The sequence below is a fragment of the Erigeron canadensis genome, chromosome 2 (genome assembly GCF_010389155.1).
Source record: "Erigeron canadensis isolate Cc75 chromosome 2, C_canadensis_v1, whole genome shotgun sequence".
Classification (NCBI taxonomy): domain Eukaryota; kingdom Viridiplantae; phylum Streptophyta; class Magnoliopsida; order Asterales; family Asteraceae; genus Erigeron; species Erigeron canadensis.
Window position 1 is genome coordinate 40,698,312 of NC_057762.1, and position 72,089 is coordinate 40,770,400.

At 34.0% G+C, this 72,089-nt stretch overlaps 6 protein-coding genes across 6 annotated transcripts; 2 read left to right on the top strand and 4 right to left on the bottom strand.

The window, feature by feature from the left end:
* Positions 1 to 1,462: 1,462 nt before the first annotated feature.
* On the bottom strand, positions 1,463 to 3,051 carry LOC122587172. Its single transcript, XM_043759262.1, has one exon. The coding sequence runs from the start codon at positions 2,979 to 2,981 to the stop codon at positions 1,626 to 1,628; it is 1,356 nt and encodes a 451-aa protein (XP_043615197.1). The 5' UTR covers positions 2,982 to 3,051; the 3' UTR covers positions 1,463 to 1,625.
* Positions 3,052 to 10,616: 7,565 nt separating this feature from the next.
* On the bottom strand, positions 10,617 to 15,787 carry LOC122588272 (AMSH-like ubiquitin thioesterase 2). The gene is made up of 12 exons (XM_043760388.1): positions 15,701 to 15,787; positions 15,136 to 15,200; positions 14,964 to 15,039; positions 14,672 to 14,872; positions 14,400 to 14,494; positions 14,126 to 14,324; positions 13,930 to 14,019; positions 13,781 to 13,843; positions 13,179 to 13,253; positions 13,023 to 13,085; positions 12,829 to 12,881; positions 10,617 to 10,791 (listed from the first exon to the last, which is right to left on the bottom strand). Exons 1-12 carry the CDS (start codon positions 15,785 to 15,787, stop codon positions 10,617 to 10,619), a joined length of 1,242 nt encoding a protein of 413 aa, XP_043616323.1.
* An 8,718-nt stretch (positions 15,788 to 24,505) lies between these two features.
* Positions 24,506 to 30,410, bottom strand: LOC122589765 (WD repeat and HMG-box DNA-binding protein 1). The gene is made up of 11 exons (XM_043762088.1): positions 30,098 to 30,410; positions 27,587 to 28,698; positions 27,326 to 27,502; positions 27,106 to 27,219; positions 26,776 to 27,015; positions 26,633 to 26,688; positions 25,943 to 26,045; positions 25,749 to 25,865; positions 25,531 to 25,657; positions 25,271 to 25,401; positions 24,506 to 25,197 (listed from the first exon to the last, which is right to left on the bottom strand). The coding sequence occupies exons 1-11, from the start codon at positions 30,369 to 30,371 to the stop codon at positions 24,700 to 24,702; spliced, it is 2,949 nt and encodes a 982-aa protein (XP_043618023.1). The 5' UTR covers positions 30,372 to 30,410; the 3' UTR covers positions 24,506 to 24,699.
* A 19,042-nt stretch (positions 30,411 to 49,452) lies between these two features.
* On the top strand, positions 49,453 to 53,576 carry LOC122588274. The gene is made up of 6 exons (XM_043760389.1): positions 49,453 to 49,524; positions 49,589 to 50,437; positions 50,504 to 51,017; positions 51,059 to 51,328; positions 51,458 to 51,967; positions 52,147 to 53,576. The coding sequence occupies exons 1-6, from the start codon at positions 49,453 to 49,455 to the stop codon at positions 53,574 to 53,576; spliced, it is 3,645 nt and encodes a 1,214-aa protein (XP_043616324.1).
* A 7,791-nt stretch (positions 53,577 to 61,367) lies between these two features.
* LOC122588230 lies at positions 61,368 to 64,143 on the top strand. The gene is made up of 3 exons (XM_043760352.1): positions 61,368 to 61,946; positions 62,148 to 63,372; positions 63,821 to 64,143. Exons 1-3 carry the CDS (start codon positions 61,488 to 61,490, stop codon positions 64,054 to 64,056), a joined length of 1,920 nt encoding a protein of 639 aa, XP_043616287.1. The 5' UTR covers positions 61,368 to 61,487; the 3' UTR covers positions 64,057 to 64,143.
* A 3,004-nt stretch (positions 64,144 to 67,147) lies between these two features.
* Positions 67,148 to 70,448, bottom strand: LOC122589036 (rhamnogalacturonan I rhamnosyltransferase 1-like). The gene is made up of 8 exons (XM_043761273.1): positions 69,794 to 70,448; positions 69,189 to 69,256; positions 68,995 to 69,083; positions 68,741 to 68,906; positions 68,346 to 68,635; positions 68,061 to 68,265; positions 67,827 to 67,984; positions 67,148 to 67,736 (listed from the first exon to the last, which is right to left on the bottom strand). The coding sequence occupies exons 1-8, from the start codon at positions 70,143 to 70,145 to the stop codon at positions 67,487 to 67,489; spliced, it is 1,578 nt and encodes a 525-aa protein (XP_043617208.1). The 5' UTR covers positions 70,146 to 70,448; the 3' UTR covers positions 67,148 to 67,486.
* Between the last annotated feature and the right edge of the window lie 1,641 nt (positions 70,449 to 72,089).

Genomic DNA, 72,089 nt, shown 5'->3' on the forward strand with positions numbered 1-72,089 from the left:
TTAAGTCAGGCATACACATGATTTGCAAATGTAATTGTATTCTGGACATTTAGTAGATCATCAAAAACATTAGGCTTAAATAGGATCTTGTTTGTGGTACATACTAGAAGGGGAAGGAAAGATTGCATCTCGATGAGAGATGAATTTCTTCAGGTCGCAATAGCTGTGCAGAAAGCTGCCTCAAATGTAACTGGGTGAAAGTACAGATCATTATCTATTTGAAAAACAAGTAGTTCGTGAACATTTTTCAGCCGTTCTCATGGACATTTATATATGTAGTTAACAGTGAGGTTAAGTCATTCTTGTCCTGCCCGGACTGTGTTAGTAATATGTTTCTACTTTGATGTTAAACGGTTTTTCTTTAGGAGTCAGATCAATTCAAGGTATTCAATTTCTAGTATTTATTAATATAGCCTATATTCAAACTAACTATAACAATTTTGGCGTGGTCACATCTCTCCATTTTAGTCGCTAAATCGAACCTTATTATCAAGTTGTTTAAATAGGAGAAATTTCAATAATATTAAAGTGTATTGGATTGAAGAGGCCATGAACGGTGAACATATAGCAAGTTCTAATGAAGAGAACGATGTAGAATTTATAATGTACAAAGTAATTCAACAAGAGAATCGTGATCACAAAGATTCTAATCTTGTTGGCAAAAAGAAGCTACAGATGAGAAACCAAGCAGTCGGTGTCTTGGTGAGGTATCTTTAGTTTGTGATTAATTTCAGAATCCAAGATGCCATCTTTTTGAGACTGGTTCTATAGCAAATTCGCAATGGCTATTATTGCAAGATACCATCTTTCAGTAAAATGTGTTGTTTACTATGATCCAAAGACATCAAGATTACATAGCACGAGAACAATAACCATTTTCTGCTAACAAACATTCTATAATAGCATTATTTAGTTCACTGTAAAAATGCACTTCATCAATGATTGATATGTCTTCTGGTCCTGTGTTATATGTTATCAACTTAGTGTGGTTGGGGGTTTACTTTTTAAGGGTGTCTACTATTACATGTTATCAACTTATTCTTTTTTTTTAACCATTTACAAGGTAGGACTAGTGGGTTTTGCTTCCAATCCGTACCACATTAGTTTAATACTCCGTATCAGTAAATCATCACGACTCATCCCATAAGGGAAAAAAAACTATGCAGCAAACTGAGTAGGAAGCTTAACTAAATAAATCCAGAATCATAAACCTTAATCAAACCAGGGAACTGAACTGTTTCTGGTTCTATGTAATTATATGACTTACAGTTCATTCTCAGATTATTCTTAACGACTCCAGTGGACAAAAGGGTGAACCAAACGGAATTCAAAAATGCACTGTCATTTTTACTATTGATCAATGTATTGGTTTACAGAGCATACTGGATTTGGGATCAATTCTGCGTTGAATGTCACACAAACTAGTCAATAGTATATGCCTTTCAAAAACTAACTCAAGTTCTTATATCGAACAAGCTTAGCAATCAGCAATCATATTATTTCCAACAACAGAAAAAAATTACAAAACCATCAAGATTGTTATCCTACATGACTCAAACTGTATCTATATCTCACATACTTGTACTAAAGCTTCAAAAATCATATCTGACCTTTTTACCTTTTCATTATGCACGGGCAACCCTTCCAGTCTTTCTGCGTTCATACTCAAGATCATCGGTTGGCAGCTCATGACGACACACAGGGCAAGTGTTCCTGATACCCAACCATGGCACTATGCAATCTCCATGGTAACGATGACTACACGGAAGCTGTGTTGCCTTTTCCCCAGCATTCATTTCATCCTTACAAACAGCACAAACATTGTTATTCTTTTCAACATCTTCTTGATTCATAACTACAATCGAAAGATTCTCAACTGCACTTTTGGAAGCAGGTGGTCGACCCAAAGACGACAAATCATTCTCTCCAAACTGCCCAAAAAACATCTCATACTCTGCATAGTTATCTTCATCATACTGATCTTCTTCTTCTTCAAAATCCGGGCTTGGTCCAAAATTCTGAATGCTTGACAAAACTTGCCATTGTGAACCACCTTCATGGTCATGATCTTCACCTGATCCTACAACCCCAGAACCCTCTAAAGGCTCAACTTGTATAACAGAGGCGTCATCATAATGTTCTGGATCGAAAAACCCACTCAAACCTTCCCTTTCATCAACTCGATCGTCCACTTCCTCCCACTCAAAATCCGCATTCCTGTTCCCGTTGCCATTTCCATTCCCAACTACATTATCATCATCATCATCATCATCATCATCTTCTAAATGCAAAGAATCCCAACAAAGGTGAAGACTTGCTACATCATCAACAGCCGAATCATCCTCGACTCGTAGATGCACCCCCAATCCCCCAAACACGATTTCCGGAGACCCCGGAGCAACACGAGCACCCCAATTATCGTCATCATCATCATCATCCTCAGCAAACCCATAAACACTACCACCATTAACACCATCACCATCATCATGATCACAAACACGGTTTTCACAATTAGGGTTTTCACAATCAAAATCAAGAAACCCTAACCCTAACCCAGAATCAAAACCCACATCAAATTCATTCCAATTTACATCATTATCATCATCACCAACCCCAAAGTCAACATTAGATGACCTAATCAATCTATTATTATGATTATGATTATGATTACGATTATCATTATCTTGAATAAGAACAGAATTAAATTGGGATTGCTCAACACGCTGATGAAACATATCGATTACAAAATTAACCTGATTTTGGCGATCAATTGGAAGAGGGTTTCGATGGATTGATGAAATGGGATGTGGGTTTCGATCAAGATTGCGTCTTGAAAAGAAATCATGGGCGGAAATGAATCCAAGATCGTGATCTGGGTCGAATTCGTCGTCTTCAAGATTGTAGAGGGTGGGAATTGTTAATAGGATGTCGTGATGATCGTCGGTATAGTCGTCGTCTTCAAGGAGGGAAAGATCCGCCATTGATATGTGTGTGCGTGTGTGTGTGGTGGTTGATTTTAAGAGGTGGAAGGTAAAGGGGGAAATGTCTGTTTAAGCGTGTAAAATACGGATTGGATTTTGTTGCTTACCGGAAAAAAAAAAAAAAAAAAAAAAAAAATTTGGCCTCATTATGAAATCATTTCGATTATAGACGCATGAAGTGAAGACAAAGGGATATTTGTGGATTTGGGATATTTGTGTTCCATATACGTATACAATACACTAATCTATTTTATATAAAAAGAAAAAGAAAAAGAATTTTTTTCCGCAAACTTCCCACATCTATTCCGTTTTCACGATTTACCAAATTGATATAAAAAACATCAGGTTTTGTTTGCGATCTGATTCCGGTCATATTCATATTTTAAGTTTTCAAATTCATCGAGATTTATTGATAGTTACTTTTTGACGAATTTTCCAGCAAAGTTTTTTGAAAGAATACTAGGCTAGGGTTTATGCGGAATGCAAACCTGAGCATTTTGGTACCGGTTTCGTGTTTTAATTTGAAAAATCAAAAGAGAAATCGCAAATTTAAGTTTTACAACGAATTGCCATATTTTCCAGCAATAGTTTATGAAGTTCATTTTGGTCAGGGATTGTGCGTGGTGGAATTTTGAGACAATTGATATCAGTTTCGAGTGTTTACTCGACAAAAGAAGCGAGAAATCGTGAATTTCATTTTCCCGGTGCGTTTTGAATTTTTCGGCGAACTGTTGAACATTTCGGCCACCATTGTTTCTTACATTTCACGAGCTAAATTACAAAACTTTCATTTATAGATTTCTCGTAAATTTTTATAAATTTCTACAAAACAATTATGTGGTATATCTCAGTGACAACATAATAAACTTTTTGACCAACACTATTAACACAAACACCCCTTACGCTTTTAAAAATTTACAAATAAACACTATTTTTTATTCTAACAACACTTAACGGTTTTATTTAACATTCACCGTTAAAATGTACTAAACTTGCAAAAGATTTCGAAATATGAACCAAAAATGCAATGAAAGCTGAAATGGTCTTGAACTTGCAAAAACATACAAACCACATAGACCAAAAATGCAATTAAAAATATAGATAATATGTTGAAAATTTAAAACAACTCAAGTTGATAACTAAAAAATGTAATAATGATGAATTAAGTATTTAGTGAATATAAAAGGTATTAATTATTGATAGAAATTATAAAAAAAAAGTGTAAATCAGTGAGATTTTTTTTCTACAAATATCAATATAAATATTAATATCTTGATATATTTGGATAATGATTATTAGAATTTTTAATTTATAATGATATCATTAATGTTCAATTTTGATGATTGAAGAGTATTGATTGGTCAATAAGTAATTAGGTCAATTGTATTTTAGTATATATAAAAATAAAAATAAAAGATAAAAATTTGAACTATTCAATTTCAGAATATTGTAATGTGAATGACATATAAGTTTAAAAGAAAAGGACTAGGATGTTGCTATAAATGGATGTGTAATTTGTATTTGTGTTTAGGTAGATAACATTGTTATTATTTGTTTTTATAAAAGATATGATTTAAAGAACCACGAAACAAAATTTCATTCTTTTCAAACATCTTAATTACTTAAATTAACACTCGTATAGTCGCATTACCGACTTTAAATTAAAAAAATAACATATTAAAATACTTAATTTGATATATTAAATCAGGCATCCATCTAACCTTTCACACACCACTCACCTAGTGGCAATACTACATGGTAGGCAAAGGGGGCAATGACCCCTCAAAATTTAGATTTTGTCATGTATTTTTAATATTTTTAATCAATTTTATAAATTTCTTATAGGTTTTTAACATTTTAACCCTTTTATATTTACTTTTCACAAATTTTTTAACTGTGGCCCTTTAGATTTTTTTTCCTAATAGCGCATCTGCACTCACCTACAACAAATCCCTTTATGTCACCTCAACTCAACCATTCACTCATCACTCAGCCAAATCTTGTTCACGACACACTATCCCTTACAAGAAAAGACAAAAAAAAAAATAATGAAAGAAAAAGGAAAGGAGGAGAAGAAGCAACCACTCGTGGTAAAAAAGAGAGAACCACTCAATCTCACCACTCGTTACGTGAAATGAGATTAATGACAGTGTTCCACGCGTGATCACCCACCCACTCAATCTCACCACTCATTTCGTTCCTAAAACAAATTCTGTCAATCGAAGCAAACAGTTTCTTTTAAAGCTCAATGTTTAAAATACATAATTAAAATTTTTTTAAAAAAATAAAAAATTAGGCGTACTGTTAAAAAATAGAAGGAACACAATCAAAACCAACTTAATTCTATATACAAATCTAGGGGTGATCAAGTACTATTTTCAAAACTTTGTTGCTCCATAGTTTATTTAGTACCCTGTACTCTCATTCTTCTTTTTTTTATCGCTTACATCCAATATGGTGTCCTAATTTAATCGATAGTACCGTTGCCCAATTAGATATAACAATGATATCTCAAATGTTAACCGTTAACTATTAAAGGTATTGGCATTCCACCCCCAAAACCTTTCACTCACCACTCACCGAATGGCGATACCACATGGGAGGCAAAGGGGATAATGATTCCTTAAAATTTAGATTTTTGTCATGTATTTGTGAAGTTGAGTCAGTTTTTATAAATATGGACAGTGTTTTATGTAAATTATGTGTTTTATGAAATACTTAAAGTTTTTACTAGTAGATTTTTTGTCTGATAGTGTGAAGCTGACTCAGTTTGGGTTTTTACTGTTAGCTTGGCGTTTTTTTAGTCACACTACATTTTGTGCAGATTATGTGTAGATACTTTGTAATTGAGTCTTATTCCTTGTAAGTCTAATGCAAGCTAAACATCCTGTTCTCATAGATGGTCTTGATCTTCTTGTTACCTTCTTCTTAGTAATATCATTTTCCATCAGATTACTATCTTCAGATTAATTAACTAAAGAAGTAGATTCAATTTGATCAAAAACAGTTTTCTTTTTTAATTTCTTACCCTGTTTCACACAATTAAAATACTTTGTTGTCACAATCCTGACACCATCTTTACCTTTTGAAACAAAAGAACTTCCTAATTTTGCAGAGAATCCTCCTTTCCTAGCATAATTCTTATAGAAACGAAAACCCTCACCAATTGTCTGAAATGATTTCCCTTTAAATGGTTTGAAAGCATTATCAACATCTGGGTTGAATGCATCTCCCCCATTAGGTGTTCTTGTACGAATTCCAACTGGTGGTAAGATCTCCATTGCATGAGGTGTTCCATTTTGAGAAAACATAGAAGAAGATAACCCGGCATCATAAATAACTGTGATTTGGTGTAAAAAATATGACCAATAAAAAAACACACAATTTACATGTAACTAATAACTGAAACTGGATAAGCTTCACATATAACCTACACTAATGTAATGTCAATAAAAAAAACACATAATTTACATGTAACTAATAACTGAAACTGAATAAGCTTCACATTATCCACATATAACCTACACTAATGTAATGTCAACCAAAAAAAAAACCACAATTATGTTAATCAAAATAATATTCACAGATGTAGATTAAACAAATTATTTACATAAACATAGTCCAACATTTAAAATTGACACAACTTCATAGTATATTCACATAATCTACACAAATGTAGATTATTTTATTTTTAATACTTAAATATGAGTAATCTAGATAAATGTAGTCATATAGTTAAAACTGAATCAGATTCACAGTATCTTTCAGATACTCTACACAAATGTATATTATTTACTTTTTTTAATACACCTAAATATGAATAATCTATATAAATGTAGTCGGGATTGGTAAAAATGAATCAGATTCATAATATCTGCCTATAATCTAGACAAATGTAGATTCTATTTTTACTTTTAATACCCCTAAATATGATTAATCTGGTTAAAACATAGTCGAATAGTTAAAACTGATTCAGATCCACAGTATCTTCAGATACTCTACACAAATGTAGATTATTTACTTTTTTAATACGCCTAAATATGAATAATCTACATAAATGTAGTACGATAGGTAAAACTGAATCAGATTCATAGTATATTCAGATAACCTACACAAATGTAGATTTTATTTTACTTTTTAATATCTGTAAATATGATTAATCTATATAAACATAGTCGAATAGTTAAAACTGAATCAGCTTCACAGTATCTTCAGATAATCTACACAAATGTAGATTCTTTTTACTTAATAAAAAAAAAAGAGAAAAACAAACCTAAATCCAACAGGCTAATGAAACTATCAGCTTGGTCTGTCAGTTTGACATATAGAACTGAAAATAATTCAGCTTCACAAAAATAGTAATTAAAATCTGATTCAGGTTAAAATTTAAAAAAAAAAAAAAAACTAAATCAAAAACTAAAAAGAATAAAATCTGATTGAGAATAATATAAATTTAAAAACATTAAAAAAAACAAAAAGTAAAAAGAATTAATAATTACCAGGATTTTCATGTAATTCTTGAAGACCCACCATATGCGCAGGCGAAATATGTGTAGAAAGAGAAAACTTTGATTTTTGATAACAGATCTGATAAATTCTTGTAAATCTAAAATTTTATGTATCAATATAAATTTAAGTTGCTTTTAACGAAGATAACGGAAGTTAACGGAATGTTAATTAGTAACGGAGCTCATTATTTACAAAATTGCCACCGCGTCGCCTCTAACAAAAGTTCCCTTTATTTACAAAAATGTCACCGCGTGTTTTTTTTTAATTTGACACATGTCTCGTTCTTATTGGACAATAACACCTTCTCTCTCTTCTTTCCTTAAGCCACTTTCTTCCAGGATCCTCACCCTCTATATATATATATATATATATATATATATATATTAAATCTAAAGATTAGTATTTGATTACAATTAGGTAATTATGAATTAGAAATCTATTTTGAGTTATACTAAAGTGACACATGTCGTGCAAGGAATGTGCCAAGTGTCGATCAAAAATCTTTTTATATTAAATCTATATAAAAAAAAAAAAGATTAGTATTTGACTACAATTAGGTAATTATGAATTTTTTTAATTACACCAAAAGTGACACATGTCGTCCAAGGAATGCACTAAGTGTCGATTAAAAAAATACACAATCCTGTTTTAGTATATTGGTAGATTAGTTATTATTCTTAATTTATAATATTGAAATTATTGGTTAGAAATTAAGTATAAATTGATGATTAAAAAAAAATGTAAACTAAAATAAAAAATGAAGGCAAAAATCAATTTGAATAATTTGATAGGTTAGTTGTAATTTACCACTTTTAATTAAAATACATACAATTGTTTAATGCAAAATAATGATAATGATACTACCCATTAAATTAGGACACCGTAAGTAATTATAGGTGTAAATAATGCATAGCTAGTTTGGGACGGAGGGATGTCGTAATTGTTATCCTAATAGGACTCTAGTAGGAGTTTTTGTAATTGTAATTGTAGACGGATACGCATGGCGGTGGGGTTTATATATAAGGAGGTTGGAAGGGGTAATAAGTGGATCAACCAAATCAAAACAAAAACCATGGAATCCTCCGATTCAGGAAAAGTTGGCCATGTTTCGATTTCTATTACCAAAGACGAAGAAAATCAAGCAACGCCTGCTCCTGCTAACCCACAGTAAGTTCCCATTAATTAGTTACCTTTTTTTTTTTATCACCCTTTTCAATTTAGTATGTTTTTAAAATCACTGTTAATTCGCAAAACAACGGATTTTAAGTAGTACTCGATCGTATATCTTTTCCCTTATAAATTCGCTCTTTGTTTTGGTATTCTTTTTATTTTTTATTTTGCTTCTTTTATGATTACGATATATATAACGAGTAATATATTATACCGGCCACTTACTTTGTTAGGTTTTGTTACTTATGAGTTGGATATATATTAGATGTTTTAAATAATAAACATAATTAATTGATTCTTAATTTGATCGTATTTCTTTCTTTCTTACAGGTTAAAACACTACTTTGTAGTTATGTATGTTTGGGCTCTCCTCTTTATGGTTCTACTGCTCGCGTTTCCAAGCATGTTTCAAAACAATTGGCAATCTACTTTTAAAAGTCGTGGTGGATTTTTTATCATCATGGCCATGGTCTCGGTATCTGTGGCAATACTTGCATCTGCGATCTTGATTTTGACAAGCCACTGCTTGCAAAGTTTGATGAGGGATATCCATTACACCATCTTTAAAAGTATTGGTTACTTGTCGGCTAGCACCGCATCTTTCTGCGTCATCATTGCCGTATGTGTCCCCCTTGACCTCAACCCATGGATTGTGTATCCCGTAATATGTGTTCTCTTCACTGCCTACAATTGTGCCTGCTACTTCTTTCTTTGGAAACACTTATGTGTTCGTCAACTAAATGATGACAAGCTCCACTGGCATCCCCCTGCAGTTCTGTTTCTTATCCCACCTCTCTGCTTAGCAATGTTAACTAAACACATTGTTTCCCTCCATGGCCTTCACTGGATCAGGTACATGATCTTGGGTCTTAACTTAACGATCCTAGTGGCAATATGCTTCGTTATTGCATATATGAGCGTTTTTTATGGAAGAAATAAACAACTAGTTGGAACAACCTCATCGTCCAGTACAGGACAACCAGAGACCATCAATCATCCTCCGCGATTAGCTTACCTAATTGAGATTCTTTAATTAGCCTAAAATAAAAGGTGTATCAGACTGGATTCTGTTCTTACGATCCATGTAATTTCTGTTCAATTTTTAGTTCATGTAATGTACTCGTAATTCAAAGCAATGACTTTTTTGTTTCTTCCTTTTTATCGTTTTTGTATATACCTCCTGGCTCCTGCATATGAGGGCAACCCGTGTACATCGTTTCGTTTTCTTCTACTCGTTACTTCATGTCTTATATGATACCGTTGGTATGTCTGGAATCATAATGCATGTTTCAGTAGATTAGGTATGGCCATCATTGGCTCAAGTCCTTCCGGTATTGCATTATTTTTACCTTGTTTTTATCGTTTTTCATATATTTTTTATTTTTTAGATAAAAATAAATAAAGGGTGGAGTCTTTAAATGTAAAAAGGTTTTTATTAAGAGAGATTTAATATATTAAATAATATATAAAAGTGAAAGAAAAAGGTTAAACAAATACTACAAAAAGGAAAGAAGAAGAGGGAGAAAATGTATGATCGAGAAAATGTATGATTTAATTTGATTACAACCCTTTAAATGTAACTATATTGACAATTAACTGATCAGAAGCTAATTAAACACAAGAAACATGTATGGCTAGTCTAATGGTGAAGTCTTCCCAAAACATTTGTCTCCATGCATTCCCCTCATTAGATCATATTCACAAAATTGACAATTAACTGATCAGAAGCTAATTAAACACAAGAAACATGTATGGCTAGTCTAATTAATGGTGAAGTCTTCCCAAAATATTTGTCTCCATGCATTCCCCTCACTAGATCATATTCACAAAAACAGATACATAGTACTATAGCAGTATGTAAAGTTTCCACAACAGTAGTATGTAATAAGTTTCTCTTTGATAAAGAATTCAGAGCTTAGAGTGTCTACCTCGTGGAATCAAGTGTTAAATTGAAGTTCACCGAAGATCCACAACATCGAAGTTCATCATCTCGTTCATATAAACATGAGAACATTCTTCATAAATTGGCCTACTGTCTTCTTGTTTCTCATGAGGATGAAAACCACTTTGATTACAGTTCCGAATCAGACTCAGTCCAGCAGGGTCAGAGAGGTGAAAAATTCCATGTTGTCTATACACACACATATATATGTAAGAAACATAGTAAACATTAATAGAGGTGACAAGTTTTGATTAATATACTTATAAATGGGTAGACTTGGGTATATTTAATGTGGAACGTGTGGAATAAACTTATTTAGCGATAATTTAAACATGCCAAATTGGTCAACAACAGCACCAATTGCAAGTTTTTTACATGCAAACACCAAATTATGTTTTATAATGTTGTATATGTAGTGGCGTAAAGCAATTATTGGTGGTGTACATATAAATGTATAATATAGATAGTCACCCGTCAGTTATAGTAAGACCAAGTGAATAGTAAGTTCAGGTGAATAATTCTAATAAAAGATGCATCTATCAATGCTTTAAAAGCCAAACTTGTTTAATACAAAAAACAAATGTGATTTCCTTAAATTAGCAACGGTAATTGATAACGGCATCTGGGCCCATATTGCCAGTGTGTTGTAAAATCTGAATTCCTTGGGCGAGTAAGCGGCAGGAATCAAGAACCAGAAAGGGACTAACATAATCAGAGTATCAAACTCAATACTCGAACAATGGGTCAACCTCGGTCAAAATCGATCAAAGTCATCGGTCAAAATCTGATTAAGCTTTTTTATAAAAAAAAACTTGCTTTTCAATAACTAATATTAACGTTTATATTTTTGAAGTACTAAAAGCGCTAATATAAATATGTTTGAAGTATTTGAAGAATTATGTATATGCTTATTATCTACAAGAATTTAGTAATAATCAGTTTTTGCCAATTTGTAAAATACAATAAATATATTATAATAACCCATTTTAACCCTGACCCGTTTTGACCCGAATCCATTTGATACGTATTTCTAAATGACCCTTGACTAGAACCCGTTTTGGCTCGATCACCCAATCCGACCCGCCTGCTCAAATTGCAACCTATAAGTATACTATATGTATTCGGCCATTTGTTCCAAATTCGATGACATAAAGGTAATTGGGCTGACTTGAGAATGACCCGTCAAACAAACACGACTTGTAAATGAACATACATTATGTTATTTGTTTCATAGGAAGATTAAAACAACTTGGTTAGATTTATAGAGAACAAAAAATTGGATACATGCCCCTTTTAACTTTAAAGGCATAAAAAGGGGGTTGATGATTTTTAGCTACTTATATGGATCAGAAAATGTGCAATTTTTACACTTTTGTTCTTGTGTTAAGGAAAAGACTAAAATACCCATCACGTGTCAGGCACGCGATGGCTTATTTAACAGAATGTTAAGGGCCAGGACCAAAAGTGTAGATGGGGCAAAGTTTTTTGGACTAAAGCTGTAATTTATTAAACTTAGGGACGAAAGCTGCAAGTAGATGTCCACGACAAAAACGATTTCTGTAATTAACTCAAGTAAAAGTTACGTAGTCTAAATAAGAAAGAAATAACTTTTGATGGGAAAAGCTTCGAAACGAAAAGTTATGTGGCAAAAAGTAACTAAAGCAAAACTTTGGTGGCAAAAGTTAAAAAACTAAAACTTGAAAACAAACTCCGTTAAATACCCTTTTGTAACTACCGTTAGTTAGCGAAACAACACTTAACGATCGTTAAAGCCGTTAATTATTTTTGTTGTGCAATAGGAACTTGTATTTCATGCATGAGGGGTGTACTTTTAACTACAGTAACACCCCCTCACATACCAAAGTTAGTTTTTAGTATTTATATATAATATAATTTCTGTACAAATATTTCAAAATATATTATTTTTATATTAAAAAATTCTGATCTGATTAGTCCACGTACGCTTTCTAAGGTCCCTAAGAGGCTAAGACAATCCAATTCCAAGTAATGATTTCTGCAATTTTGTGCCTAAACAGGGTTGAGGATCTCCCAACTTGACTAGTCAAGTTGGGAGAATTTGAGAGAATCCTCACCCGACTAAACATGGGCTAGTAAGGTTCCTTGAACTGATTAGCCAAAATTAAACCCAATGAAACTACCAGAAGCTTCAACTTTAACATCATGTATAGACTCTACGCATGATAGCAGGAGTTGATAGAAATGCACCTGGATTCATCTGTAGGGGCCATTACAATTGCAATTGCCTCCGGAAGCATACTCTAAAAAATAAGCTACAGTTAGGTACTAGATTGATGAAGGACAAACCACAGTTTCTGAGAAGAAAATAGAGATTTATGACAGATTAAGTAAATGGTTGATCCACTGAATCAGAAAAAAATGTAGTATGCTTCAATGTGTACCTGGTATGAGTAATGTGTGTGCAGATCAACTGAGGATAAGAAGCAGGTTTGGGATGGATGCGTCTGCAAGATATTGACATGTGAAACACACACGGAAATCTCTATGATTATTATTCTATGAAAAAGCATAGTGATTGTATAAATCTAGCCACTTACATGAATCCATCCAAGAGTATAAAGAGAACGCTTGTCATGAACCTCAAATATATCTTCTTCATTTAACGTCTGACACTGAAGAGTTGACCAAAGCGCATCAGGAATTAGCTTATCATAATCAAATGGCAAATAGCACCGAGTAACTAGGAAAACAGGACATTTTTTATCTGGGTGAAAATGAATCGAGACACGTTGCACCAAAACTTATAAATAACTTCAACGCACTAAAACCAACTACAATAACATATCACAATCAAATGGCAAAATGCACCGAGTAACTAGGAAAACAGGACATTTTTTGTCTGGGTGAAAATGAATCGAGACACGTTGCACCAAAACTTATAAATAACTTCTAGTGTGTTAAATATCATGACAAAAAACTATATGCTTACATCTGAACTATAATAATTGAAGTTTTTAATTTTCTTTTGGATCCCATATCCATAGATGATCAAAGACAATTTAGCTAGACAAACATGCCTATATGGTAAAAAGCCTTTGTTGACTTTATGAAGAGAAAGTTCACACAAACATATACATATAGCAACTCGATAGAAATTACAATTGAACGGTTCAATACTACATAGTTTAAGAACTTTTACCGTATGGGAAGTTGACTCCTGCTTAGGAATAATAAGCGTGGTGATCTGGAAAGTCCTGTTTTTCTACAGTCGAAATACCGAAACATGTAAGATAACAAGATTATAGCCAAAACAGAAAAGAAAAACAACAAATCTACAATGCAATTTACCAAAGAACCAGCAAGAATTCCACATGTTTCCAAGTTTTGTTTAGTATTTTGTTGTGCCAATCGTAAAAAATCTTCCATTATCTTTACAGGCTGCAAAAAGTTAGGCAGACCTAATGTAACGTCTACCGAGAAAAGTTATCACAAATATTCCTCAACAAAAATCAAACTTGGAATATCCTTCGGAAATAAAACTTACAATATGTAAATGCCGATATGTGCGTGAATCGGCCTGGGATGAGTTTGCTGGACCAGGTCTTGGGTCAGCAACTCGTGATGGAAAAATACAACTAAGTTTTGGTTGCAATTGAGCAAGCACGGGACGGGGTGAAGGTTGCCTGATATTTCCAGAAAGAAAATAATTTTCATCACACTCTTCCTCAGCTGGACATGGCCATCTATTTGGGTACAATATGCAACTCATAACAAGCCTAAGTCATAAAAATGTATTTATCTATCAAATAGACACTCACTGCTTTTGTAACTGTATGTTAACGGAGCCAGATTGTTTATATGGAGTACTCCCTTGGTTCGGGTTCCAGGAAAGCGCACTTTCACTTTGGTGAAGCTGCATTAACATAAACAGGCGCATAAGAGGTCAAAGAGAAAACTAATATCCTGGAAAATAATTGTAAATAATATTGATGGATATCAGAAGCTCATTGTTCATCAAGATTATACTGAACAGTAATAATGATGACAAAAATAATTGTATTTAACTGTACATGAGATCAACCATCCTTACCGGCTTATCATCGGGGACAAAAGAAAGTGAATTATTCACAGGAGGCAGTTGAAAAGAAGAATCCACTGACTTATGTGTGGTTCCTCCGTGGCCATTCGTTTGACATTCGTCAGTTCTAGCATGACACTTGTTTGAGTCATCAGCACTACGGTCAACTTCTGGTTTCAAGGATTCGAGCTCCTCTATCACCACACGTAATTGCTGAGAAGTGTAAATATGTAAAACCTTGCCGTCAAGGTCTAACCAGGCAACTACATACATCAGTCACAGCATATTAATGAACCATATTCACCTTCTTGAAAGCTGTTCGTTCCTTTGAAGATAAAGCTGGGTAGTCACGATGAAATCTTATAGTCTCCAATACCAGGCTGAAAATTTAAAAAAAAAAAAAAATCAATAGTAAAACATAACAGCAATCAGTAGACAGCACTGGCATAAAGTGGCAAAGTGACTTTTTTAATTACCTTGAATATCTTAGAAGCATAACATACAAATCTATAACATTCTTTTCCTCTCGATATACCTGTGCCTGCATGCAAGGAATAATATTGGATACACATTGAAAAAACAGCAAACTGCGTAAGACTTTACTGGATTATAAAACCCGCAGTTTGTAAGCAAGCATATATACATTTAATAAAAAAAATTCACCAAAAAATGCATTTAAAACATACAAGAAACTTACCAGAACCTCAAACTTTTAGTTTGCAAAAATATGCAAACATGTAAACATAAGGAATTCTATAAAAAGATAATGATGCAACGATACAGATAGTGTTATCGTTACTTAGAATTTTGTAAAATAATTTTTTTCTCTATGTACCTGCTTATCTCATGACTAGTTGTGCCAGCATGGGGCTGTCCATTGCCCCCACTAGTAAGTTAAAATTTACCCTCTCATTCTTGCTTAACATTCTCCCGTTTGTTTAGTGATTTTAACTATTATTGGTAGCAAACGTAAACCACAGTTCTCTTAGGTTACTATAAAGATTTCTCAAAATTTTCATTCAATGCTTATACGACTATAACTTTATATCCAGCGACCCAAGTAGCCTGTCTCACTATAATGTCAAGAAAAAGTTGTACATCATGACTAAATCCCTCCACACTAGTCATTACACTCACCCAAGATCAATTAACCCTTAAGCTCAAAATTGGTTAAGATCTCAAAAATCTCAATCGGGTCGATATATCCTTATGAATCGTGCAATCACTTTCTCAAAGTACTTATTCGACACATATTATTTAGGTCCGGTCTGGTCCGGGATTCTAGTGACTTATACATTCGAGTATACGTTCCACACCTCTCCGTGGTCAACTTTAATGTATTATATATCTATATCTATATCTATACCATATTATAATCTATATCTATATCTATATTTATACTATATTATAAAGCTAGTTTTCAACTTTCAACAATTCTGCAAAATACGGATTGGATTTTGTTGCTTACCGGAAAAAAAAAAAAAAAAAAAAAACTGACCTCTTTATGAAATCATGAAGTGAAATTTAAAACCGTTGTTTTGACACTAGACAAAGGGATATTTGTGCATTTGGGATATTTGTGTTCCATATACTACACTAATCTCTTTTATTTAAAAAGAAAAAAAAATTCTGCAAACTTTCCTCTTTGATTCGGTTTTCACGATTTGCCAAATTGATATGAAAAATATCAGGTTTTATTCGCGATCCGATTCCGGTCATATTCATATTTTAAGTTTTCCGATTCATTGAGATTCGTTGACAGTTACTTTTTAAGGAATTTTCCAACAAAGTTTATTGAAAGAATAATAGGCTAGGGTTTATACGGAATGTAAATCTGAGCGTTTTGGTACCGGTTTCGTGTTTTCATTTGTAAAAACAAGAAATCGTAAATTTAAGCTCACGGAGCTTAGGTTTCCATGAAAGTAAGCTTACAGAGACCTTAATTTAATATTTTAAATCAGGTTGCATCTATGATAATCTTCACAAATTTTGCTTCAAGGTATTAAAATATATATTCATATAACGCACCATTTTTATACATAGTGATATATATGATAGTGATATATATATGATTTGGTTTAAATTGACATATTAAGGTTAAGTTTCTACAAGATTTTCGTAACAAGTTGTGGACTATTAGATGATTGTTGGATCACTTTCCACAACTTATTTACCAAACCTAAAAATATATCAATTTCTAAACAAACTTCTGTCAATATAAATAAACAGTTTGTTTTAAAGCTCAATGTTTGAAATACATAATTAAAAATTTTTTTAAAGAAAAATAGGCGTAATGTTAATGTAGAAGGAACACAATCAAAAACCAACTGAATTCTATATACAAATTTGGGGGTGATCAAGTACTATTTTCAAAACCTTGTTGCTCCATGGTTTATTTAGTACTTAGGACTCTCATTCTTCATATCTTGCAAAAAAAAAAAAAAAAAAAAAAAAGAAAAAGGTAAATTTGTTTATGTTATCTATGTTCCGTAAGAACAATAAAAGTAGCAATTGGTTCATTAATTTTCAGTTATGTCGTGTGTTGTAATTTTATTTGTAGGGTTCGGTTTATGTAAGAATCTGTATCCTCAATATATATATATATATATGTTGATTCCAATTACTAATAACATCAATGACTATCCTAATTATATATCCGATTACAATTACTAATAACAATAATATTACAATTAGCCGTTATACTTTGTTATTAGATAGACATTATGCAATATAATATAGATTATTTATATTTGGGTTAAAGTGTAAATCTATAATAGAAAACCAAAAAATGTAAGTTATTTATTATTAAATTGGGTTAAAGTGTAAATTGGTGATCATAAAAAAACTAAATTGATTATTTTTAAATTGAGTTAAAGTGTAAATTGGTGATGACAAACCAAAAAGTATAACTTATTTATTTTTACATGGGATTAAAGTGTAAATTGGTGATAAAAAATCTAAAAATGTAAATTAATTTAGACATATGCTAATTTAACTAAATTTGAGAAATTAACAACTTTTCAATTGAGATAAGGTCATTTGTTATATATAAAGATACCAACTTTTTTATTACATGCGAGATTAATAATATTCCTACTACAGTTTTTTTAATAAATGATTAAATGTACCACACTATATTATACTCGTACCAGTGTTTAATGCAAAGTAATGGTACCACCCATTAAATTAGGACACCGTAAGTAATTATAGGTGTAAATAATGCATAGCTAGTTTGGGACGGAGGGATGTCGTAATTGTTATCCTAATAGGACTCTAGTAGGAGTTTTTGTAATTGTAATTGTAGACGGATACGCATGGCGGTGGGGTTTATATATAAGGAGGTTGGAAGGGGTAATAAGTGGATCAACCAAATCAAAACAAAAACCATGGAATCCTCCGATTCAGGAAAAGTTGGCCATGTTTCGATTTCTATTACCAAAGACGAAGAAAATCAAGCAACGCCTGCTAAACCACGGTAAGTCCCCATTAGTTACCTCTTTTTTACCACCCTTTTCAATTTAGCATATTATTTTTGAAATCACTGTTAATTCGCAAAACAACGGATTTTAACTAGTACTCGTATATCTTTTCCCTTAAAAGTTCGCACTTTATTGTTTTGGTATTTTTTTAAATTTTTTCTTCTTCATCTTCTATGATTACGATATATATATATAACAAGTAATATATCATACTTAGTTTGTTAGGTTTTGGTACTTATGAGTTGGATATATATTAAACATTAATTGATTATTTCATCGTATTTATTTGTTACAGGTTAAGATCCTACTTTTGGATTTTGTATCTTTGGGCTCTCCTCTTTATGCTTCTACTGCTCGCCTTTCCACTCATGTTTCAAAACAATTGGCAATCTACTTTTAAAAGTCGTGGTGGATTTTTTATCATCATGGCCATGGTCTCGGTATCTGTGGCAATACTTGCATCTGCGATTTTGATTTTTACAAGCCACTGCTTGCAACGTTGGATGAGGGATATCCATTACAACATCTTTAAATGTATTGGTTACTTCTCGGCTAGCACCGCATCTTTCTGCGTCAGCATTGCCGTATTTGTCCCCCTTGACCTCAGCCCATGGATTGCGTATCCCGTTATATGTGTTCTCTTCACTGCCTACGTTTGTGGCTGCTACTTCTTTCTTTGGAAACACATATATGTTCATCAACGAAATGACGACAAGCCTCACTTGCATCCTCTGTTTCTTATTGTGCCTCTCTGCTTAGCGTGGTTTGGGTTCGACAGCCATGGCCTTCACTGGATCAGGTACATGGTCTTGGGTTTTAACTTAACGATCCTAGTCGCAATGTGCTTCGTAACTGCATATATGAGCCTTTGTTATGGAAGAAATAAACAACTTGTCGGAACAACCTCATCGTCCGGTACTGATCCAACCAGAGACCATCAATCATCCTCCGCGATCAGCTTAGCTACTTGAAAAGAAATCATGGGTGTAAGTGAATCCAAGATCCTGATCTGGGTCGAATTCGTCCTTCAAGATTGTTGTTGTTAAGGGTAGGAATTGTTAATAGGATATCATGTCATGATATTATAATTCATTTGTTTTTTACAAATAAAGTATTATGGATGTTGTTAATTTTTAAAACGACAAATTATCTTATTTGTGCCTTTAATTTTGGTCTTCAAATTTAAATGGCTCTACATCAGTACATCACTAGTATATTTTTATATCCATACATATTGCCAATAGTTTTAAATTTGAGCTTTAGGTACAACAAAATCCTCATTATACTTTTCACTTAAAAAACTCAAACATGTAAAATGTCAATGTGTATCATTCAGGGCCTAAAGTAAATGTGTATTATCAAAGAAAAAATATTTTAATCATATTAATTAGGATGGAAGTTATATGTGTAAAGATTTCAACTTTAAATTGATGTCAAATTGACAACGTTTCTATAAGAAAAATTATGTAAAATGACAAGCATGGAAAAAGAATAGCACAAGAATGCCACTTATGATAAGAGAACTTGTTTATACTAGACTACATGGAAATGTAATTTGTATATGTGTTGAGGTAGATAATATAGTTATTATTTGTTTTAATGAAAAAGTATGAATTAAAACAATCATGAAACAAAATTATTCTTTTCAAAAATATTAATTACTTAAATTAATACTCGTATAGTCACGTTACTGACTTTAAATTAGTAAAGTAACAAATTGATATACTCAATTTAATATTTTAAATTAGGTTAGGTTGAATTAATGATAATCTTTACTAATTTTGCTTCAAGGTATTAAAATATTTATGTCACACACCATTTCTATACATAGTAATATATGATTTGTTTTATAATTTGGTTTAAAATTGACATTTTATAAAATAAATAACACACTTTATGTAACATCCATGAATTTTGACCCGTTGACTTTAAGTGTCATGTTATGAATTATAGTAGTTAAATGACTAATTGTATACTCAATGAGCCGGTTGACGGTGTGCTAGATGTAATGTCGTGGGTTTTGAACTAATTAGTTATGTTGACGGGTCAACCAATGGATCAAAGTCTTGACCCATGACCCACCTTAGTCAACCCAACCCCCACCCACCTTATCCTTTCCTTCCCTTATTCTTCTTATCTCTCTCTCTTCTTTACTCCCAAGAACACACTCTCCTTTCACTCTCTCTCTCTAATTTAATTCATAGTTCATGGAAATTCAAGCTTAGTTAATGCAAGAATAATAAATCTTATCACCATTTTAACTTCATATCAAAAACTTGGGTTCCAAAGTGTAAGAAATGACCTCATTTGAATCAAAATTCGGGTTTGAGGATTTGTGAAGCTTTTGGTAAGTAAATTCTACTCTATGACCTTCACTTCATGTTAGTAAATGTACCTATAGTTGTGCCAAAACATTTTCGGGTCACAAATCGGGTCAAAAGTCGAATTAGGGTTGTCTAGGGTTAGTAATGGGTTAAACCGAATTTGAACTTGAGTTTGGTGTTTTGAAGAAAGATTTTGAAGTGGGTTTGGGTTATTCATGTGTAAACATGCTTAATTATGCTTCATATTGAGTTTTGATGCTTCACAAATCGATTTTGGGTGTCAAAAATGAGTTATGGGTTAGTTTTGGTGTGTTTAGGTCGAAATGGGTTGCTGATGCTGAACTGGGTGAGCTGCTGCGCAGCTAGTTAAGCTGCTGCGCAGCTTCACAATTCTGTTTTTCAGCTGCTGCGCAGCTAGTTAAGCTGCTGCGCAGCTTCACGAGTCTGTTTTTCAGCTGCGGCGCAGCGATAAGTTGCGGCGCAGTTGGGGGCTTCAATCACTTAACTTTTTCCTAGCTTTAGTTCTAACATCCTAGGATCGTCCCGACCTTTCCGGAATGTACTCTTATGACCTTATTGGTGCCCTACACATGACAAACGAGTCGTTTAAAGTTGGGTGTCCTCTTTGGAACCTAATTCAAGACATTAACATAAACTAAATAAACATATAACTTATGTTTGAGAATGAGGCGACCTTGGGGCGACTTCATTTTGGTTACAAACTATTACATGACCTCCCTAACGACCATGTTAGGTCCCGAAAGTCTTTCAAAGCCATAAACTAAAGCTAAAACCTAGTTAGAGAATCGTCTTTGGTGAATAATGCATGTCTTGTAAACATTACTAGGTTGTGGACGCGTGGAGCACTATAATCACCTATAATCTCATCTTAATTCGATATTAGCCTCTTTTGCCAATCAAGGTGAGTTCGTATCTCCCTATTCTATTGAGATTCGGGCTGAAAAGTGTACATTGTGTGTTTATTTGTTTGAATTAATTGTTTGTTGATTGAATGATGATTGATGGATGAATCATTGAAATGTTTTGTGTATGTTGGTATTGAGAAAGGTTATATTTAGATTAGATGTACATACATGGAAGTCGACTTCGCGTTCAAAAGGTTTGAGATGTGGAGGGTTAGCCGCTGGTACACCCTGTATACAAACATCGAGGACTCTTTGAAAGCAAGCCCTCTCAAGTGTATGTATGTATAGTTTCATCATATTGTTGGTTATTGGATGTTGGATTGATGGATTGTTGGGCTTGTATTGTGTTGGTTGCTTGAGATGATTTGGTTGTCTGTTGAGACAAATGTGTTCATCCAGGTATAGACGTATACACTGGTGTTGGTCATCCGGGTCTATAGACGTATATTCGCCGACGTTTTTGAGATGCCACAATGGTCATGGTGATGACCTGTGAGTATCGTTGCATAGATGGCATAATGGCCCTACATATTATATGTATTTTGGTTTGGCATGCATATCATTCACATCATGGCATTGACATTGCATTGATTGTTCTTATACGTTTGTTATATAGTGATGCATTGGTTGGATGACGTGTAAGACTACTTGTATGTGATAATTGTTCTTGTTTTTATGATATGTGGTTATGGTCGGTGGTTCATCATGGGGCCACCACTACGAACTCACCAACCTCGTGTTGACTTGTAGAACACTTTTCAGGTAATCAGGTGGTTCAAGGATGTGATGCATGATCTGGTGTAGCTTTTGGTTTCGGGCATGGACTTTATGGATCAAGGATTCATTCGCCCACTTTTGGATTAATGCTTAGGATCGATAGCCATCTCTAGAATTCTCTTTTGTAAACATTGATGGTCAATTGCTCCTTGTGCATTGTTTGAATATTTGACTTGTTGTGGATTCACCGAATTCATTAATGTCATTTAGTTGCCTACGATAATCCCTCCTTGTGCTATATGATTTCCGTAATATTTCGAGCCCTAGCTCGGGGTGTTACACTTTATGACTCCGTAATATTATATATATATATATTGCCAGTAGAGCAGAGAGAAAAAAATAAAGTTAAATTTTTTATCTGGACCATTGAAATTAGTTTTACAAATCAATCTGGGCTCTTGAAATTAAAAATCTAGATATGGTAACTAATTAATTATACTAAATGTATAGTTTATATATATATGGTAACATGTTTAAGATTTATTTCGTCTTTTTCCTATCTCTCATTTGGCAACGTTTTAATGATTTTTTTTTCTCATTTTCAACCCATTTTCAAACATGTCGCTTTTTATAATAATAAAAACTAGCTTAATATTCGATGAGTGACCGGGTTAAACGAATAATTATGTAACTTACAATATACGAAAGTTGTATTGGGGTTAGTTTATCATTATGAGTTAGAAAATAAAATTTAAAATATTAAATTCAACAAAAAAATAAAAACATTTTTAAATTGGTTGGAATAAAAATGTCGTTATTTCCAACCATTTTTAAAACGGGTTGTCAATATCATTACACAACCATTTATTTCTATTCAGTTTTCACGTACTCTTTATTTTCATTCATTCACTCTCAACCATATGATGGTTGTTCTCGACGGGAAGGTCTTGTCGAAGATGGTGGCTGACGGGATGGGAAGGTTGATATAGATCTTGATAATTAGACAAAGATGAGAATACCACATCTTAGCTATAAAATACCATCACGAGCATAATGATATCAAAAGTGTATTTGTCTGTTTGTTTGTTTAGGTGAAAAAAAAAGAGGAGGGTGAATCTAGCTATGATTAGTGGTAATATTTTGTTATTCAAATGGAAGAGTTAAAATATATAAATGTAAACTAAAAAAATGATTTTCTGATTAATTAAAAAATCATAAAGTGATTTATTTAGGGGGGGGGGGGGGAAGGAAAAATATATTATTACTTCAATTTTTAATTAATGTATATAATACGTAAAAGTGTTTTTCTTAAGAAAAGTGAACAACATAGCCGTGAAACCTAAATTTTAAAAGATTTTTAGAGGTTATCAAGATAACTCACCCTACGAGTCTAATCCAAAATTTCACATCCATTATTTTTGTTAGTTTTATATTATTTAGAATATCCATATATTATTTTATTAATTCAATCATATTTACTGTCATATAGTTTTTTACAACATATATTTATTAAGATTTTTGATTTTAAATTTTACAGATATATAATAATGTTTTAAATTATGTGGCCTATATATATTTTTCTTTTATATAGATAAAATACAATGTAACGTTTAGAAATATACTTAACATGATGTTTTAGTCATCTATAATGTACTTTAAAAGTTTATAGCAAGTTATTATATAATTTAAAATTTTGTATGAAAGAGTAAATAACTTCATATAGAACAACAATTAAAATAAATATAAGTATAATTATCTCTGGTTCGAGTTAATGGGTTCGGAATGCCGGTATATAATTATAATTATAATTTAAAATTTCTCAACCAAAACTTGTAACTCTGTCAGTTCATTAACAGAAACCCAAGCACCAACCAACAAAACTAAAGTTTACAAGTTAAATGGTTTGGTGAGTTGATTTCAGGTGATATGGTTGGTGGTTGACAGATTGATTTCAAGTAAATGGGTTGTGAGTTGTCTGATCAAATGAGTTGATGGGGTCGAGATTTCACAACCCTAACCCAGGTTTTCCAGGTTAGTTTCAAGTCGAATTTCATGTAAGGTCGAGTACATATATAACCGACTTCATATATGTTATACCTAAAAAAGTACAAGATTCTTTATCTTAACATATGTCCGTTTTCATAATAAACTTCAATATAATATACTATAAGATGTATATTTTTCACAATATGTGATATATTACTAATAAATTTAGTTGGTAACCCGGTCACCGACCGAGTACTAATCTAGTTTAAAATGGTTTCCGTGGCTTATAAAAGTGAATTCTATAAAAGATTTGAAGTGAGTATTTATAACAAGTTTTGGACTTTTAGATGGTTGTTGGATCACTTTCCACAACTTATTACCAAATCCAAAATTATCATATTTTGAAGCTTATCCTAAACAAACTTCTGTCAATCTAAGCAAACAGTTTATTTGTCTTACAGCTCAATCTTTAAAATACATAAATAAAAATTTAAAAAAAAAAAAAATAGGCGTACTGTTAATATAGAAGGAACACAATCAAAACTGAGTTGTATATACAAATCTAGGAGTGATCGAGTACCATTTTCGGAACCTTGTTGCTCCATGGTTTATTTAGTACTTGGACTCTCATTCTTCTTCAACTTCTTAAGAGAATCAAACAATGAGGTTTTTTCTTGATTGTTTGAGGATGACTTTGCAAACGGGTTGTTTCCTGCCTTCAGCTCTACAATCTTCTTGGCTGGAGTTTTATTTTCAGATTTTGTACTTTCTTTCGGTTCTGACACCTTAACAACCTTAGGTGGCTCTTCTTTAGTCTTTTTCTTCACAAATAAAGGTGAAGATAATTGCACAGTAGCTGGCTCTTCCACAGTCTTTTTCTTCATAAATAAAGGCGAAGATAATTGCACCGTAGCTGGCTCTTCTACAGTCTTTTTTATTACAAACGAAGGCGAGGATAGTTGCACAGATGGTGATTCGTTCACAGGTTCTGGAGCCTTGCAGACTTCTGGTGATGTAAATATTTTGCTTGTGTCAGTACCCGTCATACTATTTGGTTCTGTTGTTTCTTTAAGCATAGTCTCTGCAGCTTCTTTGAGTAACCTTTCCTGAAAAGAGAGCAATGATTTATAACATTTAATGTCGATTTGCATGTGATTGTGTCCTTTTTTGATCGCTTACCTCCAATATGGTGTTGAACCTTTCTGCCAAATTTGGTAGCTTCATTGCTGTCACAAGCTTTATTGCACCTCTAACAGATTTCTCGAGTGAAAGAAGCTTAACTAACTCAATTGCTCTCACAAGCTTATCCCCTAATAATATAAAACATTTAGAAAACATTACTTCACATGCAAATGAAATGTTTCTTATTTGTTAAAAGGTTTCAGTTTATATTCATTCTTATTATTATAGTCTTTTGGAATGACGGGATTAGAACCAACCGTTACAGCAGGATGCAATGAGCCTCAAAATGCATCTATCCAAGGCTGTTTCTGTTGTAAAGGCCTGATCATCCAGTGACGTGGTATCCTGATCCAGTGCCTCTGTTTCATGAATCCTTCTTTGAATCTAAAAGAAATTTCAAATATAGTATATAAACTCAGAACCATCAAATGACCCCAAAACAAGGCATTACATATCATTTAGTCAATTAACTTACCTGGGAAAGATGCATGTTGCTAACAAGGAACTCATTTTCAAGATTTTCTGCTCCAAGGTCAGATGATGCAAGCGGTATTGAAAAATCCAATAGGGTGAGAACTGGTTTGGGAATGGTCTAGATAATGAAGGACACTATGTTAGTTTAGAACAGAAAAGTACACATGAAAACATAATTCACGGAGTTGGTACTACCTGTGGGAATTTATCAGGAGATTTGCATAAAATACAGAACAACTTGCTTGAGTTTAATCCAACCACCCAGTAGTTTTCATCCTTTTTTTTCAACTTATTAGCACTGCATACAATAAAAAATTGTCTATAAACATCGTTGTCGACTGTTGACTTGACTTGTAATAGTCAGAATATTCTTATTTCATATACATACATATAAAAATTTACATTAGCTTAACGGTGGCTTTGGTTAAAAATGAATTACTAAAATTATATACTAAAAGAAAAGCGCTTCTAACAGGGAAGGCTGAAGAAAGGTATTAACACTTTTGAATCTGTTGTTAAACTTACAAGAAATAGGTAAAAGAATATTAATAGATACAATGATAAAAGTCAAAAACTGATGATTATCGAACAAGAAACAAGGATACCGTCAAGCAACTACCAAGTCAACCATAAAGAAGAGCTATATTGAAAACAAGGCAAAAAAATGTGCACGTGATTCGCCAGCTTTGTTATATAGTAAGCACCAGGTTTGGAATGCCAGGATGCACTTTTGGTACTTATCTAGTATACTAGTAATTTGTTTGTACCCTTTTGTGCAGTAACTTATGTAACTTCTGTGATAATAATACAAAAAAGAAAAGAAAAAAAAAAGGCAGAAAGAAAGAAAGAAAGAAGCATTTTTCTTAAACTTTGGATTATGTTTACCTAAAAAGGGGGAACCAGCTGCCACCAAACTGATTAGTGAACACCCGGAGAACACCCTGCACATATAAAATCAAAAATAATTGTAAAACAGCACATTAGTAATGTCTCGGTTGCACTACTTCATGAACTGGATTGAGCCATACCATGGAATCAAATGAACTTAGTTGACCTTCTTCGCTGAAACCAAACCATGTTAAACATGAGCCAGGAGTCAATGGCAACCGTCCTCTAACAAGTTGGGTTCCATTAGAAACTTTAAATACTATAAATTCTAGCATCTGCTCATTTGAAGGGAGAGTGGGACAGGAATGTGTGACCACTGCAAGTTCATCCCCAAAGCCTGATGCAGTCACAACTGGTCCATCAAGAGAAACAACATTCTTCTGCAAACAATTAAAATTTTAATCAATTTCACAAAACTGCAACACAAATGAACCAACCATTAAGTCGTGTTTAATATCCAAAAAATAAACCTGCAAACCACCCTCAGTGAATATCCTTAGAAAATTTAAACTTGTAACAGCAGCAACCCATGAAGTACCAAGTGCTACAGCTCTTACTTCTTCTTCTTCAAATCGCATAGACCACTAAACATGAAAAAAGAAAAAAAGGACTTTAAAAATTTATAAACTATATGTCACAATTTTAGATATACTGAGAAGACAACAGTGATTAAATCATCGATGAACGTACCTCACTATTATTTGCCCAGCTTTTAAATGGACGGTACATGAGAACACTCATGTTTTTCTCACCTTTGCATGGGTTTGCAAAAACACTTCCATTTTCATTCAAGGAAGCCATAGTGAAACCAAAGTGATCAGTCATTGCAGGAACTCGGAGTCGCCTGCCAGTGTCGTGAAAATCGATCTGCATCCAACTCATAGCAAATACACAGGTGTCAGGTTAATCAAACAAAACCAATACAATTTAATAAAGTTATGATGACAGTACCTCTATATGGGAGTATTCATCATGCTTCATTGTGGTTATACTTCCAAGCATATTATAACATAAAAATCTTCTTTTACCAGGCTGCACGGGAGTAGCACCTGACTGAAAAGCTTCCTGCATTGCTGGTCCATTAAACACCATTGGAACTGTTGACGTCGCCTTTCCATTATTCATGTTTCCCCTACCAGCAATGGATGGTTTTTTGCGGGACTCAGTTTTCGGAAGTAAACTTGTCTCGTCATTATTATCCTCATCTGAATCTTCATCATATGTAGAATGCTTTCTTAATCTCTTTCTACTAGGTAGTTCAGAACCCGCAAGGCTGTCTTCACCATCATCATCACTTAGACTGCCAGATGTACTAGGTTCGTGTTCTTCCTCGTCAAAGAAGACTAGACCATCATTTCTTTTTGAAGTCGAAGAGGGAACTCCTTCTGTTGGGGACTTCATAGATGATGGAACAACCGAATCCCATACACCATACTTCCCCATTACATCAATGACAGCCAATGCATTCCCATGTGGTTTCCATGCCATGCAGCATATTCCTTCATCAAACTTCTGTCTTTCAATGTCTTGTTTTTTAACAACATCCCAGATCAAAACTTGCCTGTCTAAACCAGAGGTAGCAACATATTTTCCATTAAGTGACCAAGCCACAAAACACACAGCTTGGGTGTGATCACCTCTTAATGTGAAAAGCTTTTCAGCAGTATCTCTATCATACATGACCACATCATTTTTCAAACCAGCAACAGCTAACATCTCACCATCTGGACTCCAGCCAAGTGCAGTTAAGGTTGAAAAGTCGGAGGTGGTGTTAGGAGCGATATGTTTAAGAGTGTGAACTATTGCACCAGATTGGAGCTCCCAGATCATTACAGTTCCAACTGAATCGACTGATGCCAGGTATTCACTTTTTGGATCAAAAGCTATCGCTGTGATAGACCCTCTATGTCCTTTGAAAACCCTTGCTATTGAACCATCTATTGTGTTAATAAGTTTAATACCATCATCATCACCACCAGCTGCCAACATCGTTCCAGATCTGTTGAAAGATAATGCACGAATAGGCAATGTGAATCTGGAAATATTTGTCTCAAACTCTCCCCCTGGTATTAGAATGATTAAAATGCTTCAAAATCAGAATTATTTCCAACAGCAAGAGCATTTAAGGGTAACTAACAAGAGAGAACTTCTAGATCAAATAATCAACTGTCATTTATAAACTCATGACATCAATGATCACACAAAACCATGCAATAAGTAGATTCCCTTTTACAAAAAACCAATGAAATTTTTTTTGAGAAAACAAAAAGTCAGCTCCAAAATTTTGAGCAGCATCCATAGTATGAAAGAAAAAGCATGCAATTGAGTATAGAAACTGAATGATAACTTCATACTGCAACTACGAGGCATAAATCAACTAATGATGAATGGCCAGAAAAAAATTATGTTTATTTTTGCTGAAAAGTGCAGAGACATAACCTGATAGTGAATAGTGTTTCAGTAACTAAAAAGCCCGAGTAGAGATATGAACTGCAATATACAAAAGCTCTAAACTACCTTTATACACAAACCAAATCAAACTACTCAATACTTTCATGACTTTCAGTCCAAGAACAACTTTCCGTGTCTTTATAACTTGTTAAAAGTCATTAATTACCAACTTTCACAATGTCAGATATTAAATAAAGTTCAGATAAACCAATTGTAATCTTTGGAAAAGTAACAAATAAACTACAGAATAACCAACACTGTCAAATAATAAGATACATGGCAAGTAGTCCGGACAAATAAATCTCGTTTACATGACAGAATGTAAAAGATACTCGAATTTCCCTCAGCACGCTCGATCTACCTATCTTTCTAAGTCTGATTAAGATGTTGGTTTTTGTTGTCCCTGTAAAGAAAGGACTTCAGTTACAAGACTCTTTTCCCTCAGATCCATGGCTATTACTAAATATTAGCAACAGCATAAACTGAGAAGAATACTTAATATATGTAGTTTTGATCATCAAAACTTTTACGTAGGTCAACAACTGAGGAAATGGCCCTTAAATATGTGGCAATGAAACTTGGTGGTCCATGAAACTATAATGCCTCAAACTCGGCGTAATAGAGTAACAAAAACATCTATCTATCTACATTCTATAATGCCGAAATTTTTTTAATATTTGCTGATTAGAATTGATAGACATGTAATCTACCAAGAACGATACCAGTAAAAAAAACACAAAGCTGCTATCTTTATGTACTACATTATATATTAATTTTTTTTAGTAAATAAAACTTATACCTATATATTAGAATTTATTGTCACAAAATATATACACCATATACATATAGATATTCGGGCCGGGCTTAGTGAACCAAGCTCGAGTAAATAATAGTAATTAGCAAACACATTCCAGCATAGACAGCAAAAAAATATCTATATCTATATATATGTATATACACACACTAAATATAAAAAGGTATAAAAAAAAAAAGGCAAAATGGTGTAAATACCAGGGAATTTATAAAGCTTAACGGATCGGTCGTTAGATGCAGAGGCCAAGCAAGTGGAATTAGGACTAAGAACCAAATTAGTGACCCCATCTTTATGATTCCGAATATACGTCGGCGTAAGCGAAGGCAAGAGCGCATCGTGAATTGAAATGACGGCATCCGCCGCGGATGCCGTCACGATGTGGGCGGCAGTGAGGTCCCACAGTATCGTACAGTACGACCTCACTCCGTTGTGCTTGTGTGCTTCCTTCAGCTTCATTGATCTGATCTTCATCCTTTCTTCTTCTTTTTTTGGATCTGATTGTGGTGTGTATTTTTTTTAATTGATTGAGTAAGTGATTTTATGGATTTGTTTGTGTTAGGGTTTTGAAATTATAAACAGATGTATCTGTAATGTTTTGGCGGGAATATTTGGGGTTGTTTTCGCGGTTTTTGTTTCAATTTTATTCAATGACCCGGTATATGATTGAATGACCCGTCAAATCAGCCCAGATAACCAGATTACTTAGCCGTTCAACAAAATATAGTAACTTGATCTTGGGCCTTTCGTTCTGACTGTCTAGTGATTGGATCTTTGGGCTTGGCTTAATCTATAAAAAATCTTTATACATAACAACTAGCGGTTTTCGCCCCAAACCAGACCCGACCCGGTCCAAACCGGTTTGGAGGGGTGTTGACCCAAATCGGTTTGAGGTCAAACACAAACCGGTTTAGAACTGAGTTGGAGGCTTGAAAACCCAACCCATTTCGAACCGATTGGATAGGTTTAACCAATTCGAAAACCGAACCTATTACTTTTAACTACGTAAATCGTCTTTCGACCACGTTATTGCTAATGACTCGAGACTAGGACCCAAGATATCTTCCCAATGATAATATCTAGTGAATCAACACAAAAAACACCTAAAATTAAGTGAAAACTCACTAAAAATCATTAAAAGTGCTAAAAGGTCGCTTTTTAACTACGTATATCGTTTTTCGGCCACGTGAATGCTAATGACTCGAGACTAGGACCCAAGATAACTTCCAATGAATAATATCTAGTGAATTAACACAAAAAACTTCAAGTTATTTCACAAAAACACTTGAAATTAAGTGAAAATGGTATTTCAGACCGAATAGGTTTGAAACCGATTTCTCAAACCGGTTTGGCCAAACCGGTTTGGTGAAACCGGTATTGAAACCGATTTGAACCCAGAAACCCCAAACCGGTTTCGAACCACCGGTTTGGCTTTGAAACCAAACCGATTTGGTCAAAATCGATTTTGACCGGGTTCGATTTTCGGTTTGGTTGGATCGGGTCGGCTCAAACCGGTTTCCTTGGGCACGACTAATAACAACTGACCTAATAGCTTATTGACCAATCAGATTTCTCAATTTCTTCAAATTAAATCATGCTTATGTCATCATTATATTTACAATTTAAATTTTAATTATAGATAATCAATTAACTATCTGATAGAAACAAAACTATTTCAACAACTATCATCGATTTATAATATCCAAAACAAATAATGTGTATCTATCCTTTCATAGCTATTATCTAAAACAAATTTTATTATATATCCACTCATGCTAATATCCAAAAAATATTACGAGTAATTATTTATTAAAGGGATAAAGGCATGGGAATGTAACCAACTATGGCAAAAATGTTATGTAATGTACCCTACTACTCGACTTGCTATGTAATGTAACCAACTACGTTTTTTGGGTTATCTAACGCATGCTACCGGATACACAAGGTAATTCATCCGGTTAATATTTTTTTTTGCCACGTGGAATTCCATTAAACAAAAACAGATTATAAAACCCTAATTTCTGGTGATTTCCCCCCATTTCTTTCTTTCCCTCTTTTTTTTCTTCCTTCTTCCCGCTTTCTCCTCGTTCTCCCCATGGATTCAATTTCATCAAATTCAACAAATTCGCGATTTATGAAGTGTAATTGTGGAGCCAGGATGTACATCATCACTTCATGGACCGCTAAAAATCTTGGACGTCGATTTGTAAAGTGCCCTAATGTAAGTGATTTTCAATTTTGACTTAATTTTGCAGGAATTGGTTTAGGGGTCAAATTGGGTTAGGGTTTATGTGTTATTTGTATTTGGCAATAAGTTTCAGTATTTAACTTTGATTTAGGTGAAAAGTGGGTGTTGCACAAAATTCAGTTTCCTTGATGACCCACTCCCAAGTGATTATTACAAAAACCTTGTATATGAGCTTCATTCACAAGCAAAGAAGAAGGAAATAGATGAAGAAGTTGATTCACAAGCAAAGATGAAAGAAAATATTGATTCACAAGAAAAAAATGAAGGTTGAAACAGAGTTGACTTTTGCAAAGTCAAAGCTTAAACTATTTGACATTGTTTTTGTTGTTTTGATTGGAGTTGTGGCATTATTAAGCTTTGTAATTGCTGTCTTAGTCTTGTAATTTGGTCATTGTAATGGTTTCTAAGAAATGGAATGAAGTTGTTTGTTTGCCACAATTGGTTATTGTTATGGATTTTAAGATGAAAATGTCAAAGTCAATTTGCTAAAATAGCTATATTATGAAGAAAATACCATAATAACCAAACTGAAAATTAACAATGTGAATTTGCCAAAATAGCAGAATAACTAAATATACTATAAACATTGCCAAAATACCATAAACAGGGATATGTCATTCACAACCAAAAGACATGATCAATTGTAGTACAAACTGCAAACAAAAGATATGACAAGTTCATCCCAAATATTCACTAGTTTATCGTAAATACATAACAAAGTTGGATCAATCTATAAGAGAGTCACAGGATCATCCTCAGTCAACCCTGGTCCAGGCACTCTTCTTTGCAATTTTTGTCTTAAGGCCCTCTGACTTGGGGTCCTAGTCTTGACATATTCCTTGGCCTTCCTAGTCTTATTGGGTGATTGGCTTGCACTTGTTCCAGTAGTTGCTAGTCTTGGTGCTGAGAATGGTTTGGTGTTGAATGTCCCAGTAGCAGTTGGTCTTCTTCAAATCTTATGAATTGCTTTAGTCTTGGCAGCAACATTGACTGCAAAACACATAACAAAGTCAATTACTTGTAATTTTGACCTCATTTTGCAGGAATTGTAATTAAGTACCAAAACTACAAACAATACCTGAAGATGAATCATGATGCTCAATTGATGAACTGGAAGTGACAAACTTGTGGCCTCCTTTGGTAAACACAAACTTTTTGCCTGGACTGAGTGGTGTATTTTCAGAAGGGTTTTGTTGACTTCCAGAAGTTTTTTCAGGGTTTGGATGGCTTATAGAAGGGTGTGCAGGGTTTGGTTGGCTTGCAAAAGGGTGTGCAGGGTTTGGTTGGCTTGCAGAAGGGTGTGCAGGGTTTGGTTGGCTTGCAAAAGGGTGTGCAGGGTTTGGTTGGCTTGCAGAAGGGTGTGCAGGGTTTGGTTGACTTGCAGAAGGGTTTGCAGGCTTTGGTGGTCTTGTTGAAGTGTTTGATTTTCTTGTAGAAGGGTTTGCGGGCTTTGGTGGTCTTGTGGAAGTGTTTGATTTTCTTGCAGAGGTGCTTGGTTGATTTGCAGAAGTGCTTGGTTATTTTTGATGAGGCTTTGGTAAATGGGCCGGTCTTTCTTTTGGTTCAGAGTCACATGTCCTAGCATTGTGGCCCACTGCCCAACAATTCCTACAATGCATGTCCACTCCATGTTTTGTAACTTTGGTTGACCCAACTTTTGGTTCATGTGCAGCTCTAATCCTCTTCTTCTTAGGTCTGCCTGGCATAGTTCTAGACTTAGGGGGCAATGGTTTGGGCAAATTAACTGTTGGCCATGTGTCCATCCCACCCACTGGATACACAGTCTTGTTATATGCTTGTATGTAATTGGCCTTCCTGAACCAGCAAGAGATGTACTCCTCTGGATCCCTATTACACTTGTATATAGCTTCAATTGCATGGATACATGGAATTCCACTTAATTCCCACATTCTACATGTACAACTTCCTTCATCTAAACTGACACTATAAGAATAATTGTGCATTCTCACCTCAAAGATATTGTCACCTGCATGTATCACCAACCAACATGCCCTATCTTTCTTGATAAGTTCTAATTAGTTCCACACTTTGCAATTAAACTGGTTTTACAAGATCTCTCAAACCATAAGGTGTGTCCATTAGCAAGTGCATAATAGGATAAACATTCTCTCAATTGGTTGTGGTCTGTATATAATTCACCCACTTGAGGTCTTCTCAATCTCCAATGTGTAGATGGATCATGAGTTGGGAATTTGGGCAATTCTGGTTCTGGTGGTTTCAATGGGTCATTGGAAGTCTCCCCATCCTTTGATTTAAGGGCTTCAATTAGTTCATTTATGAAATTCTCATGCTTAGTATGAATTGTTGTCTTAACACATTCTTCATCTTCATGACTTTGCCTATTACCACCAAGCTCAGGAAGTTGCCTAGGGGTTAGGATCTTGGCAATGGGGTTTCCTTTCCTAACTTCCCTCATTTCATCTTCCCATTCACTTAAATGGTCTAATGAGGCTACATAATCCACATCAGAATCACTACTTGGAGCATATGATTCATCATCACTATCAAAAGGCTCCTCATTTGATCATTTACTACTCTCACCATGCTCTGTTTTAGACACAAACTCACCCTCATTCTCATCAATCTCACCCTCATTCTCATCAATAGTTCTCTTTCCAACATACTTAGATAAGTCTAATGAATAATAATCAACAAATACATAAACATCATACTCTGAAGCAATAATATCATAAAATGCAGTCAAATCACCTTCATCCCCAAAACTTAACAACCCATGTTTCAGCTCACTACTACCAGAATAATAAAGAGCACAAGACTGAGTACCTGTTTCTTGCTCTATGTGGTGCACAAACTCTTCATAATCTATTCTTGGAGTCATAAAGCTGATGACTTTAGCATCATCATACCGTAAAGGATCTTACATGAAAGCCCCATCATAACACACCTTGAATTTGTAAAAATATGTCATTTCTAAAAAAAAGCCAAGAAGAAAATACAACAAAGATCAGTAATTTAAAAGATTAAAAAATATAAAATAAAATTATAAAATTAAACAAAACCCTAGAAATTTGGGGTTAATGTAATAGACTGAAATATAGATAAATAGACGATGAATACCTTCATAAATTACAATTCGAAATGCTAATCGTATGTTTTTGGGGGAATTTGAACAGAAATTTATGGTGAAGGAGAAGAAAAAGAAAAACGGGGCGGGTGATTTGGTGGGATGAAATGAAAATGAAAATGATTTGGGAAATTTGCTGGGTATATATACATATATATATTTAATATATTAAATCTGTAACACGTGGCTCGTTCTTTAATAAATAAATAAAAAAGTGCAAGTGGTTACCTGCTACTTGTTGGGTATCCGGTAGCATGCGTTAGATAACCCAAAAAACGTAGTTGGTTACATTACATAGCAAGTCGAGTAGTAGGGTACATTACATAGCATTTTTGCCATAGTTGGTTACATTCCCATGCCTTTAGCCCTTTATTAAGTTACCAATCAAAATTAAACTAAAAAACTGTATAACCTTTCAGGCTTGGAGCATCGGTCCTTCAACCCGAATTTTCAATGTCAAATTATACTTCTTCTAGCTAGTACAGTAGTACGTTAATAATTTGGTTATTCGTTTGTTTTTTTTCCTCTTTTACTTTATTCTTATTTGTTACCTTTTACATGTTCGAAAACTACAATTTTAAACGATAATCAATATTCATTCGGTCAATAATGCACGCCAAAAATTATTTTGGTTTCTTAGTAAATTTTAATTTGTTGTTTATATATCGCAAGAGGATTTTTAGAAACAAGCTTTAACTTTTCTGTTAAAGACTTAAAACAGAGATATCATCGATATATAAATCAGTTAATTTTATAGTTATGTTCGTAGGCAATTAACTTTAATGAGATTTGACATCTATGACATGCAATATTTTGAACTCGTCATCTGAAATTCGATGATTCAATCCGAATTTTTCAAATAATCGAATATATTCAATATTTTTTCGACGAATTTTTAAATCTGAGGGCGGCGGCGGTACGGCTACGGCATTTGGCTATTACACTCTATCACCTATCACACTTTATGACCTATCACCCTCACCATCTTACCATTGAACGCGGTATACACTCTTGTTTATTTAGAATTTATTTAGAAAGAAAAGTTCAAAAACTATTTCGGTTAGGTACATCTTGATATATTACTCTCATATATTATCTGTTAGATATTTTACATTCATTCATGTATCTATCTATACTTATGTTATGAACTTATTTAAGTTTTATTTACCCTGTAGAATGTTTATATAAACCTGTATATTTATACGGGTCTAAAATTTAGTATCTTTTTATAAGAATGATATAAACATTTTATAAAAATTGCTTGCATAATACCTTCAAATTTTCTTTCAAAAATTTTATTTATTTATTTATGATGTCATAACAGCTTTTTTTCTTTTAAATTAATTTTACTTTTTATTTTATTTGACGATGTTATAATTCTTTAAAGAAAAGATGTTTATACTTTTTCAAACTCTAATAATTCATACATGATGTTTTACATTTTTCTCATCAATACAATTTTGTCATAGTATATTTTTTCAAATTATGATGATATTATAATTATTAAAGATAAAATTTTTGATATTATTAGACATTTTTTTATATTAATTATCTGTTTTTATTTATGAGATCATATACGTCACTGGCACCGCCATCCCGTGTCACTACCATCATCGTCATCGTATTGTGCAGTCATATGACTCGTTATTATTAAGATATGATGGTTGTAGTGGCTGTAATTATAAGTTATAGATAATTTATCTTTACTTACTTATAAAACAAACTATCTCCTCCCCCTTTTAATCTTGTTATATTTAAAAATCCAAATACATTTTTGACTTTCAATATATTTTCAACTCACACATTACATCTAATAAAAATATCCCAAAGCATTCCCAACCCCTAACTACCCAAACTAACCATCTCTTTTATTCACTAATATAAATATTTTCACCTTATATACATATAACTTTTTTTAACAGTTCAATATAATATCTTTAAAATATATTTATAATATAAATCTGTCAACTTTTAAAATAATTACACTACTCCTTTTACATTAATAACAACTCCGCTATCGACACTGTCGTCACCATCGCCGACCATCGTCATTACTGTCACACCACCACCCATCGTTATCACTGTCACCATTATCATATTATGCGAATACCTCTCTACTTTATTCTAAGACTAAGACTATTTGTAAGGGTGGGTGAAAGGGATCGGTGAAACACAAGATGAAGAAAGGTGAACGGTTGTTGGGGGTCGGCGAAAGGATGAGGTGAAGGGGGGTCGGCTATTTCGTTCACCGAGCTTCTATTCCTTTTCTTCTTCTTTTTTATTTGTTTTTTATGACAACCATTAACTATAGGGGAAATAACTATATATATCTTCTGTTTTTACAAACTTGATATGTAGATACAGATTTACATTATGTAAACAATAACCAAAAAAAAAAGCAAAAAAGAGATAAGGACTATATCTGAAGGTACTTTGAAAGCTGAAGAACATGAATGAGATCATGGTTGTATATATATGTATAGGCAGTTACTATCACTTTTTATATTTTGATTTGTGCACAGACTACCATACTCCCCACCTACTCTCTATCAATAATGTCATTTAAAGTATATATTTATAAGTATTTACAGCTAAAGTCGGTTTTATAATTGAATTGTGTTTGGGTAATGTTTTTTTAATTTTTTTTCCCCCTAAAATTAATATAAATAAATTTAATTTTATATATTGAAGAAATATGTTACTTTTAGTTTAAATATATTATGTTTTTAATTAAATAAAAGTGGGGTCCTAACAGGGGAGAAAATATCTAGAGAGAAAGAAATGAGAATTCACATACAAATCATGTCTATATTCATCGCACAATTGAGTTTATATACACCACTGGTTTCACAACAAACTTTCCCGCCAACTCCAACAACCCAACGATATTTACAAAACACCCCCCTCTACTTATTATTTCTATTTATTTCTAATTTCCCATATTATACACATATCAATACCCTCCCCTTAACATTGTTTTTGTCCTCAAAAACGAAAAAGAGGAAATCTACACTTCATATCGTCCAAAAATTCCCAGGAAGCATCACTGATGGGCAGTCCATTCCAATGAACCAGAACCTGAATTGCAGCTTTAGAACCTCTCTTGACCATTTTAGTATCCAAAACTGCTCGAGGAGTAAGAAGGAAACGTGGGCCAGAAGGAATTGGGCCAGTGAGTTCAGTGGAGCCATGAGCCTTTTTTAACATTGAAACATGGAATGTAGGATGGATTTGAGTAGTAGCAGGCAAATCCAGCCTATAAGCAACATTGCCAATCTTCTGGAGGATCAAAAATGGTCCAAAATACTTAGGAGACAACTTCCTATTATGATGGTGTTTCAGTGATTGCTGAGCAAAGGGATGCAATTTCACATAAACCTAATCTCCAACCTGAAATTCTCTATCAGTTCGATGTGCATCAGCTAACTGTTTCATCATGTTCCTTGTGGCTTCTAGATTCTGCTTAAGATTCTGAATCATGCTTTCTCTATCCCTATGCAATTCCTCAACTGCAGCAAGTGAAGTGTCACCAGGAATGAAGGGAATGTGTATAGGAGGTTTGATCCCATACAAAGCTTCAAAAGGAGACATTTTAATGGAAAAATGCCAAGTGATGTTGTACCACCATTGTGCCAAGGGAAGCCATTTGAGCCAAGTCAAAAAAGTGTCCATACACATTGCTCTGAGGTAAGATTCTAAGCACCTGTTAACCACTTCAGTCTGGCCATCTGTTTGTGGATGGTATGCAGAAGAGAGGGCTAATTTCACACCTTGAAGTCTCATAAATTCCTGCCAGAAATTGCTAATAAAGACTGGATCTCTATCTGATACAATTGTGGAAGGATTGCCATGCAATTTGAAGATGTTATCCAAAAAAACTTGTGCTATGGTTGTGGCAGTATAAGGGTGAGAAAGAGGAATAAAATGAGCAAATTTGGTGAGTCTGTCAACAATCACCATAATTGTGTCTTTGCCCTGCACCTTGGGTAACCCAGAAATAGAGTCCATGGAGATATCAGAAAAAATTGTTTCAGGAACAGGTAATGGTTGAAGTAGTCCTGGAGAAGCATTGGGTTCATATTTGGCTCTCTGACAAGTCTGGCATTCTTTGATTATTTGTTGCACGTCTTTGATAATACCCTTCCAATAAAAAAATAGCTTTAATTTTGGCAAGAGTGGGAGTAATACCAGAGTGCCCTCCAACTGCAGATGAATGAAATAGATTGATAATAGTCCTTTTGAGAGTTTTATCATTAGCAATCATCAATTTGCCTTTTCTTTTCAGATATTAACCATCCCAAGTCGTATTAGGAACAACCTCTCCATTCTTAATTGTCAATGATTGCTTTAGTAATAGGGTCTTTGTGCCAAGCCTCTTTAATTTGATCTAATAACCCTGCTTGAATGCTACTGACCCCTATTTGTAGAAGTTTGGAACCATGTAATCTGGAAAGTGCATCTGCAGCTAAATTTTCCACTCCCTTCTTATAGCAAATTTCATAATTGTATCCCATAAGCTTGGATGTTCCAATAAGTGTTTGAGGCTCTGATGGTCAGTTTTGATGATGAAGGGTTTGGAAATCAAATAATGGTGCCATTGTTTTACTGCCAATAAAATAGCCAGCAATTCTTTTTCATAAACTGAGAAGCTTTGTTGTCTGACAGAAAGTGTTTTACTTATAAATGCCAAGGGATGATGATCTTTGTTAGAGCACATAAAGTGCACAATTTGTTGTCCGATGCAATAATTCTAAAAGGCTGAGAAATTCGTACAATTATGCTTACGAAGTTTAAGTTCGTAAGAACTATTAAGTTAGTAAGGCCCAACTCGTTTGTACGAATTTGACAGCCCAGTCTGTTTATACAACCTATAAATATAAGTCTTAGGTCACGAATTTAGGATGATGATTTAGTTGCAACATAAAGTCATTCACTAGGTTCTCGAGGTAGAGATCTATACCTCGAGATACCGCCCAAACTATCACGATTCGTCTCAATGATTGTAATCCGTAATCATTGTAGATGTTGTTCATACGGATTCATCTTGTAATCATATGATTAATGATAGTATTTTTGTATTTATCTCCTGTTCTTATTATCTTCGTGTGTGTTTATCATGATAATCATTAATTAACCCTAAAGACGATTATAGACGGATTCCGCACATCTATGATTGTTAGATCTCGTGTTAATCGATCCGGGAACGTGCTGAAACACGTTTTCACAAGTGGTATCAGAGCTTTGGAGGATGATATTTCCTCAAACGAGATCTGAAAATTAGGTTTTTGATGAAGAATTTCGACCAGATCTGCTAAATTCGTTTTAAGTTCATCTCACGAAGATAGGAAACGAATTTAACTTTAAATTCGTTTTAAGTTCATCTCACGAAGATAGGAAACGAATTTAACTTTAAATTCGTTCTAAGTTCATCTCACGAAGATAGGAAACGAATTTAACTTACGAAGTTAGTTGTTCTTACGAACTTAAGTCTTAACTTCGTACAGATGAGGTCTTCACCTTACGAACTTAACCCAAAATAGCCAAAAACACCTCACGAACTTAACCTTTTTCACCTCACGAACTTACACTTACGAACTTAGCATTTGGTTGCAAAGTAACTTTGTTCTTACGAAGTTAGATTGCACTTACGAAGTTAGTTGTTCTCACGAACTTAAACTTCGTTTCATGCAGACTTAGTTCTTACGAAGATAACATCTAAGTTCGTGCTGATGTCATCAAGAAGTTAGTTTAACTGAGAGTTGATGTCATCACGAAGATAGTCGTTCTAGCTGAGACAAGTTCGTATATGGTTCTTATCAGACGACGAAGATGTTCTCAAGATACTTTAGAGGTTCAGTGTGTTTCAACATCAGAAGATCAATTACATGGAAGCACACAACAGGGTAGTTATAAAAAAAAAAAAAAAGAGTAAAAAGGCGGGAAATCTCGAGTAAAATTTACTTTCTTCTATGGTCTTAGAAGTGGATTTTTACGTAAGATTCAAAATTTGGTAATGGTCGAAAAATTTTGGTCCGTTTTCGCGCATATTTGACACGGTTTCGGCACAAAATTTCGACAATCATCAAATTTTTCCTAATTTACGTGAATACCAATGTTTCACGTAAAGGTGTTTTTCCCAGAAAATTTGGAGGGAAAATGGTGTACCCTGTTACCGGCGAAGAGTTTGCAGTTGTTATATGCTCTAGGCCATTTGGAACCTCATACAGGATAGGAGATACCTAAGACAGGCTGAAGTTCAAGATTTTTGCAGAGAAATGGGGGGGATAAAACTTTCAGTCCTCGGTATTTCTAAGCAAAATATGAACTACTCGACATTCATTGAAGATCAAAGGTTATTCTGTTCATTCATTCAGTTTAACGGTTGATGGTGATTAAAGTATTATAATGTTCGAGTTTGAAGATCATCATGTTATTATTGGAATATTATTAGAAGTTGATCTTTTTGATATAGCGGTTTGAACTGTTGAAGTGTTGGTGCAATGAAGCTGGTTACTTGTTGTTGAGTATTTGAAGATTGAATCTTATCTATATTCCAAGACATAAAGATGATATCAGGTGACTGAGAGGAGCAGTCACGAAGATAAAGATCTTTGTATATGGCAGCGTATACAACTGAAGAGGATATCTGCTTAGAAAGGCTTCGGGTGATTGGTAGAGTTGTGAAGATACAAGACAGAGTCAGACACTGCTAGATGAGACAGGATTCATGATACTACAGTTTGTGATTCAAGCTACAGAGTTTCTTATTTTTGTGAGAGCTGATTGATTTGATGTTGATTGTTGGAAATTCAACTCCGCTATTACATGCCAGTTAAGCAAGATGAGCAGAGTCTCCGGCAATAAATCCTAGGGTGGAAGATTGCTGATGTTTAATTTGGAGGTGCTACTACTGAGGGGGAGAACTACAGCGAGAAGTGTTGGGATGGTTAGTTTTCATGAAGATATAGAGATTTTGCAGGTTGAAGATCAGATTGCAGTTTCAGAAGATCGAGTCTCAACATTGAAGATCCGATATCTCAAGTTCAGGGGGATGCTATTCATTTAGACTTTCTATAATTAATATCGGTTTGTGAAGAATTGATTGCACCGGCCAAGGGGGAGTTTGTTAGAGCACATAAAGTGCACAATTTGTTGTCCGATGCAATAATTCTAAAAGGCTGAGAAATTCGTACAATTATGCTTACGAAGTTTAAGTTCGTAAGAACTATTAAGTTAGTAAGGCCCAACTCGTTTGTACGAATTTGACAGCCCAGTCTGTTTGTACAACCTATAAATATAAGTCTTAGGTCACGAATTTAGGTTGATGATTTAGTTGCAACATAAAGTCATTCACTAGGTTCTCGAGGTAGAGATCTATACCTCGAGATACCGCCCAAACTATCACGATTCGTCTCAATGATTGTAATCCGTAATCATTGTAGATGTTGTTCATACGGATTCATCTTGTAATCATATGATTAATGATAGTATTTTTGTGTTTATCTCCTGTTCTTATTATCTTCGTGTGTGTTTATCATGATAATCATTAATTAACCCTAAAGACGATCATAGACGGATTCCGCACATCTATGATTGTTAGATCTCGTGTTAATCGATCCGGGAACGTGCTGAAACACGTTTTCACAATCTTGCATTAGAACAACACCCAAACCAGTAGATGAAGCATCAGTCTCTACAATAAATGGTTGTGAGAAGTCTGGCAGTTTAAGAACTGGAGGTGTGACCATAGCATATTTAAGTTGAACAAAAGCATCTTGAGCTGCTGCTGACCAGATGAACTTATCTTTCTTAAGAAGCTCAGTGAGTGGTTTAGCAATTACACCAAAACCCTTAATAAACCTCCTATAATAGCCAGCCAAACCTAAGAATCCTCTCAGTTGCTTAATAGTTGTAGGGATTGGCCAGTCTTGAATAGCCTATATCTTTGATGGATCAGTGGAAACCCCTTGGCCAGTAATGATATGGCCCAAATATTCCACTTTAGTGGCACCAAAAGAACATTTTGATCTTTTTGCTTTAAGAGAATGTGACCTCATGAGCTGTAACACCTTTTCCAAGTTTGCCAAGTGTTGCTGTAGACCAATATATCATCAAAAAATACCAGTTCCCCCTTCCTCAAAACTTCCTTAAAAGTATCATTCATCAATGCTTGGAATGTGGCAGGTGCATTAGTGAGTCCAAAAGGTAACACTAAAAATTCATAATGGCCCTGATGAGTTTTAAAAGTTGTTTTATATACATCAGGTTCATGCATTCTAACCTGATGGTACCCAGACCTCAAATCCAGCTTAGAGAATATAGTAGCACCATGTAATTCATCTAATAAATCCTCTACCAGGGGAATAGGAAAAACATCTTTAATTGTAGCCTCATTCAACCTCCTGTAGTCAATACACATTCTCCAGCTGCCATCCTTTTTCTTCACTAATATTACTGGTGCTGCAAAACAACTGTTACTCTGCCTAATAATGCCACTATCTATCAACTCCTGAGTCATCTGTTCAATAATGTCTTTTTGAGCTTTAGGATACCTATAAGGTTTGAGATTAATAGCAGTACTCTCATCCTTTAAGGGAATCCTATGATCACATGACCTTTTTGGAGGTAGACCCTGTGGTGTCGCAAACACATCACCAAATCTGTCTAGCAGTCCTAGTAAATCTTGTTCTTGACTGCAGTCACTTAAAATAGGCTCACACATTGATTTTTCTTTAGCAGAATCATACAGAGCAAACAATTGAGCTTGAACGACCTCTCTTTTGGCAGTAACTATAGAACTCACCTTCTCCATAGAACATAAACTGATACCATGCTGCACCACTCCTTTTAACAACACTTCCTTGTCACCAAATTTGAACCTCATGGTTAAGTTCTTAAAATTCCATATAATGTCATTTAAGGTCTCAAGCCACTGTACTCCCAACACTATATCATAATTTGTAAGCTCAATCACAAGCATATCAGCACTAAAATCAATCCCTTGCATCAACCACTCAAACTGCTTGCACAATGTGGCACATTCCATTTTGTTTCCATCTGCTACAGTGACTTTTACATTTGGAAGTTCAATTAAGGCATGTTTAAGTCTTTCCACAAGGGCTTTACTCATGAAATTATGAGTTGAGCCACTGTCCACTAAAATGTGCAGCCTCTTGTTGCCTATAACGCCAACAACTTGCATTGTAGAATATGAGGGAATTCCCATAATTGCATTTAGAGAAATGTGAGGGTCACCTTGTATCAATGGTAGCTGCATCTGTGCCTCAACCATCTGGCCTACCTCTTCCTCCCCATTTTCCTTTACTTCCACAAGAAACAATTGCTTCTTCCCTTTGCACACTCTAGTATGACCAGCTACAAATTTTTCAGGGCAGTAAAAACACTCTCCCTTTGCCCTTTTTTCCTCCAAAAACTTATTGGTCACAGACTTTGGTACTAATGCAGTGGATGGAACAGAGTTGAGAGGTGTAGCTAATATAGGCTGCTTAGATACACTAGTTAAAGCATTAGTCCTAGAGGTAGTAGCTCTATACGAACTGCTAGTGCCAATGCCAGTCTTTGCACTTAATGCTTTATTAGCTCTATCCTGCAATCTGGCTAATGAATGAGCTCTTTTCAAATCCTTAGGTTTAAACAACCTAATGTGGCACTTAATTTCAGGTTTGAGGCCCTCAATGAATAAACTAACTGAATATTCCTTAGGTATTGTTACTCTATTTAACAACAAATCAAATTCGTCACAATAATCATTTAATTCTCTAGTTTGCACTAAGGCTTTAAGTGCTCCCATAGCATCTTCAATCAAAATTTGAGCAAATCTAGCAGATATAGCACGCATATATTCATCTCAAACTAGGTTCATAAGATCCTTCCCACTGGATTTTACATATGCTAAGTGCCAAGACAAAGCTCTACCAGAAAGATGTAAAGCGGCATATCTAACCTTATAATTTGCAGGAGTTTCATCCATCATGAAAAAATGTTCACACTTATATATCCAGCCTTCCACGTCATCACCTTCAAACTTTGGAAATTCAATTTTTGTGAGGCGATTATTACAATTTCGGCCGCCGAGATCGGAATCCATGGCAGTTGCAAGCGGATGTTGATTCTGAAGTTTATCGAATGTATCCTCCATCTGTTTCTGCATTTCCAAAAACAATTTCTTCATTTCAGTGAACCCTGCTGTTGTAAATTGATCAACCCTAGCTATATCCTTCGCGAGCGTTTCAACCTCTTGATTCCTCGTCGTCATTTTAGAAGAAGATCTGATCGGCGAGATTAGCGGTGGAAAATTCGTAGGATATTGATCGGAAAGCGGATCAAACACAGAGAAATCTATGATTTCTTGTTAATTTTGAATATCGGATAGTGATCTGAGAAGATAAACTTCACCGGAATTAGATCAGAAATTAAGAGCGTGGTCGGACTGTCTCTGATACCACATAATAGGGGAGAAAATATCTAGAGAGAAAGAAATGAGAATTCACATACAAATCATGTCTATATTCATCGCACAATTGAGTTTATATACACCACCGGTTTCACAACAAACTTTCCCGCCAACTCCAACAACCCAACGATATTTACAAAACACCCCCCTCTACTTATTATTTCTATTTATTTCTAATTTCCCATATTATACACATATCAGGTCCAAAGGGGGTTTTGAGCTATTGTTTCCTGGAGTCGTGCACAGCAAAAAGAATCAAAATTAAATCCATTCTAGACGTGTGCGTGTGTGTATGATCTTGGGTCTTGTGCGTCAAACAGAGATAGGGGAGGAAAAAACGTTGGTTTCAACATAAAGGTATTGTTGTCTTTTGCCTTTCCGAAAATTGCTATATAATTGTATATATATGTCTTTGTTGTTATTTTGATTTTGCACTAGAAAGTTTGGGAATGGAAATTGTCCTTCTGCTCTAGTTATTATATCCTACGTAACAAATATTATTAAATTAGTGTATATCATAAAATATATGTTTTTCAGGCTAATAAATAAAAAAAAAGATAATCTTGATGTTGTCAATTGTGTTCCAAAAAAAGTATACAATTTATCCATGTATCGTAGGGATCAACAAAAGATATATATAAAAAAAATAATAATAAAAGTGTTTGCAACTTGTTTTGTACGGTTTACAAGAGAATAAAAGGAATTGTTGGTTTCTTAATTTTTGTGGTGTAGTCACCTTCTAAAGCTAGTAATGTTGTCAGTATTGTTTGTGGTGTTGGGACACTTGCATGGGTGTCAAATGGTGGGGTAAAAGACATTGTTTTATTTAAAAGTATAAAAGGAATGGAGATTGGTATTTCTTTTCTTGCTTCTGGTCGTGGGGTAAGGAAAGGCAAGACAAATCAATTGTATCATGCTTATTTGACTAATAGTAATGATAAAGGAGTTTGCTATTTCAAGAATAACACAAGATAATTGTATATAATAATAAGGGTCATGTATTTATATTTAATGACAATTAATTAGGATATTGTGTATAATTTGTTTAGTCTGATTCGTTGATTTATTTTAACTATTAATACTTATAGGTTATCAGGAATACATAACAAGTTTGGTAAACTATTATTATTTGTGGTTTGTGAAGCGCAGAGGTAAGATAACTTACTTTTGACACATGGGAGACACAACAAAACTTAGTTTTGATAATTAAACCCCATTTTATGTTGCTTAAATTATCTCATGCATATGTGGGGTGAGGGATATATGAGGGAGGTTGACCGGGGTATTATTCATGCATGTTTATGTAGTAATGAGATGTTTATTGCATGATTTATTTTTGTAGCTTGTCATATGAGTAGTGAATATTTTGTGTGGACTTGTTGACATAGAACACTAGACATGATTTAAGTTGCCATGTCACGTGCACGATAAGGGCCCTAGTGTTGATGAGTAGATTTGGTTGCAACCTATTTGTGTAGATAAGTCTCGAGCATTGTGTTGAAAGAGTTAAGCTTAACCCACAGTTAGCCTATTTAGGCTAGTTGTGTTGCGTTGATCATTCGGGGGCACCGTACATGTTTCTCGTCTGACCCAATTAGCGTTGGTAGAGTAATTCCGGGTGAAGTGATTGAACACCAGTGTAGTAACGGGTTACTCATGGATTTGGTTATGCCTATCCATAACGACAATGATGGACCCCGTAAGGCTTACCCATCTACTCGGGTGTGAGGTTTCCTATTTGGTCATGTGGCCGCCTCACACAGCTTATTTGTGCAGATATTATTTGGCATAACCTTTGCGTTGATTGTGTTGTTTGTGCAGTTAAGTAGCTAGTGTTGACATGGAGGATTGCTAGGCACATTATAGGATTTGATATACCTATTACGCAGATTGTGTTGATATTGTTGTAGTGCCTTTATGTATGCATGAGTTGTTTTATAATTGATTTAATTGGCAATCCTTTTCATTAAACTAACCTGTTATCTTACTCAGCTTTAATAGCTGACACTTGTTTTTGTGAAAATGTGTTGTGCTCTCAGGTTAGGCAGTAATTGACGACTTGATAGCATGCTTGTGAGATGGGTAGCTTTTATTGGAGCTTATGGATGTTGGCTTTAGTTACCCATAGTTGCATTTATTTAAGTAGACCTATTTATTTAGCCGTTTGGCCGTTACTTTGTTGGTTTGATTGTGGGTTTCATTTGGTTTATTACGATGATACTTGTTGGTAACACCTTTTGAGACATTTATTATGTTTTATTGATTCTGTTAGGAATCAAATGAGATTTTTTAAATGTTGCTTCCGCAATTTGTTAACGGTGTTATGTTTAAAGCTGAAAATATTTTGAAATCCACATTTTTATAAAGAAGGGTGTTACAGTATTGGTTACTTGTCGGCTACCACTGCATCTTTCAGCCTCATCGTTGTCATATTTGTCCCGCTCGACCTCAAACCATGGATTGCATATCCCGTCATATGTATTCTCCTTGCTGTCAATGTTTTTGCCTGCTACCTTCTTTGGAAACATCTATTCCCTGGTCTACGAGCTGAGGCAGACGACAACCTCCACTTGCATCTCCCTAGAGTTTTCTTTCTTATGCTGCCTATCATTTTAGCATCGTCATCGTTCGTCTTCTTTGGCCTTCACTGGATCAGGTATATGGTCTTGTATCTTAACTTAACGATCCTAGTTGCAATGTGCTTCGTTATTACGTACATGACCCTAGCTTTTTTATGGAAGAAGAACCTCATCCAGATATTCTAAAGGACCATTAATAATTATCCTCCGCTATTAGCTTAGCTACTTGATTCTTTAGGACTTGGACACCTAGAATGAACAGAAGGTGTATCAAACTAGATTTTGTTTTTAGGATTTCATGTAATGTAATGTAATTCAATGCAATGCAATGTTTTTTTTCTCACTTTCTTTTTCTTCTTTTATTATTGGTTTTGATTTTGTATATACTCCTACATAGGAGGGAACCCGACCATGTGCCCATGTACCTCATTTCTTTTTCTTTTTCTCATTAGTTGATATATGATTTCATTTGTATGTCTAGAATCATAATGGCAGTTGTCTATTTTAGGAAATTAGGTTTGGCCGTATGCCCCTATATCATTGGCTTAAATCCTTCCAGGCAAACACCTAAAATTTTGATAGGGATGAATATAGGATGGGCCTATTGTGCGTACCCAAACCTGAAACCTTGGACACAACTTAGACCCGTCCAAAACCCAACATGACCCAACCCAAAGGCTAAAGGTTCCATTCTTGGTTTACAAGTTTACCGTATAATTTTAGTTTTAAGGTCTTGGAATAAATCCATGAATGTTTATGTTGTATAATGAACTATTCGGCAGTTCACTATATGTAATGAACTTTTAAATACCGATTATTGGATGTACCCGACCAATAAAAGACTTACAAACTGACAACGTGCCAAGTTATATGGTTTCCACATATCCCGGTTACATCCAATAACCGAGACTTTAAAGTTCATTATGTATGATGAACACCCAAATAATTCATTACACAACATAGATATTCATGTATATTTCGTTACATTTGGAGAAACTATACCCTATAATTTTCTATGATGAGATTGAATGAACCTTATCAGCATAAGAATGATGATGAGATTTAGGCTTGAGAACTTTTTTGGCCATACTTCGATTTGGGAACTATCGAACAAGAGATGAGTATAGGGCAATATAGGCTACTTTTATATGTATAGAAATAAAGACATAGTCATCAACAGTATCTTGATCGTTTGGGTTGAGATTCCTAACAACCATCAGGTCAGTTTCTGGCCGATTTAGTACTATATGTGCGTTATGGGAAAAGTAATTCATTATACAAAAGTCAAAAATTGCTGTGAAAGTCGGGCCAACAACGAAGGAGGCTGATAAGGTTGTAGAAGAGTTAGTTACTAGTTCTAAGTCATATGCAGCTGCTGTGACAGGTAAGAATGTTAACCCTTCCAATGTGATTGCGAATCGCAGGATCGTTATAGTCTCAAGTACTAATGAGGATGTTAATTCGTCTTCCCTATCGTTGCTTCTTAAAGCTAACGATCCTTCCTTTATTCCATTTGTGAGGCAATGGTTTCATTCGGAAGGCTTTTTTGACATGTCTATTTCTTATATCGGTGGTCGATGGCTGAATGCAACCTTTGCAACTGTTGAAGCCAAAGATCGGTTCTTGATTAATGATTCAATGAAATGGAAATTTGTGGCGTGTAAGTCTCTGTGTAGGAACTTTGTTCCAGATGAACGCATGGTCTGGATTGAAGTCAATGGAGTTCCCAAAGGAGCGTGGCATACAAAAACTTTTCAGGATATTCTTGAACCTTGGGGCAAAAGTATTTTCTATGATTGTGAATGGAAGGAAGCCTTTTCAGTAGGCAAATTGTGCATCATGTCTCAATCTAAGTCGTATATTTTTGAAGAACTCTCGGTGTCTATGGATGACAAGGTCTACAATGTGTGGCTAAAAGAGTTTGCACCATGGGAGCCGAATCTTTTGGCTCCTAATTATGTTGACACAGATTCGGAAGTGGGGTCCACGGATAATGGAACAGACAACTATGATGACACTAGTGACGTAAATGATTCCAAGGATGATTCATCTCAACATAGTGAACAAATAGACCTGGATCTATGCAAAGATTGTACAGTAAATAGTGAGGAAAAGGAGACAAAGGAGGATGAGGTAAGTGTGGGGGATCCCATTGTCGGTAATGTTCTTGTACACAAAGAGACATAAAGTTATCGAAAGAATGGTCTTGTACAAGACAAATCTGATTCATATGCCTCCAAAGAAGAACCAAATGACGATAACTTGATTCATGAGACCACTGCGGATTGTAAAATCCCGCTGGTGGATGCATCGGTGGTTTTTCCGAGTGGTGCTGAGATTCCAAAACAGGATACAGATGAGGATAAAGACAAATCTCCAACAGTTTCAAGTGACATATTTTCTCTTAACAAAATCATCATGAAGGACACTATGCAACGACAACGGGCAAAGTCTTGCCCACCCGAGAACTCTGAAAACACGGTTGTGTCATCTGGTGCGCCTGGTTTTGTTAAAGAAATGTATCTACAGGTTGACGAAGGGCAGGTGAAGTATAAATTCCACCAAAACACTTCAGCCTGCTCATCTTTTGGTTCGAGTGTTGCTGTAGAAAACTCAAAAAAATTTCGACATGTGGGTAAAGAGATGGGATATGCAGTTCAGGCGAGTCCACGTTCATTTGCTCAAATTGTCAATGGGATGAATGATGATAAAGGTTTTCAATGAATATATTATCGATTAATATGTGTGGTACAGGGTGTGAAAGAAAAAGAAAGTCTATAAACCGCATCCTTTCCAAGTATCGTGTCACGTTTCTAGCTATTCAAGAAACTAAGATGGCTACTTCGGATATTTATCGTCTAAAGTCTTTGTGGGGTAATCATAACTTCGAGTTTTTCGAATCTTTATCTATTGGCAGATCAGGTGGAATTCTCTCTTTGTGGGATCCCCTAGCTTTCTCTAAGGTAGATTGTCATGTTTTTGAAAATTTCATTGTAGTTAAAGGAAAGTGGCTGGCACTTAATTGTGTGTGCTTTATGATTAATGTTTAATCTCCTCAAGTCGAAGGAGAAAAGGTCGAATTATGGAATACAATTTTAGACTTTATGCAAGCCAATAAAGGAAGATATCTTATTTGTGGTGACTTTAATTCAGTTCGAGTCAGAGACGATAGAACGGGTACGACATTCTCTACTCTAAATGCGAATAACTTTAATGCTTTCATTGACAGAGGCAAGCTGGTCAATGTCGCTTTAGGGAGACATAAGTTCACTAGGATTTCTACTGATGGTTTGAAAGCTAGTCGCCTTGATCGATTTTTGGTGAATCAAGATTTTTTGGATTCTATGAAAGATTATGTTTTGGAAGCTCTTGATGAAATTGTGTCTGACCACCGACCACTTCTTTTTAGACAGCAAGTTTTAGATTTTGGACCAACTCCATTCAAATTTTATAACTCTTGGCTTCAACTGAATGGGTTTGATGAAGTCTTTAAGAAAAGTTGGGATACGTCTGTTCACAAGTCATCTAAAAATGCTTTTGTTGTGCTTAAAGATAAACTTAAAGCTTTAAAGACAGATTTGAAATCTTGGCGTAAGGAGGAGAATCAGGTGAGAAATCTTGATCATATAGCTAAGGAGATTGCAGACATTGATCAGAATATGAGTGTGCGTGGCGGGAATAACTTATTGGCTGAAAAAAGAAAAACCCACATTCATGAGCTCCATGAGTTTAATCATCGCATTAACATGGATTTGCAACAAAAAGCCAAAGTAAATGGGCTGTTGAGGGAGATGAAAACTCCAAATATTTTCATGCAATAATCAAAGCCAAAAGATATTCAGGGAAACTCAAAGGCATCAAGTATAACGGGGTGTGGGTTGTTAATCCATCCGAAATCAAGAAGTGCTTTCAAGATTACTATGCCAATAAATTCAAAAGATTTAATGGGGCACCATTTAATCTTGTCACCTCCAATATTAAAACCTTAGGCGAGAATGAGGTGACTAATCTTGTTGCTTGTTTTTCCTTGGACGAAATTAAAAACGCTGTATGGAGTTGTGGTGGTGACAAAGCTCCTGGACCGGATGGGTTTTCCTTTGCGTTGGTGAAAAAGCACTGGATTTCTATGAAAGATGACATTTGCAATATGGTTTCTGAGTTTCATACCCATGGTAGCATTCCTCCTGGTTGCAATTCTTCTTTTATCACTCTTATTCCGAAGGTTAGTAACCCTACTATTATGTCTGGTTTTAGACCTATTAGTCTTATTGGTATTCAATACAAAATCATTGCTAAGCTTATCGCTAACCGTCTTGCTTTGGTTATTAATTCGGTGGTGAGTTCGGAACAATCTGCTTTTATTAAAGGTAGGCAAATCTTGGATGGCCCTTTATTGTTGAATGAAGTGATTGACTGGTATAAAGCTAAACGGAAGAAGTTGTTACTGTTCAAAATTGACTTTGCTAAGGCCTATGATTCTTTGTCTTGGGATTTCTTATTCTATATGCTCCACATTATGAGGTTTGGAGATAAGTGGATTTCTTGGATAAAAGCTTGCCTCAGTTCTACAAAGTCCTCGGTGTTAATAAATGGCAATCCTACCGAGGAATTTCCTATACAACGTGGTCTTCGACAAGGTGATCCCATGGCCCCTTTTTTGTTTATTATTGCTATCGAAGGTTTGCACATTGCCATTGATAATTTAGCAAGAAATGGTTTGTTCGAAAGCGCCAAGATCAACCAGATTTCTGTTTCTCATCTGTTTTATGCCGACGATGTCATGATAGTGGGAGAATGGTCTGAAAATAACCTGGTTAATATTTCGAATGCTTTGAGATTCTTTTATGGTATTTCTGGCCTTAAAATTAATTTCGAGAAATCTACTGTCATTGGTGTTGGTGTGCATCAGGATAACGTGAGTCACTTGGCCAACTATATTGGGTGCAAAGCTGAGAAACTTCCTTTCAAGTATCTTGGAATTCCTATAGGTGCTAGCTCTAAGAGGATCTCCACCTGGGAACCGATCATTTCTAAGTTCCAAAAACGTCTTACGGGGAGGAAAGCTAATCTTATGTCGATAGGTGGAAGAAGTACTCTCATTTCGTCAGTACTCGGGTCTCTCGGCAATTATTTTCTTTCAATTTTTTGCATGCCTAAAGCTGTGGTAAGGAAGTTGGAGTCTTTAAGAGCTTCTTTTTTTGGGGTGGCAACAATAATAAAAGAAAATTACATTGGATCAAATGGGGTTCGGTTTTGGCGAGTAAGAAAATAGGTGGTATCGGTATTGGCAGTTTACATGCCATGAATAACTCTCTTCTCTATAAATGGTGTTGGCGTGGTCTTCAAAATGCCGACAGCCTTTGGGCGCGGGTGATTTCGGACATTCATGGTAGGGGCTGCTTTTTCAATATGACGGCTAACTCGAAAGGTATTTGGAAGAACATCACTTCAGTGGCTAATGATATTCATCTGAGATATAACCTGCCTACAGAAGTGATTAGTAGGAAGGTTGGAAATGGAAAGGCTACTAGATTTTGGAAAGACGTTTGGTGTGGTAGCCAAGATTTTAAATCTCGATTTCCTCGTTTATATGCCTTGGAGAATGACCAGGACTGTTTTGTTCATGATAGGCGAGGTGCTGAGTCTTGGTGTTGGAACTGGAGACGTGTACTTAGGAATGGGCGTGATCAAGTTCAATTGGATAATCTCATGCAGCTTCTTCCTAGTAATCTTAACAACGAGGACGACATTTGGTCTTGGAATTTTGAAGGCAAGCCGTTTTTTTCAGTGGCTCAACTTCGCAACTTTATTGATGTTAAATATCTTTCTCATTCTGAGAATATTAATCTTTGGAATAAGTGGGTGCCGAAAAAAATAAATCTCTTTGTGTGGAGATTAGTTCGTAATGGAATCCCAACAAACGTCAACTTGTTCGGAAGAGGTGTGGATGTCAATTTTTTCAGCTGACAACTTTGCAATTCTGGTATTGATGATACGTCCCACTTGTTTACTAATTGCACTCTTCTAAAAGTCACTAGGAATATGATCAATGAGTGGGCTCACGTCGATATTCCTGAAATGGATATTAATAACATCATTTCATGGATAAAGGATTTTAATATCAGTACATATGCAAGAAAAATTTTAGAAACCATCATATTCATTTGGTGGTGGCACCTTTGGAAAGAAAGAAATAATGTCGTGCACAACGGTACTCATGATAACGTCAATAATATTTTCAACTCTATTGTTTCGCTATCGTTCCTTTGGATATCTAACAGAGATAGAAAGCATGACTATGGTTGGAACGATTGGATCGCAAACCCGCTTGTGAAAGGATGAACCGGCTTTCTCGAATCCTTTCTTAGTCTTAGCGGTTAATGTTGCGGGATGGGTCTAGAATAGATGCTCTTGTTATTTCTAGATTACTTGTAATTGTACTTTTTTAACTACTAGCACCTTACTAGTGGTATCGTTTTTAATATAATTCAGCCGTTCTAAAAAAAAAAAAAAAACTATATGTGCGTTAAGTTATGAGTGATCATCCCTTATATTCAGAGGAGATATTATACACAGTTTTTGTAAAAAAAAAATACTCATGAATTATTCCCAGAGTGTTTCCAAAACCATCAATATATATAAATTACAAATTAAAGTTATTCAAAGGTTGGGATGCAGTTTTGTGTCAAATCCATTGGAAATTAAGTAAATGTTTAAATTGTCAATTGTCATCATCGCAGATGTTATATGTCACAAATATTACCTTTCTCGACTGTATTATAACTAAAGTGATATTGGTACCGTTAATTTTGATAAATTTATTATATAAATATTTTATATGTAATGCAAACTTAGTTTTTCTTAAAGACCAACATGTCAAGCCAACATTGTCTCCTAAGCTACCTTCTAGCTAGAAAGACATAATACCGTGAGATGTTTTTTTCTTCCAGTTTATATATCGTGAGATCTCCCGTCAGGAACAGCTAAGTTGAACATTCTCTCGTAAGCTACCTTCTAGAAAGACGTGATACCATGCATGGTCTTCAATCTTTGATGTGTAATATTGATTTTGATAATGTTGGATATCCACGTGACTGTCATACCCATACCGTCTGAATATGTTATTGTATATCCTTTCAAACTATTTCATATATTATACAATATCAAAACTATCCTATTGATTTCCAGAGGCAACCTCTTTAGATGCTTTCAAATGGTATGGTGTGGGTTTAATTAGACTCCAATATGGAGTTCAATTTTTCTGTCTTTTACGATTAGTAGAGACCGTCTCAGAATGTTGCTTGGAAACTTGAAAATTTTAAGATGTTGTACTATTGGGGTGAGGATTAATATTCCCTCTAAGTTCCCCAACTAGTCGAAATTTTAACCTTGGATAAAAATCAAAGGTTAAGATTCAAATTAAGATATCTTAATTAACCATTGATTTTCATACAATGGTCAAGATGATTTTAACGTGATCCTTCAAGTTAGAAGTAACTTGAGGAGATCTCCACCCATATTATTGCATATAATTTTACGACTTAACTTTCATACAACCCAGTTTTGTTTAAACAAATTAATAGACGTAGGTATTGGATTTCAAGGAGAGCTAAAAAAGACGCAATTTTGTGGCAAAGTTGGCTTACAGTCTTATTTTTGTGATGCAAATATCCTTGGACAATACGTAGAGATATGAGTAATAGTTTGAAATTTGAATCACAATTCTCTGTTGTAAAGAATGTTTATAACCATGTTATATGCTGACAAATACTACGTAACACATTGGTTGCCAAATGACGTATAAAAAATATCATACAAATATTTGTCATTGAAAATACGAGTTTTATTATACAACCAGGGTAATACCTGGGTTAATTAACTAGTTTTATAATATACGGAGTACTATACAAGTAATGACGGATCCAGTGTAGAATGAGGGGGGTCACCGCCCCACTCTCAACCCATTTTTCTTAGGATTTTTTTTTCAGACTATTAAGCTATGGCGGCTGGCAGAGGTTATATTTGAAGCATACTAGCAGTACGATGTAGAAGATAAGTTGTTCTGAACAACACACTTTCTAGTTTCTAGTATTCATCCATTTAGGTCCTCTTTGTATATCTAAAGTTTCAATTTAATCCTTAAACTTTAAAGTTATTACTTGTTAGGAATAAAATGCATAGTTCTATCATACTCGGTATTTATTATATTTTGGAATAAAGTACATATCTATATTTATGTTTATATTATATTATATTATATTATATTATATTAAATTATATTATATTATATTATATTATATTATATTATAACTCTTGTTTAAATTTTAAGTTTTAATATTTACTTTCCCAATATATTCCCATATCTACTATATATTTACCTAAAATAATTATAATATCATTTCCCTCTCCTCAAAGAGAAGTGATATACCTATAACTACTTTTAGCCATCTACAATAATACAAGCATTGTACAGTTATACACTGTGCTATAAAATATATACTATCGTTGTAGATGGATAAAAGGTAATGTAGATATATCACTCCCCCTCCTCAAGTCTCAATCACTCATTTTTTTCCCTCTCCTCTATAAATCATTCTATTCCTCTAATTCATTTAAAAAAAATTATCTAAAAAACCGTACATCGATAGATTATAAAAATTATATGTTTGTTCTTAAAATTTCTCTTTTTTTTCATTAGATATATCATTCGATATACTTTCAACAAATTTTTAAATCTAGGGGTACAACCCGTAGGGTTAAAGGCGGATCCAGACAGGTGGATCACCACATCAATGCCACCGCCACCGCCGCCACTGTCATTACATCACCACCCCCATCACCACCGCAACACGCGGATAACTTCCTCTCGTTATTTATAACACCCTATAAGTTTAAATTTTATTAATTTAAATATCTAGATGATACATTTAACAAAAAGTTTAAGATAAACTTTTGACCGATATATCATTCAATTATATCCAATTATATAATACTACAATTCGTATATCAATATATCTTGTGATCCCACTTTATTTTTACATAATACAATCATTATAAGGATGCGACGATTATTTTGACTAGATTATAACTCCTTAAAACTAGAGTGTTTTTTCTCCAAAATTAAACAAGGTAAAAAAATTTTTTCGCCTCGTCGTATGCATTAAAACTTAAGACCCGTCCTATTTATATATTTCATATGTAGATTATATAAATTTTGAAGAAATTTAGTAGTAAAGGGAAAAAAAATATGCCCCAACCTTAGAAATCTCTGTAATACAATTATCTAATCTAGAGTGTTGGCAAATTATACGTAATTTTACATATTTTAACAACTCTTTTTTTTTCTCACATGAACCTTTATTAATTAGACCAATACCCGGTCATTGACCGGGTTATGAAATTGACATAAAAACAATTGATTTGACATATTTAATCAAAACCAATCCACTTAAAAACATACTTGACTAACCAACTTATCTTACTTATCAACACACTAACCTATAATTTAATCAACTTATTTTACTTATCAACCCGCTAACCTATAACTTAGCCAACTCTGTAAACCCGGGTCGATCATGAGTTGAACTTTTGAACATGAAACTTTTAATGTTTAGAGTTAGATCAGAGAATGCAACATGTCAACATAACTGGGTCGTTCTTATATATTATATATTATCGTAATTAAAAAGTCAATATAACAACAAATGGTAATGTAAAAACAATACAAATAAAAATTCAACTTTGTAGTAAAAAAAGGTAATTGGATGGAAATCATCTAATGTACCATTTGGTATCCACTAATCATCCAGTCAGGCTAGTGTCCAGATGATTCTCAGTTACTTAATAATCCTTTGATTATCTCAAATTTGACCTCCCCTGTAAAGTGGTGGCTAGTGGCTATTGGACTATTACCCAAAGGTTTTCAACTTTGTAGTATGATACACCTTAAACTCTCTATGTTACACAACCCTCACGGATGCCAACAGCCAGAAACCGTCATTTACTTTTTAACTTCATGTCCTTACGATAACATTTAAAAAATATTTGGATGCCATGTATTACACGAGCACACTTCTAATCTATGTAAAAACTCTAACATCTAGTTATTTTTGAATCTATGATTACAAAATTTTGCATGTAATGGGCTCCCTTTGGGGGTACCAGCGGTGTAAGGCGTTTCGAACCCTAAACATACTGCCCGTTTGGATGTCACTGCTCAATTCGATGGAACGACCTTCCCATCCGCCGTTCAAAAAAAAAAATCTATCATATTCTTTCTTATAGTATTTTTTTTCTTAGAAATTATAAATTTGGTGTGAGAGTTTATAAGTTTACCATTTACCAAATTAACTAAAATAGAAAACTTTCATTAATTTGAAACTAATCGATCAAAAATGTGAAAATATCAAACATTATTCATCATATATAATTCAAAACTAATTAAATTTTTCCCCCTATTGGGTATTGAAATAGGCATTTCTACTTTGAGTGAGCTCTCTAGCGCGGACACGGTTAAGACAACGTATGCTAGACCTCTCGCTGTCGAATCATGACACGAAATATTCAAGAGAAATTCACCTTTCAAAAAAAAAAAAAATTTATCTACTGTAGTGTAAGAATAACTAATTAAAGTATGTTGTTATATATAAACACTCTTATCATTGTCGTATGATTTGTTTTTTTTTAGTGTACTATGTACTTAAATTTTTTAAAGCAATTAGTTAGTATGTTTAATACAATTGAAAAGTTACCATGTTTATATCTTTTGACTTTTATAATTTTAAAAATTTAACTTTGAATTTTAAAGGCCAAGATTTAAAGGATTGTGAATTTTAATGGTTAGGATTAAAAGTTAGCTTTATTTTTTTCTCTATGCTATGGTAGCCATATATATATATATATATATAATTATTATGTCCTTCCCATGTGAATCAAGTCATTTATGTGTCATTAAATACATAATTTTTATGACAATTCTCGTAAATAAAAAGTTTTATTTTTCATAATTTTATAGTTTTTGTTTACAAAAAATATATATTATAATATGATATTAGATTATTACTAAAATTTTAAAAAATCCATATATTAAAAAAATAAATTTGTTTTAGTATATTCATAGAAAAATAATATTGATAGTGATTTGATGGATATATAACAAAAATAAAACTAAACAATGGAGAAAATAAATTTAATGATTATAAAATGTAATAGATTTGACTTTAGATAATTTGTTAATAGTATAGTTTATTTTAAATAAATATAAAAATGTAAATAAAAAAATGATAAAAAAGGAATAGGAGAGATGTGGGAAAATATAACTTTAAGGATTTTAAGGGATGTCAAATGCCAAGTGTAACTCTCAATATCCTCAATTCCTCACTACAAATATCAAAGATAAATATTGTAATAGGGTTAATTAAAATGTAAAAGCTATAAATAAGACATAATAAATTATTAAGGACAAAAATGTCATAAAAATCTATTTGTGGTAAAGAAAGTAAAATTATAGGTAAAAAAATCACCTCCCGACTCAAATTTACCGTAAAAGAAAAAAAAAGAAGTTACAGTAGCTGAATAATATACCAAAAATAGTTATATGACTTGTTGACCATCTTTCAATAACCGCCATTCACAACCAACTCAAATCCCGCCCTCGAGTCTAACTAGTTTTCATATTTTCAAAACAATACTTCATCATAATAACAGCTACAACTAATTTTCATATTTCAAACAATATGCCATCAATCAAGACAACAAAATGATGAAAATACCAGCATTCGTAGTAGTAAGTAAGGGTGATTTCAATCTTGAGACCATCTTTCTACTGCGTGAATCTTCAATTCAAGACTTGAATTCTGTCGACGAACAAATTTTAGTCGTCGGCCGCGACCCGGACTGCGAAATTACTCTGCAACATCCAACTGTTAGTGAACGCCATCTCCAAGTTCACTCGTCTTTGCGCTCCGTCTGCATTGTTGATCTGTCATCCGGTATGACATTTTCTTGATTTTTATTTATTTGAATCATCTCGTTGATCTGTGTGTGTGTGTAAATAAATATGAATGATTGTGTATGTAGGTAGTTGATTTGTATGTTTATGGTGTATCTTGTATGTATATAGTTACTGTATGTATGTAGTTGTTGATTTGGTTTTATCTTAATTAATAATGAAAATCATGGAACCTGGATTTGCGGTATAATTATAAATATGAATAAATGTGTATTATGTGTATGTATTTGTATATACTGTATTAATTTAATTGATTATTTGTATACGGTATATATGTTTATTGGGTTAATTAAAATGTAAAAGATATAAATAAGACATAATAAATTATTAAGGACAAAAATGTCATAAAAATTTATTTGTAGTAAAGAAAGTAAAATTATAGGTAAAAAAATCACCTCCAGACTCAAATTTACCGTAAAAGAAAAAAAAAAGAAGTTACAGTAATTGAATAATATACCAAAAGTAGTTACATGACTTGTTGACCATCTTTCAATAAATTTCATCTCTAATTAAAGAGTTGGGTATTGTAAAACAAATAAGACAAGATCTTGAACCTTAGATTATGGTTACATTGATGCACAATGATTCACAAAGCAATTGATGTACGATAATTTTTATGATGCACGGTGATTATAACTGAAGAAAAACCTATTGTTTTATTTGTTTTACTTTAATATTTGTTTTAGATAAAACCCTCCAATTAATTAACTAAGTAATTAAGGTCTTATTTTTCTTATTTAATCATCTAAATAATTAAAAACTTTATCATTCAATTAAATTTTATTTATTTATTTTGATTTAATAAACAAAAATAGTATAAATACTTATATTTTATTTTAATCGACAATATTTATTTATTCAAACACTTCATACATTTAATATTTAATAATTAAAAAAATAAACAGGCATTAATTAGGTGATACTAGAAAACCATCAATCCAATCAACATATAATCAGTATTAAATTAAACTAGATTAGATTAGAATAAATTGACATATTCGATTGTATATCTATCTATGCTTTCGCGTAATTAATTAATTAACCTTAAATATCAATCGCGCCAGTCACCACCACCAAATTGCCGACTTACCGGTGGATGTCGGTGGCCATCACCTCTATATATCCATCCATCTATCTATATCTTCAGTCTCCACAAACCCATCGATCACAACTATGCAGCCGATCAAACAAGAACCAATCGAAGAACACCCACCACCCCACATCAAATCCGAACCTACCCAATACCCAAACCCGCCACCAGATATCAAACCCGAACCCGTTGATCACACCCCACCACCCAAAAGACTCAAAACCCAAGATTCGCCATCCTCATCATCAAAAGGCAAATCCATAAAAGAAGAAGAAGAATTAATTACTAATAATAATGATGTTGACGATGATGATGAATCATTGGTGGATAGTTGTGGTGTGTGTTTGTTGGAACAAGGGATGGCTTTACAAGGTTTTATTGACAGCTGCCAACATTACTTTTGTTTTGTTTGTATCATGGAATGGGCTAAAATCGAGTCTCGTTGCCCGATTTGTAAACGTAGGTTTTCGACCATCCGTAGACCTCCTAAAGATGGTGTCTTTCCATCCGAAAGAATCGTTAACGTCCCTGTTCGTGATCAGGTCACTTGTTACTTATTAGCTTTGATGATATCCTTTGTTAAATTTCCTTTATTGATCATCATAGACTTATACATTGTCGATATATATATATGATTGGTTTTCCTGTTAAGTAAGTTGGACTTATATGTGGATATTTTTCGGATAGATTGCATTGGGTGAGTAAAGACTTGGGCTTTATGTTTACATACTTTTTTTTTGTAGGTTCATTTTTTCAATGGCAATTCAAGTGTAGGACCCCCTGATTTGTATTCACAAGTTAAATGTAGTGTTTGTAGCCATTCATCAGATGATGAGGTTCTTTTGCTATGTGATTTATGCGATTCTGCTGCACATTCGTACTGTGTTGGTCTTGGTTATACTGTACCCGAAGGTGATTGGTTTTGCAAGGATTGCACGCTTTCGAGAAATGAACATGCTAAGGTTGAAACTAGTACTACTTTTGAGGAGAATAATAATGAGGTTGATATAGATGTTGATAATGAAAATGTAGTTCGGTTTGCTCAGCCTGACGTGTCAATTCGTGATATTGTAAGAGATTCTAGTATCCGTGTGCCTCGTTCTATGGGTGCATCTGTAAATCGAAGTGAACAGGTGGCAGAACAGTCAAACCGTTTTGTGGGTGCATCTGTCAGTCGAAGTGAACAGGTGGCAGAACAGTCAAACGCACAGCCGGCTGTTGAGGGGTCAAATGCACCGAATGCTAGAACCTTGCAACGTTGTCTCAATGTTCATGCTCGTATTAGAGTGTTACGTGAAAATTGGAATGGTTTTAGAGGAGGGTCTTTAAGTTTCTCTTCTCAAAGGCATTCAAATAGCAATGTAGCTCCACATAAAGACTCATACAATACCGAAAAAGCATGGAAGATGATGGATATTGCAGCAAGAGCTGTAGGAAAAAAACCTGGAAACAAATGCTTGGTGAATAAAACCTCAAAACTTCCTGTAAAGAAAGACGCCAGATTAGTGAATGAGGTATGTAAAGTGAGGCCAAGTAGCAATTATATTGGTGGATTGAAGATGCATGATGGTATTGGTACATCTAGAAGTAATGATGACAAGAGCAGGTTTCGGACATTTGAAAGATATAAGCATGCGCAGGGTAATGTGAAGAGGAAACGTGAGCTTCCATCTTCAGTGAAGATTATTGCGTGTACCCAGGCAAAGAGTAATCATTATGACAATATACCAAGATATGATTGGGGCTGGACTACATCTGATGTTGTTGGTTCCAGTGATCAAGCATCATCGACAACTACCGATGAATCTCGTAAAAGAAAGGAAATCAATGGAACTGTCAAGGAGAATAGGAGCATAAAGAAAGATCATATATATGATAGCAATATCAAGGAATATGAGAATGCTAAAACTGAGATTCAATCGCTTGTGAAACTCAATTTAAAGTGTGTAAGCAGGGACAAAAAATTAGGTATAACCATCATCGGCTCAAGGAAAGTCTTAATTGCTTTATGATTTCATTATTGTGTACAACCTCCTAACTCGTTCAATGATTCAGAATTTTTCTGTATTTATGATCATATTTCTAAGTATGTAAATTTTCTAAAATTGATTAAAAAAAAAAAAGGTTTCGGGGCAAACTAGCCCGACTTAATCTGTTTTGAACTGTTCGAAACCTGGTCTGTTTCAACACGCATCAACCCGTTACCAAAGCCATATCATCTTGCCACCTGTGTCTAGAGCTGAATCTAGAGACTCTGAGAAGTTTTAAGATAGGTTTTTAGTTTACCCTTATGTGTTGTTCAAGTTTAGCTTCAAATTTCAATGTCTCTTATTTAGCATCTATGGGAAGCAATATGAATATTGTTTATTTCATCCATGTATATATATCTCACTATCTGAATGTGATACATGTGCAGAAGTTGATGTATTTAAGGAAGTTGCAAGGCATGCAACACATTCAATCATGGCTGCTTGCGGTATTGAGCAACCAAGAGCACGATTTCGTAGTTTTGAAAGAGTGGTCTGCAGCCATAATGAGAAACAGAAGCAGCCAAGCTTTAATCTCATGCCGACATCCTGCAGAGAATGCTTTTTAGGTTTTGTCAATGATGTGGTCACAACTATTGCATTGGACAATTATGTTAAAATGTAATGAGGTTAGTTTAGCTTTGTTAGATTAGGTTGTAAATGTATAACGGCAAACATTCCAAAGTAGCTTAACAGTTATAGGTGTTTAAAATGCAAATTGTTTTATACTCCAGGGATTTTTTAAAGGTAGCTGTATTACGACACACATTCTAATATGCATATAGGCTCCTTGACATTGTGAATACTCTGGATGGAATACAAGCATATCCGAAATAGTTCAAAGCCCTAGTGAATCTTGTCTCCAAAAATAATTAGTTGCTTATGTTCAGTTAATCCTCCGACTAATAATTGTTTATCAGCTTTTCACTTTCTTTACGACAATTCGTTTCAAACTTTTGAATATAAAGAAAACAAGTACATAACTGAACAGTCTTATACTCTTATCAACTTAAAGTGTACACGTAAATGAGACATTGATGTTGTCATTCTTGGATATGTATAGTGAGGTATATAGATAAACAGAGAAGGATTTCATCAGGCTATCTGGTAAAAGTCGCATCTCTGGCTTGATGTACACAGCCAAACATGGCCGTTTTCTAGAGTGCTTCCATGCCCCTCTCCCAGTATGTTTATCTAGAAAGATTCGAATATGGGTCTTTTATAAGATCTTCAATACGTTCTGTATATGTTTAGTGGATTATCCATAAATCATACTGTATTTATGCTAAACTTATCAATAATAGTACTTGGTGAGCTGATGTGGTCACATGGAGTCATGGATCACTCTTAAAAAACTTACATTCAAGAAAAAAGATTAATCCAACAAATTATGTCTTCTCGACTATTAAACAAACTGCAAGAATCTTTATAAAAAAGTCTGTCAATGACACCAACATAAAATATTTACTCTCACCCCAATGTGTAAACACTATGCTAGTTTCATGTTATTTTGTTTGCATTTAGAGTGTAGATAAATAAATATTACTGTAGTTTGTTTTCTAGCGATGATGAGGATTGTTATTCATATGTGTGTGCGTCAGTATGTGTCATAATTTATTTGTTTGCGCATGATAGTGCCATGATGTTTTTCTTGCCTTCGGTAGTTGCCTCGCCTTTTATGGCCTAGTTTCTAGCTTAGTGGGGTAGACTTAAAATGCATGTTTATCAGTAATCTGTATCCACAAATGGTGGTCATGGTGTGGTACCAACCCGTGAGTTTGTGGTCAAATTAACGGATCTTGGCAACGGGCCGAGTGGACCCTGCGTTTTATCTTTTAAAGGGAACCATCAATCCATGATCGACAAGTTGACACAAACTAGCTTTTGGTTAACCAAAAAAGCATCTGCTTTCAGTCCTGATGGACTAGCTAGCTACTGGCAGCACCATGGTTTGTAATAGGCCAGAAATTAACAACATATGGTGGCAGAATCAACGTCTCACTCATCCACTCTCTAGCTAGGCGTCGAGGACTTGCCAACTATATTCCATGTAGATTTAATTAAACTTTGTTTGAACAGGGCCGGCAAATGGATTTTGGAGTCATTGTGCAACGCAAAAGTGTAGGCCTATAAAACATAAATATTTTAAAATACATTTAAACGTTCTCTGTTGAAATATCGTCCACGGCTCGTCAAGAATCGTTGAGTAAAGGTACACAAAACAACATAGTTTTTGAGAATCGTTGTAAAGCCATGATTAGATGCATTGTTTTGAGAATCGTTCTAAAACCGTAAGTAGATTATGACATAAGATTATGCCAAATGACATATGCCGATATTAGATTACCCCAAGTCCCCAACACTTGACCGTTCTATTTTATATTTTAAAAAATCACATATCATTATGTTACCTTGTCGAAAATTAATTCACTGTAATTATACTGAGCATAAACTTAATCTCGTATAAATTGATTCGAAGTTTGAATTTATGAATTATGACCAGTGTAAACTTATTCTTACCCGTGGATTTTATGTCAAAGTAATGGTTGACTTGGAAGCCACTACACATTGCCATTCTAACTCATTTGGTTATTGAATAAGGGTGCAAATCATCCCTGTTCTTCAAATAATTGGAAGTTCACATTCTCCATTATTTCTATTCTTTTCCTTATTCCTAGTTTAATCATTATTCTCAATTTCTCATCATTTAATTTAATCATTATTCTCAATTTCTCATCATTTTACAAATAGGCTGATCTTCACAATTATTCTTTTCATCATAATATAAGACTGCCTTGTCTTTTTTACCCATAACACTTGTCACAAAATAAAGAAATAAAGAGTCCTCGTGATGGTAGTCTAGTGGCGAGAGACATGCGATGTAAAAGCCGGTATCAGTTGTTCAAATCCTGCCTCATGTTCCTTCAACTATATAGCTTTACATGATCTACCTTTTATTATGCTGGCTATATAACCGATCAATGGAAGACCAATATTGGGGTCGACTATCTATTTTCACTCATGTTGAATACAACTAGAAGTCCGATTATGTAGCAAGACCAAGTCTTCTTTGAGTGTTGATGAATAATCCCATGTGTGAATTTTCAGTTCAATTAAAACAGGGTTACTTTTCATTATCTTGTCAAGGATCCTTATCTGAAATCGGCTCTGAAAGAGCCACCAAGCCATTTGGTCGCAGACACTTCTAATCTGTTTGTATGAAGCAATCTCTAAGCTCGGGAAGATGAAAAACGACCTATTTCTGCTGTTAAGACCAAGCCGGCGGCCATGATTCAACATGCTTCGCAAAGTTTAATCATTTTTTAGAAGCTTCAAAGTCAACAACCACACATCCCTATCATGTAGATATATTCAATCCAGTGAGACATGAGTGGATTTGAATAATACCACAATCGTATATTCTTCTAAGGAATGTGTTTCTGGTATTCAATCATTCTCAACCCCATTCATTTGGTAGTCCACTAATTGCCACATCATTGTTTAGAATGTGCATTCATTAAACAATTCTAAAGAATATATTGAAAACAATCATTAAGTTATATATTATTATAATAAATCTCCTAACTTATATTCAGGGAAAGTATTAGACTCCATATGCTCAATTGTTATAGTTGGCAATAACCATTAATTAAATAATTAATTAACTAAAAAATACCTTTGCTTAGGAAAGCAACAAATGGAGGGCACAAACAAACAAAAAAAAAACTTAACCTAATGTATCAACTCTGTGTGTACATATCACTAGTCTTGAATAAGCCCTGTAATGTCAGGGAGATGTTTCTTCTATACATGAATGAGACTTATTGACAATAACCATACATATAAAATGAAAAACGAGACATCATTAATAATAAACGCCGTACTTCTATTCGTGGAAACATTGTAATCCACGTGCATCCCCCCGTCACCAATCTCAGCAAAATGTGTTGCATCGTCGCATCTTGAACAGATTACTCATTGTACACTGGTTGCTTACATGGCAGAGAATGGTAATCTTGTAATACAGAGACCAAAATCAATTCACGAAGCCTTGTTTATAGGATGCTCATGGGTTCATCGTCTGATGGCTGCAAACACTCCTCTGGATTGGCATAAAAGTAATCTTCTTCTTTTGGTCTATCCGAAATGACCAATCTTTTTGTGGGGTTTCCCATACGTTGTGCATGTGTTTCCTTCACAGCACTCGAGAAATCATCCCAACTCAACGACCCACTTGTGTATTTGTCAATTAATTCAACCAGAACTCTCCTATCTAGCAGTATCGTCTTCTTGAAACCCAAAAATCTGATGTACGATTTAGATGGTTAAGTACCATAATAAACAACCATCGAGTCTTAAATAAAGAAAAAGTAATGCATGATGATAATGGTGTACCTGCGATGGCCTTCTACAACTTTGGCCATATTTCCGTCATAAGTAGGCACAAAAATGTCACTCTCCAATGACACAAGATAGTCCAATGCTGCCATTTGTGATGAATGATTCTGGAAATACTGAAGGTCATCTGCCCCTAACAGAGTCTCCTTTCTTACCTGTTTAGAAAGACAGACGTTCAAAAAATGTTTCTCACATTCAAAAAGTTATTGCTATATTTCGTTCAACACTAACCACTTTTGGATACACGTCTGTAAGGCTATCCATTCTTCTTTTTCCACCATATATTTCACCAGCCGCAATGTAAATCTGGATGTCCCGGTCAATATCCAGTGCTCTAAGTGTAAGGGCTGTTTCCTCAGGAGTCAAAGGGCATAAACCGTCTTTCCGCTTCAAATCAGAATTAATAATCTTTTCCTTCCACCATGGGTAAGCATATCTGCAAAAACAAATCAAGTCACCACATGCAAAAGAGGAAGTTTTTCGTTGCTCAAATTGGTGATGTAAAGAAGGCCAAACCTCATTCTGGTCAACTCTTCCACCTCTTCAACATTACATCCTTGCGTACAGCCAGAAAATGCTAACATATCCATTTCATATCGAAGATGAAGCACTAGAAAAGGCCCGTTTTGTCTCAATAGTTTAACAACACGTCTGCCCAGCTCTTCTATTTGAGTTGTAAATCTCAAAGCACCAAAATTTACTCGGCATCTAAGCTTCTGAAGTTCAAGTGGTTGACCATTATTCGCAAGGCGGGCATCAGTTCTATTCAAATGCACAACTTTGTATTTTTGAATCAAAGGAAGAATCTGAATGCAGCGACAACAAAACAGCAACTATAAGTACAGTGTATACAACTATACACAGTTTTACAAACAAACGTCGTCTTTTTACAGAAATCATATAAACAATACCTGGTTATGATAGTAAGAAATATCAGACCAGCTAATGGGAGGCATGGTGTGCACAATTCCTAATTCAACTCTCTTTTTAAGCCTAGGAGGAAGCTGTTTAAGCACCCGGACTTCATCTCTCAAGGAAGTAATGAAATGATCAACATCAAATATGTCTTCAAAGTCACTGCCATTAATTAACCATTACAATCAATATCATCTAACGTGAATCCCAGCATGTATACGAGACCTGTAACTCTAAAAATTCAACGTACCTTGGATCAGCCCAAAAAGAAGTTTTATCCAACTCGGGAACTATAAGAGTCACATTTAAATATCTAGCTATTGCCACCATATCACAAATCTGCATAATCAATAATTAATCAAAGCTTCGTCAAATTTATTCGTTTCCACAATAAACAAACTCAAAAACTGATCTCGTTAGCTTAATTTAATAATGTAAACTTACAGCAGAACGCATTTGATTAAGTCCTCCATTACATGACACCACCAAGTAACCATTATTCTTGTATACCCCTACATTACATACACATTTATTAATACCATTAGGCATAAACAAATATAAGCACAAATCATACGAGGGATCACTTTAACAAGCCTGTCTCTACCTGCTTGACTACTTCTACAAAAATACTTTTTCTCTCCAGGAAAACACAAATAGTCAGTTTTACTATATTTTCCAACAGTTTGGATTTTGCAAATGCAATAATCAGATAATCTGCAAGCATTTGGAATTGCATTTCTAAAACATAGTTCACATTTTGAAAATACCAATTTCAACCTGCCAAAAAGTCATTTTCACAAAGCTTTCTGACTATCTACATTTTGTAAACGCAGTAATCAGATAATCTACACTTGACAAATAATCCCGAGCACTCTCTAGGAAAACTCACTTTCTTCTCTTTCGAATAAGACACTATTATCCGCCTATTTACATTCTGCAAACGCAATAATCAGATAATCTACCCAAAAAAGCAATCCCAGACACCCTTTAAGTCTAAACACATAAAACTACAAACAATTAGTGCCAAGATAACAAAACAAAAAACTCACTCTTGGGTGGAAGAACTTTAGCAGGAACATTAGGCAAAAACTTAACATCTAAAGCAGCCGAAGAAACTGAAGAATCTTGCCCGAAACACGATAGAGCCCTACGACCCCAATTACTATTTCCTCCATCACCACCACCACCACCACCGCTTCCTATTGCACTTAATTGAACCAAAAATGTCCATATTAACACACTACTAATCCCTCTAATTGCCCACATCTTAATTTTCGGTGATCTTGCAGAATTCTTTAATTTCTCGACTCTAATTTCACTTAATTTCCTTAATCCCATTTCCCCAATTCCAAATCTTTTTTTATTCTGTTCAACTCTACAACACATTTTCTTTTCATACATTCACAACCCCACAAAAACCCTGATAAGATCTTTATTAAAGATTCAAACTTTCCGGTGACCCGGAAAAAATTAGACCCGGATCCGACTAGATTCTAAATGGGTTTTGGGGGTTTTATTGAATTACACAAAAACAAAACTGTTTTTTGTTCAATAAAAAAGATGAAGTGATAATAATGAAACTAAAATTGGGATTCCGATGCCAGAGATGATAAAGTTACCGGAATTTTAAAGTGTCGGTGGCCGGAAAAAGAAGGAGTAGAGAGAACAAAAAGGGGTTTTGTTTTGTGATGTGTGCACAAGGATCTATGGGAACTTATGTACCATTGAATGGTGATGTGTAATATATTTTGCATTTATTTATAAAATATTTTAGTTTTAATTGTTATTTTAACATTACTTTAATTAAATTAAATATTTAAAAAGAAGATTTAGTTTTTATTTTCATGAAGTAAATGAGTATTATATTTTTTTATGAGTTTAATAGTATAGGTATTTTACTGTTAAAAATATTAATATTAATAATAATAATATTAATAATATGGTATTTTAATTTGAATATATAATTAAATATCATTCAAACTTTATAACTTTACCTCCAAAAATTAAATAAAATAAATAAAAAAGTGTAAGCATATGTGGAGTTGACTAATTATGATTCTATTTATTTGAATATAATTTATTGAGCTTACAATCCCAAAACTACATTTATTGATACTTATTAAAATATTGTTTGTCATTTATTAGGTATGTTAAAAAACTCATACCGGAAGTTAAGAACTAGTTGTTTACCATAAATCAAACACATTATACATTTAACTTAAACAATTACTTCCTATAACATTTAAACAACATATACTAATTGTAATGAATAAGTCTTTAAACATTTTTCTTGATTACTTTTACAATATCAACATATATATTCATTATTAATTAGCATTATATATGTTAGATATTATAAAAATAATTAAAAAAAATACTACGAAAATAATAATCAAACATATTAAATGGGTTACAATGAGAATCATTATTAACCAATAATCCATCTTTATTAGCGTCATATCAACAACACATTTGCAAAAGTCACCTGTACCATTAATCAATAATTAATTCATTATTACAACATTCTAACACATAATTAATCTATCATTAGTCTATGACCTAATAAATCCGTAATAAAAAAATTTGTCATTAGAGTAATAACGAGCGGATGATGAAAGAATAGTAAAGACATTGTTTTTTTTTCTTTTTGAACGATACAATAAGGACATTTTAGTACGTATTTTTACATCATCATTACTAAAGTTTTGAATTTCTTTTACTTAACCTAAACATTTTTATATACTAAAATATATGCATGTAGCCAGTGGCAGATTCGGGATCTCCAAAAGTTGGGTGCCTGAATTTTTTTTACTTTAAATTGGGTTGAAACATAATATTTTATGTTAGGTGCCTAGTGTTAAAAACATAAATATTTATAAAGAAAATGTTGGTTGAAGGTGGAGCGGTAAACATCCTCTTAATAAACTAATGTGGCTATATCGTAATATAGGTATAGGAATATTATTTGGTGTAATACACAAACATAAAATGTCAAACTTATGTAAATCCACATGAATAGCCTGATAAAAGTCATTATTAATTGAAGTGTTTTGTTAAATGAAACATTAAGCTCATTTGTTAAGATGCATTACATTTATTATAAAATTAAGGGATGAGTTTTTGATATAAAAAAATACAACCTTTTTATTAATGTTAAGTGAAACCTTAAATGGCTATGTTTGTGTAAATTAAGAGATGCTAATACGGCAATGCTCTCTAAATGGCTATGGAGATATCGTAATAAAGACAAGGCCTTGTGAAGGAAAGTAATTGATGCAATACATAACACCAAGAGATGTTGGGAACCATTGCCTATAAACCGGGCTGTTACAGGAACTTGGAAAT

Excerpts from the sequence above, each read along its gene's own strand:
- LOC122589036 (XM_043761273.1), bottom strand. The coding sequence starts at position 70,145 with ATGTATGAAAAGAAAATGTGTTGTAGAGTTGAACAGAATAAAAAAAGA. Across the intron at positions 68,636-68,740 it reads TTTCTTACTATCATAACCAG|ATTCTTCCTTTGATTCAAAA; the intron begins GTATTGTTTATA and ends CGCTGCATTCAG. Across the intron at positions 68,266-68,345 it reads GAAGAGTTGACCAGAATGAG|ATATGCTTACCCATGGTGGA; the intron begins GTTTGGCCTTCT and ends TTGTTTTTGCAG.
- LOC122588274 (XM_043760389.1), top strand. The coding sequence starts at position 49,453 with ATGTATAGAAATAAAGACATAGTCATCAACAGTATCTTGATCGTTTGG. Across the intron at positions 49,525-49,588 it reads AGATTCCTAACAACCATCAG|TCAAAAATTGCTGTGAAAGT; the intron begins GTCAGTTTCTGG and ends ATTATACAAAAG. Across the intron at positions 51,968-52,146 it reads AGACATTGATCAGAATATGA|GGAAACTCAAAGGCATCAAG; the intron begins GTGTGCGTGGCG and ends AAAGATATTCAG.
- LOC122588230 (XM_043760352.1), top strand. The coding sequence starts at position 61,488 with ATGCAGCCGATCAAACAAGAACCAATCGAAGAACACCCACCACCCCAC. Across the intron at positions 61,947-62,147 it reads ACGTCCCTGTTCGTGATCAG|GTTCATTTTTTCAATGGCAA; the intron begins GTCACTTGTTAC and ends TTTTTTTTGTAG. Across the intron at positions 63,373-63,820 it reads AAGCAGGGACAAAAAATTAG|AAGTTGATGTATTTAAGGAA; the intron begins GTATAACCATCA and ends ATACATGTGCAG.
- LOC122587172 (XM_043759262.1), bottom strand. The coding sequence starts at position 2,981 with ATGGCGGATCTTTCCCTCCTTGAAGACGACGACTATACCGACGATCAT.
- LOC122589765 (XM_043762088.1), bottom strand. The coding sequence starts at position 30,371 with ATGAAGATCAGATCAATGAAGCTGAAGGAAGCACACAAGCACAACGGA. Across the intron at positions 25,658-25,748 it reads GCAACATGCATCTTTCCCAG|ATTCAAAGAAGGATTCATGA; the intron begins GTAAGTTAATTG and ends AATTTCTTTTAG. Across the intron at positions 25,198-25,270 it reads GGTTCAACACCATATTGGAG|GAAAGGTTACTCAAAGAAGC; the intron begins GTAAGCGATCAA and ends CTCTCTTTTCAG.
- LOC122588272 (XM_043760388.1), bottom strand. The coding sequence starts at position 15,787 with ATGACTAGTGTGGAGGGATTTAGTCATGATGTACAACTTTTTCTTGAC. Across the intron at positions 13,254-13,780 it reads AGGAGTCAACTTCCCATACG|TGTCAGACGTTAAATGAAGA; the intron begins GTAAAAGTTCTT and ends TCAACTCTTCAG. Across the intron at positions 13,086-13,178 it reads ATACTCTTGGATGGATTCAT|ACGCATCCATCCCAAACCTG; the intron begins GTAAGTGGCTAG and ends AATATCTTGCAG.